Here is a 62,734-nt window from a genome sequence, read left to right as displayed (position 1 = left end):
AGGAAAAGCGAAAACCCCTAAAGCATACAGTTGCAGCCCTTCTTTATTGTGTGTTATAGCACTTGGAGTATTGGAGGAGTATTGACAGTTGGATTGGAATGAAATTTTGGTTTTTTAATGTATATATAAAAATGTATATTTAAGAGTTCATTAACTTTTTTCTATAACCGCTAATGTTCTGGAATTTTTTAAAGGTTGCAGATGCGAAACCTTTTATTTTAACCATGTTGAACTAAAACTCCTGACACAGCCTGACTTCCCTGCTCTGCTCGGCTGTATTGTTCCACTGGGATGATATAAATGAGACTAGTTCTCCTTCCCCTTGCCCCTCGTTCCTATTAAGCTGGCCAATGATCCGTTCTGCTCCTCCTCACACAGGGTGTTTGTTAGCATCCTGTGGGCCATATCTAGACAAAAGGCAGGACTCTCTCCATGGGGACAGCAGAACGTGGCAGTGTGTGTGTTGGGCTCCTCCTTGTCCAGCGGGCTGAACCAACAACAGCAAACCCAAAAATGTATTAAAAAGGGAAATTAAAGCAGTGGAGCCAATTGTTCTCCCGTTTCCCTTCCCCTCCCACTATGTCTTTTGCATTTACAATGAGGTTTTATTCCTTCCTAAATAATTTCCCCATCTGTTTAGCATACCTGAACTTAAAGAAAAAGTTTATTTCCATGTAATACCCCTCCTGGCGCTCGCTGGGAGGGAGGCTGCTGGACATTGCAGGACGGTGCCTCAGGCAGCCAGGCCCCCAAAGTGGGGTAGCCAAACGCGTGCTGCCCGTGCCTGCTGGATGCTGCTGGGTGAGGGACGCCTTCCCCTCGCTGCCTGGGGTGGCCATCGCCTGGTCCTCAGCAGGTGTTGGTTTCGGAGCTGGGTGCAGCTCCATGCTGGCCGTGTCCCCTGTCTGAGCATGACATTGCCTGGGTCTGGTTTTGCTTCTCTCGTGGCGTATGACCTCTGACAACGTATCCCAAGAAAGTTCAGGCTGCTTACAACAGTGTTGGTGTGGGGGGATGAGGGACTAACTCTGCTTTGGTTTTGATCTCTCCACACCTCCCTCCTCCCCCCCAAAAAAGTAGGTCTTTTTGTCTTCTGTCATGTCTGTGTACCTAATGCTTAAACTTTGCACTTTTATTCCAAGACCTGTGACAAGGACAAACACCAAGGCTTGGAAAAGGCTGGCAGATGTTTGTCTGCCACAGCTGCTGTAGCAACAGCATGTTGAAGTGATGGTGTTTACTGGGGGCATCTCTCCTCCTCTTTCAGGAGGTGCATGCCCAGCACCAGAGGTGGTTTCTCAGCAGCTTCTCGGCAGTGAGCAGAGTGAAATGGGCCCAGGCTTGCCTGGCTTTGCAGAGGGCCTTGGTCACAAGGTGTAAATTGCTCTGTTTGATTGGAAAGCTCAGATTTGCACGTCCAGGGAGGATGAGTTAGATGTCGATATGAACTAATTGAAAAAACAAACAAACAAAGAGAAGCGGCCCTGGGCTCTTTTCATCCAGGCTTATTTTGATGTCACCGTGGAGAAGCGATTGGGAGACTGTGCCCTTTATCTGCTGTCTCTCAGCTAAGGAGGTCCCTGCGTTGTTTTGAAGCCCCCGTCCACCTGCACAGGGAGCCTGGTGGGTCAGTTTGGGCCACGCTTGGTCTGAGGTAGAAGCAGCGCATGGTGGACGACATCTTTCCGAAGTGGCACGGGGTGGCTGCGATGGTGGGATGGCACCTGGTGAGCACAGGGCTTGCTTTGGTGGCCTGTGGTGGTCTCCTTCAACCCTGATCGACACCGGCCCTGCTGCAGGGACTTGCTATGGCCGTGCCACCAAACAGGGCCTTCCTCTCCTTCAGTCAGCGGCCGAGATCCAGTGGAGGGTGTTTGGTGATGAAAGAGGTTGATGAGGTGTAAAATGAGAAGTCTCTTTATCTGTAGTCCATGGAATTTTGTATCTACAAGCACGTGTTCTACCATTTTGGTCTAAATTCTTCTCTTGATGTTTCTCCATCCGGGTTGGTTTTAATTACAGTCGCCAGAAAGAAATTGTTCTGCATAAAAGAGACCATTGCAGGGGGTCCAAGGAGACAAATCAGTATTAGGGGGGATGGATTTGGTGACTGGTAAAGGCGTTAAGGTAGAGTGAAGAAGAATTAATTTGAATGAGAGCCGGACACAGCAGATTTTAGGTGATGTTTCTAGGGGAAGCCAAATGTACTCTGAGCCAACCACGTCTGTGTGGGAGGTATGCCTCTACTCTGGTTTCATTCTTTTCTTTTGCTTTAGGGTTTTTTTTTTTGTGTGTGTCCTTTAGTAGTGTCCCAACTAAATTACCTAGATAACTACACAAGCAGTAATGTTAGAGGCCCTCCTCTTTTCGGGGAGGACTGAGTGTGGGGACTGTATTATAAGAGAAAATGAGTGACGGTGTGTTTAGTGAAGGTTGCTAAATCTGAGCATAGCCTGGTGGTGGCTGGAAGGATAGGATGATGACTTTGAGGATGACTCTTGAAGAGGGTATTTTCCAGGCTGAGACCTCAATCCAGTTAGCTCAAGTGTCCCTGGAGAAGAAGCATGAAATCTGGGGCAGTTGGCCACCTACAGAACAGCAGAGCTTGATCCAGCAGCCGGTGGATGGCTGGGGTGTCTGGTGGGGGGGCAGCGCTCAGCAAGGCCTATCTTATAAAACTTCTCAATGGCCTGGGAGGCCGTGTGGAAAAACGCATTGCAGCCTGGTTGCCGCTGTTGCCAGCAGACCTCAATTTGTCAGCCTTTCCTGCTTGCTATTTGGGAGCGAGAAGGAAGAGGAAAGTCTGTAAGCTCCACTTGATAAGGGAATGTTTTGAGCCATTTGAACCAGGAAATGAGCAGCCTTAGGGGATCCAAGTTGGATGAAGGGACGGGGATTGGCATGACAGGGTAACGAAGGACCAGCCATAGTCTTAAACTGCACCACTGCTAGACCTCTTCCCCTGCCCTTCCCCTCCTTTTGCTGGTGTTTTTCCATCTATTGCCCAGTCAGATGTCTCAATGGCTGTGAACTGAAATGGGCTTAATTGTCAGGCAAATCTGTCAAAGTTCCTGTGGGGCATTTGTGGTGTTCTCCAGGTGAAGTGGCGAGAGAGCTGCCTGCCATTGCAGTTCTCTTCCTGTCCTCTCCCATCAGACAAAAACATCTCCTGTGGATCGGTGGGGCGAGGTGTACAGCTGGGCAGGGTGCTGGGAGTTGGCAGAGATGCCTCCTAACTCTGAGCCCTGTCGTTGACCTGTTGCAATCCTGGGAAAGTTAGATTGTGGCCGAATGCCTTGGTTTTCCCACTGTCCTTTTTTTTTCTCTCTCTCTCTCTTTTTTTTTCTTTTCTTTCCTTTTTCCTATTTAGGCAATGAGCTGTTTGGGAGAAGGAAATGCCTCTGGTAATGTATAGCCAGTGTCTTTCTGAGTGGGAAAGCTACCACAGTGCTAGCAATCAAAGTAAAAAATCAGTGTGTAGGACTTTCTTTTTCCTTACTAGCAGGTAACATCTTTTCACTCTCTCCCTGGAAGTACATGACTGATAATAACTGTGCATCTTTCATACTTCACAGAATGCAGTACTATGCATGAGTAAATTGTCATTATTATTTCCTCAATAGACAACTAGCAAGCCTGTGGATATCTAAAACAGGATGGAGAGTATGTTGTTTTCTGTTTTGCTTTCCAGGCATTTGATGTCAAGAGTTGGGAGGGAAAACACAGAATCCTGTCTTCTCTTTAACTTAAACAGTGGGAGTCTTTAATAGCTTCTGGTTGGTTTGGGTTTAGAAATTGTCTAACAGGAAGAAAGAACATTGATGTTGGCCTTTTTTTGTTCTCGTGCATTTCTGCAGTGATTTGCCAGGCTTTTGTACTGAGGTTGTTTGCTGATTTTTATTCTAGAAGGAGCTTCCATGCCAGATAAACATTATCTCTTTTTTACAAATTTATCTCCATCTCTGGAGCCTGTGGTTCTTTAGCTTGCAGAATGCCCTATCTGTAGAAACAGCCTTCTTTTGACTACAAAGGCAATTAGGTAGACTTTTTGCTTAAAAACATTTTCTGGTTTTATTATTTGTTTTTAATTGGGGTGGTTGCTTTCACTTTGTGCCATTCTGTCTTTTTGCTTGTCAAAAATACAAGTTCTTTTTTCTCCAGGAGCATCAGTCCCATTGCTTTTCACAGGGTAGACCTAGCCTTTCTGGGGAGTGGGAGGGAACAGCTTGTAGAGTCTGAGTACTTGCTATGCAAAGTTGATTGGTCTGCAACTTTCTGTGTTGGCAAGTGACAAAAAATGCTGGTGGTAAACGTGCATTGGAATGATCATAAGGTATCATTTATTGCGCTGGTGTGTGCAACCTAATAGCAGAGTATTGCTCCGTGGCCTATTGCCTGAGGCTGGTAGAAGTTTAAAATCAACTAAATGAGAAGCAAATTGAAAAGTTAATTTTGGCATGGGGGTATTGTACAGCGCTGCTAAGAGGTGGTACTGTGGTGAGTTTTCACTTGATAGCATGTTTAAATCTCGCCTGCTGCTTCTGTGTACATTGTAGCAGTTGAAATGTGAATTAGTAGATTATTTTCCAACTCAGTTGCTCTTCTTTCCAGAACTGTCAGCATAGGATACTGGGAGGTTGGAAAATTTTCCAACGACTTAATGGTGTACAGTGCACAGGATAATCCAACCTTGCAAGTCATGAGTGATGTTGCCCCATATTCCACTTTCGTGCCCTTTAGCTGGGGAGCAAGCTTCCAGGAACCGTCCCCCCAAAAGGCTCATTAATACACAAGCTGGAAAATGTGTTAGTAGGGGAATTACATTACTGTGGATTACATATCTTGGATAATTAGTGGGTGAAGGAGGTAAATGAGCTGATAGGATTTCTTTTGCATTTAATTTGCATAGTTCTTTGATAACATTAAGGCTTCTTAGGGGAAAAAAAAGCACCATGAAAAACAGCACATAGCACCACTTGCCTTTGAACCTTTCCCAAACAAAAATTTTACAGTAATAATGTGTGCAGAGGAGGAAAGAGGCAAGAAGTAGGTGTATTAACTGACTTGGAGAGCGTGGGTAGGCTTGAAATTTATAATGTTCTGCAGATCTTGGCAGACTACCAAGGATTCTCCTTGTCCCCTCTTTTCAACATGCAGAAAGCCCACAGAGATGAGAAATCAACAGCATATTGGTATCAGACATGACTGGGAATATGCTTAAGTAGTGAATTCAGTTTAAGATCCAGTTAAATGCTGCAGTGTTGCTATGTTGATGAGAAGAGCTGTATTTTAAAACCCTCCATATGTAAACGAACTTTCTGTCGTCCACATGAGAAGAAACAGGACAAGATTTGGGGTCAGCAGGCTCAACTCCATTGACTTGCTCATCCCAACAGGCCATCTAAAAATAAAATGGTGCAGCAGTGGTCTTAAAAAATTTTCTTACATTACTTCCTTGGGAGGATAAACAAGTGCTTTAATATGAAAAGAGGGAAAGAAAGGAGGAGAGGATGCATAAGGAAAGGACAAGCAGTTTGGAAATTATAGTTGATAAAATCTTAACATGGTCTAAATGAAGGGAATTTGTTGTTGGGCACTTTTCCGTGGGGTGGGAGCCAGACTCAGCTGACAGTGTTGATGTTTCGTCGTGGCCACCACCCCAAGATCTGGTAAGGGGCAAGCTCTCGCTCCTGGGATGATGTAACCTCTGCTACTGCTGCTACGCAGTGCGACCTCTGCGGCCTTCTCAGTCCATTGGCTCTGGAGACAGTCATCTTATGCTTAACAAGATGCATCTAGGTTCCTGTCATCGTCATTGTGTATTTCATATCCGTACTTAACCTTCGGGCTGGGTGGCAGTTACCCTGTGATCCCCAGCATCTGATACTTGGTATCTAGCAATATTTTAAGAAACTGTTGTTTTCAGTCAGCATGGGTTGTGTTTTGCAGTCTCGCGACATTTGTCAGATATTCAGATAGTAATTGCCGACAATTTGCTGTGAGAAACAAAGCTGCAAGATTGTCCAGGAATCCTGGGGATGGGGGAGCCTGGGACGCCCCGAGGGGCCACGACTCCAGACAGCACTAAAAAAGGGGCCTCCTTCTACAAGAAAAATGCTGTCCCACTGGAGTGTTAGCTGGTGGTGATGGTGAGATGGTGTCTGGATGAGGCCTTAATGGTTACCACAGTTATGAAGTGCCCTGGGAGTTGGATTTGAATAAATTTTAATCCCAGGAGATTGAGTTCAGAGGATTTCTCCCATCTATGACTTCTGTAGCGCTTTCATCGCATTCAACCACTTTTCGATTTTATTCTTATTATTTTTAATGTGGACAAATTTTTCCAAAGCAAAAACTGTCTATGAAAAATCTGAAGATCGGTTTCCGAAATAGGAATGCTTAGCCATTTCATGTTGCAAGCAAAATTATAGCAGCATGCTAATAGTTTGACAAGTCTGTTCTTGAGCAGAGCTGTTAAGCTGATAAACAAACAAACAAAAACTCTGCTCATGCTTATATTTTGTGCTTGTGATGTTTGCTTTTCCCCTCTCTCTAAAAGTGTTTTTAATGAAAAGAATGTGGCTTCAAAATGTCCTTTTACTTTTCTCATATAAATTAATGTCATGCAACCTCCCCCATATATGTTGTAGATACACTCCATACATTATGAAAAGGGTATTTGGAGTAATTTTTAACCGTATTCTGAAATGACCAGGGTTTAAATTTGGCCTGGGATACTGAGCATCCCACACTTCCCACAGTCTGCAGTTCCCTTGCTCCCCAGTCCCTTAGGAGGGTTATGGAGGAGCTTTTCCCATCCCTGCTGCCCCAGCGAACCACGAGCAATCGCTGTGCTCTGCCGTAGCTGTCGTGGCCCAGGTTTTGGTAGGGACTAGTGGAGGCACCGGCTGCAGGGGCAGGGTGGTTGGGCTGGTGCACATTAGTCATCCGAGTGGGCCAGTCTCACAAGGAGGAACGGCGCCTGGAGAAAAGCTGTGAAGCTGAGCCCTGGGAAATTTCAGCCTTCTCGCTGGAAATAGCAAGCCCACCAGTAGTTTGGAAGTTAAAAAAGATAAATAGAGGAAACTTTCCATAAACTTTCCATAAAATATGTGGCATTCCGTGGATGTCTTGCTACTTCGTTCTTCTGTGTGCCACTTTTTCTGCTTGGAGTATGTTCTGCCACCATTTTAGCATCGCCACATTTTTGCAGAATGAATGGTGAACCGTATTTTCACTGGTTTTTTAAGAAGTTTTTTCTTCCTCAGTCCTCCTTAGCGTTGTGAGATTTTTTTCCTCTGAGATGTTGTTGTTCCTCTCTTTAGCATATTCTTTTTGTACCTCAAACTGTGCTTCCCCACGTCTTCAGGTCTTTTAGTTCCTTCCACAGAGCTGTGGAAAATAGGAGCACCTACCTCTATGTAGGTGCTATTTTTCCCTCCTCCCTTGGTGGGATGGTAAGTCTTGAGGAGAAGGCCACAGGCTTTTGTCATTAGGCAGAGGTCCAGGGTGGGAGGTCGGAGTTGCATCTCTCCTGGGCTTGCTGAAAGGCTTTGGTTCAAGAGGTAGTAAGGTCGAGTTGAGGTCAGTCTTGGCCACTGCACAAGTTACTACCCTAACTTTGTTTCAAAATTGAAACCAGCTTGAGACCAAGCTGTAAAAAGAAATGCATACAATAAAGGGAGTTTACAGAGCCGGCAGAAGCCCGAGTGCAGTAATTTATTTATAGAAAGCATGTGGACTGGTTAACAAGGGGAGAGAGCAGCACAATATGAGTTGTGAAAGAAAGTGGAGGCTGTGAGTTCTGCAGCATTTCCCCCTTTCTGATGCACCAGCAGTACCTGGGCCATTACCTCCATGGAGGGTATCGTAAGGGGTCAAGATTTCTCCAAAGAGATTAGTGGATTGGGGTGCTTCAGTTCTGGAGTGCCAGTCTCAAAAGAATCTGTAAAGACATTAAGAAGTTAGTCCAGGAAAAAAAATATACTAGTAATGTCCATCAGCTGTAGTGAATGCTGTGTGTAGGTTTTGGCCTAGGAAACTTAGAACTTGGTGAGGAGAAAGGTAAAGGAACTGTCACTTCAGTGAAATGTTTTGTTGTGTTTTTTATCATGATTTGTGATGAAAGTGAAGAAGCGTAGTGGGCATACCTCTTGCTGGAGAGCTTGGCTGATCCAGGGAAGAACCTTTGGGGACAGTTCTTGGGAAAGGGGCTGGGAGACCAGGCTGCTTGGCTGGAAGGCTCAGGGCGGACTGCTGGGTATTAAGTGGTGAGCTGGAAAATACTAGGAACCAGTACTAGGAACATTTCTAAGTGCCTGTTTAGAAAAAAAATGCAGAGCAGCTAATTGATACGGCCCCACCTCATGTAAAAATATACTGGAGGAAAGAAAGGTTTTTGTCAGAAGTCAGCTGAGGCCAGTTACAGCCCCCCAGGGCTGGAGGGGCCCTCTGTGCTGCCAGCCAGCCGGCCAGCCGGGCCATCCGCCTTCTGCCAGCGCTGCCTCTGCTCTCGCTGCCGAGCAAACCAGTTCAGTTTCCTGATCCGCAGTCCCCCGCCTCGCCCCACACTTTGCTTTTTCCGTGTTAACTTTCTGCCATTTTACTGATCTCAATCAGCTTATCATATGATCCGATGAGTGCCAGAACGAGCTCAGTGCTCCTGGGAGAAATCTGTGACAGGAGGCTGGAGGGAGGCAGGGGAAGGACGGGTAGGAGCTCCCCGCCGCAGGAGCTGGGATCTGTTAATTCAGCTCCAGCTGTACTGAGAAACCGTACCCTTCTGGTGGCGTAGCTGAAGGGAGACGACGTCTTGTTCTTGTCTAGCTATCGTGAGACAGGCAGAGAGAGATATTGCAGGTCTGATGCATCACTTGAAGAAACTTCACTTTTTTGTTGTTTGTTTTTTTACTAGTGGAGACCAAAACAGAGAGAGATGTCCTTTTGCAACCCTCTAAGCCTGCTTGCATTTACCCAGTAAAATATCAGCCAGGTACTAGGCACTGGTGCATGGAAATAAAATATGCAATACGTGGAGTTTAAATATTCTGGCATGTTAATAAACTATCAGTACTGACTATGAGCTTTGCTGAAGTAAACATAAGGGAAGCTGCGAATGTAATCTGTGTGTGCTTAATGTTGATAATCATCCTTTTAATGTTGAGAAAAATAAATGGGTTCTAAGATTTATGTAAGAACATTTTAAAGATAAACTTTTTTTTTTTCAGCCATCTAGAGTATTTGTTGTTTTTTCATATGAAGTATCAGAAGGGTCCAGCACAGCTGGGGAAAACCCAGTGGCTGGAGCTCTCATCCAAATGTTTTGCTCCATGTGTGCTGAAGGGATTGATAAAGACACTGGTGCTAACAGTTCTCTCTCTTCTTCAGGGTCGGCATGTCAAAACAGGTCAGCTGGCAGCCATCAAAGTCATGGATGTTACCGAGGTGAGTAGAGGAACATTCTGTTTTATTAACAATACAGGTGAAATTTAAGAATGAGAGATGGCATATGGCTTGCCTCATATTTATGTTGAAGGGCATGGTCCTTGCCTGTGATTGTTTGCTTTCTGTTTGCAAGACCTGACCTCTCAAGCCCATCTGCCCTTTACAAAATTTCTGTGCACTTGTGTGCAGGGGCCTCTGGCCTTCACAGATTGCTTTGGCTGGTCCTAGGACATAATAGCACACATAGCACTCCCTTTTCAGAAATTTCTCAGAAGAGGGAAAAAAGTCTGTTTCCCTGCTTTCCACTTTTTTCTATTCAATGTGTCATCTTGCTTTTACCAAAAAAGAAGGTGAGGAGGCTGCTTGACATAGAAGACAGTTGTTTCTCGGTACATTTGCAGCCTAAGAAGAGTATACAGTTATTCAAAGGAAATGGGTCCAATAAAGTTCTCAGAAGCCTGAAAGCAGAAACATCTGCAGGAACGATGAGCAGATTGCTGGCAGAATTCAGCAATGAAAAGTAGTAGTTGCAGCTGACCCGGGGGATTTACTGTGGAGCTTTACATGGAAAAGATGGGAAATTAACCCAGCCAAAGAGATAAAATAATATATGCCCTTATTTGAATCCTTAGATGTCTTGCAGTTTATGCTGTTCAAAAAGCAATCAGTTTAATTTAAATCTTCAAAAGAGATAAGGAAAAGCATGGGTTTTCCCCTGTTGATTCCATTTGTGTTGAGTAGAGTTACATCTGCAAATTAACACAACAGCTTCAGATTTAAAATTGAATGAGATCCTCCTGTGTGATATCTGCAATGCTGGACTGATATAACACTTCTGAAGAGAGGTTGTGCCTTTTCAAACCAAGTGTCTTACTTTTCTGAACTCCTCAATCTTATATAGGTATTAAGGGAAAATTTACATTAATGTAATGTACAAAGCAGGGGTTCTTTGGCGAGCTGGTTATATTAAGCAAAAGTGCTACAGGGGTGTTGCTGAAAAATGTTTTCTGTTTTAGCGTGTGTATAGGTGCCAACAAGTAAAAATGGCCTTGGACACAAACTCCTAGGCAAGTGGCTGGGGTGTAATGGATAAACAGGCAGGAGAGGGAAGAAAGCAAGAAGGCAGGGTTAGGTCAACCGATAGGACTTCAGTCATATCTCTGAATCTCCTTGTGATGGATGGATGGGCAGCGTGTCTGCTGCTCTCTAACTGAAGCTTTTGTGTCTGCCAAGGGCTAGGCATTCTTACTTTGTAAGGTGGCCTGATAAAAATCAGTTTTCAGCTGTAGATTTTCAAAGGCTGCCTTCATGAGGAGACAGTGCTCTTTCGCTGCAGCTAACAAGCACACAAACCAGAGAAGAATGAAGGTGCATCGACATCCAGTGAATGTTCTTTGCACAGCAAAAGTTTCCATTCGTGCAGCAGTTTTACACAGGGCAGCTTGCTGGACTGTGCATGACAAAGGCTTCTTCCATGACATTAAGATTGGCTGTACTGCACACTCCCTCTGTTTTTAATAGTATATATTAATCACAAACAGTTGTAGTGCAGAGGTTGCACAGCACAAGGAAAACGATTGAAAAATGCTGCCTATAGTATGGCTGAGCTCATGGTGTGGGAGGTGGCTTATGTTTTGAAACTTTCTGTAATTTTTGGCTGGTTTCAAAAAGCTAGTTGTATATTGGCACTCTGTATCTTTTATCTCACAAGCTTATACTTTTTTAGGGGATGAAGGGCAGTCAGAGGGAGGAGTTTGGAGACATTAGGCCCATGCAGCTTAAAAGTGTTGTCGTTCCTACCAGTGGAGCTCATGTGTTTTTGCTTCAAACTAATGAGCCTGCGGTGGCTAAAAATGTGGTGTAAATTCTTCCAAGTCGTGCTAAGTCAGCTCCACTTTTTAACACCAGGCATGGGTGATACTGTTGCATGTCCCATTTTCTCAGTGGCAGATGTGGCTGTAGGATATTCCTGTCCACTCTTGCTTGCTGGTTCTTTGTCTGTCTCCAAACACTTGTGCTGACACAACTGCCCCAGGGCCAGATAATGACCTGGATCAGTGAACTGGCCCTGGTTCCAGGTTAAAAATACCCTCACTCCCCTCTTTCCTTTTTTCAGATATTTATAACCTGGATCAGTTCGTTGATCTAGTTGAGCACACGACATTACAAACAGTTGTGCTGTCGCTATGAAGAAGGTGGCATGAGACTGGAAAAGAGATGCTGATGGCCGTGGGGGAGAGAGGGTAGTAGCTCAAGTTGACGTTGCTGCCAGAGATCATCAAGCCATGGCTTCAGTTCCTCAAGGGATGGTTTCATGAACATCTCCTTTTGCTGGCAGACTGTGCAGCTCCATCCTGGTTCTAGCTCACTACAGCTTATAGGGATGGTGGGAGGAGAAAACATGGGGACAGAGGGGGCAGCGATGCCACCCTCAGCACTGCCTCGAAAGAAATGCTGAAGGAACCACAGATTCACATCTACCTTCTCCACCTCCTTCAAGAGCTATAGTTATAGCAGCCGCTCTTGTAGGCTAATGGCAGCTATCTGTGTCCATGCCCATGGGGAAAGAGGCTTGAGTGGAAACTTGTACAGAACTGAAATTGTGATTTTTTGATGAGCGGCTGCTGAAGCTCGAGGGGATTTGTGCCTCTGTGCATGTTTTACTGGCAGTGTTACGCCGTTCTGCTTCAACGGTAAGTGGTGCTGCCATGGAGGATATCTGGTTGTTTTGTCTAACCTGCCTTGAGAATAGACACAAGACTTACTTTCTTCTGGGATAGGTCTGATCCAGTGCTTGCTTTGCCAAATGCTTAACAAATTAGAAAGCCTAATGTGTTGGCACGCTCTGTGGGCACGCCTCAAATTTTCAGTTTTCAAGGCCCTGATTCTGTAATTCACACATTGCTCAGGATCAGCAAAGTTACATCAATTCTGGGTTATAAAGCTTTGATCATCCAAAGGAGAGGGATGTCGGAGCGAAGGCTTTCCTTAAAAAGTTTTTGTTGGCATGAAGAAAACAGGTAGTATAACCTCTGACTAGAGACGCTGGAAGAAGCTTTAGAGCTCTGTAATGAACATGGCACTGTGGAAATGTGCTTCATCCTTCTCAGCTTTTCTTGTGGTTTTCTCTTCAGATTTTAATTTTGAAAAGAATGATGGTAAGGATGAGAAAAGAGGAGGTGGGCTGAAGATATCAGCTTGATCTTTGAATATATTATGACTAGTTAGTACTGCTGCCTGAAACACTGGGGGGGTGTTGATGTGCATAAAAGTTTTGTCTCTCTTCCACTTTCCTCCTCTCTAAACAAATTAAGAAAAGATCTGGAAGATTGTATGGATCTTTATAGATGTTTCTATAGATGTTTTTAGTGCTACAGCACTAAAGCAAGCACTAAAGTATCTGTAGGATCTAAAGATCTGTAAGTCTTCCTACAGAATGGTGCATACGTAGGTCCTGTTTTCACTTTCTGAGGGTGAAGCTAGAGCACGTGTAGGGTGAAAAAATTTCACTGGGGCGTAGAACAAATAAAACCAAAAAAGCACCAGTCCTCATCAATTGAAAGCTATTCTGTTGTTGGAATGAGTCCAATGACCATAAAAGGGGAACAACACGAACTATCAGCGTATACATGCTTTAAAAAATATTTTCCAAAATGTACATATGTAGGATGAATCTCAGGCTGCACGCATGTTGTGGGGGAAGGCGTTATTTGAGAGGCTCCTGTAGTCTGTCTTTAATCTTTTTATTGTAGGGTCTCTGTTCCTTCTGGGGCATTGTTTTGGAGAAGGTGCTGCTCAGTCTGTGTTGACCCCTTCCGCTCGCTGACCATGCTGTTAGGTTTCCATGAGCTCCTTGCTGCGTACTGGTGTGCAGCACACCAAGTGAGCCGTGACTGATGTTATCAGATGCAACACAAGTACGCTGTTAAGATTTGCCAGTCACCGTTTAGTTAGAAGAATCCATGTTCTTGTGAAGCAAATAACATTTAAAACCTTAACAAAGCTTACTTGGCAAATCTGTCTGCATCTGTGCTGTTAACTTGCATTACACCCTAAACAGACGGCTTGACTCTGCTTAACTCTTTTGGAGGTTTTCTTTGCAGCTGCACGCTCGTTTCCAGGGTCACTCCTGTGTTCCCCTTCCAGCAATGCTTTTCTCTTTGAAAGGCTGAGTAACTGATTTTGAGGGAAAAACATAATCGCTTCTTTTCTGTTTGTTATAACCCCTGACGCTGCTGCTTCTTCCTCCTACCTCTTCCCACACACACTCTTGGCATCCCTTGGGAAAGTTTTCCGCATGCCTTTTTAATAGCAGCATTTCTCAGCTCTTGTGCCCAGTGTTTCATGACTTGTCCAGTCTAGTCTGTGTAAAATTATGCTAAGTAAACAACTGGATACTGTATCCTGCTGATTTATGAAAGAAGCTGGATTGCTTTTAGTGCTTGCCTGTCTTGCCCTTTCTGTACGTGCTCTGCAGAAAAATTAACAACCCCAAACCAAAACCTCCAGGTCTGCAGAGAAACGTGGCCCATCCTCCCCTACCTAGACAGGAAAGGTTACCCAAATTATTCATTGCCATCTTCCCAACTCTGCTGACTGCTTTTTTCTGTTGTAGTAGGCAAGTCACTTTGATTCTTGTGAGTCTGTATCTTACAGCCTACGTGGTGTTATAAACTGCGATCATGTGAATGATCCATCCATTGCCCATAAGACAGTCTGCAGAAAGACTGCAGATAAATATAAATGTGTGTGTTCCCACACATGCAGGCAGACCAAATGAGGGGAAAACAAAAGTAATAACCACTGAAAGTTTGCCCTAACTTTTATGTGGCGTGTTTTGTTTTGTTTTTTGGGTTTTTTTTCCCCTCCCTCCTGAAAACCCAAAGACAATGTGTGGATTTTGATCTGCTTGGAGGGAAAAAAGGAAAAAAAAAAAAAAAAGGAAAACAAAAAGTTGTTGCCCCACTGTAGCAGACTGGGAAATGCAGATCTTCACAGCACTGTGCAACAGAACTGGGGCAAGCCAGTCTGGAGGAGCTGAATTCGGACTGGCCTTTTCGTGTGGAAACAGGAGTGCGCTGCTTTACCTGGCTTAGCACCGCTGCCTGATAAATCACTTTTATACCACTCCATGGCAGTACTTACTGCTAAGTTAGACAAAGCAAACCTGCAGCCAGTAGAGTTAGTAAAAGCCTTTGCTGTGTCCCTTCCTCTTGATATTAATTGGGGAAAATGGGTCAAGGACCTAACAATCTAGATTGTTCCTATGGGGAGTACTGGCACCTTGCTCGCTTGTCCCTTGAATGTGAGTTGCTTACTACTAGTCTGTACAAAATTTTGCAGTCTTTAGTTAACTAAACAGTTACCTGGCAAAACAAAAACTTGTTCTGTGGAAAAGGAATAAATAGGAAAGGTATTTACAACGTGGACAGCCCTGCTATCCAGTCTCTGCTGAAGCTGATTAACCTCTGATCTCTTCTGGGAATTAGGTCAAAAAAAAAAAAAAGGCTGCTGGGAACTTTCTATTACAGTTCAGAGTCAAACAGAGCTGGACAGAGTGGTCCCTTGAGCTGTAACGTCTGGTTTGGGAGGAGGTCAAAAAGAGCTACAATGGTCTTGCAGCCAGCAGGGAAGCCTTTTTTGAGCTGCAGAGTATTTGTATAATTACACTATTTCCCTCCTTAATTTGAGATCCTGCACCTATCTCTGCCGCATGCCCTTGCCCAGCAGCTTGGCACAGCTCTTGCCCTGCTTTCCCACCGCCCTGGTGCCGGGAGGCTCAGCCCCAGGGTGCTGGCGGGGTCTGCGGTGCTGGCTGGGGTCTGTGTGGGACCGGGCTCTGCTGCATCCCTCGTCAGCTCCGTGCTGCCCCTGTCTCTGAGAGCCCCCCGTTTGTTTTGGGCAGAGGTGGTTCTGCCTGTCTTCAGAGTGAGGGGTGTGTGTGTAGGGCCTTGCAGGGGGGCTGGCGGTGTCAGACATGTCCCAACACCCTCATCCTTGGGTGGCAGAGCTGTGCTTAGCCTGCAAGCTCGTAGTCCTAACAGAGCAGAGCGATGGTTAACTCTGGAGAGCCTTTTGTCCTTACAGTCATAGTGACTTTATCTCCCAGCAAGGCAAATGCAGCTAACACCTGGCTTGAGTCAGGTCTGCAATTTTTGAACGTGATCCAAGAGACTTTCCTCGAGCAGTGCTGGCACCACTTTGGAGGAAGGGCAAACTTTCACTCTCTTCATCTGTGTCCTGGGGGTGGTTAGCTAGACTGTCAGGCTGGAGAAGGTTATTTGGGAAGGGGAGGATGTCAGGTTTGAGGCAGCTGCAAGAGGGAGTTTGCATAGGGAGTTCCACATGTGGTTTGAGGTCAGGACAGAAAGCTGTGGCTGTTATCAAGCAGCTTGGGAAATGATACACAATGTGTATTGACTGGAGAGAGCTGGTGTTGAGCGCCAACACTCTGCATTGCTGTGTCCCAGCAAAGAGCAATTTCACACTGATACTGTGTGGTTGAGTGAAAAATTGGCAGTGGGGAGAGAAAAAAAAGAGATGTAAAACATTTGTATGTGCTTGTTTCTCTGTCTACTTTTTTAATATACCATTTCTTCTCAGTGCAAGATTTCCACCTGAGTGGAAGACTGCACGCACAGTCAGTTGTCAGTTGTCCTTGTGGGTGTACCTCTCTAGATATTTCAGCATGGTTCTTTTGGAACCTGACTGTTTCAAAGCTGGAAGAAACAGATGTTTTCCTTTTGCCATTAAGATCCTTGAGGGCACCATTGCTACCTCACCAGCATCTATTATCTGCCAACAGCAAAAGAGATTGGACTGTGAAGGCGTTGTGGTGCTTGTTTAGTAGTATTCCCATTGCATGGCTTTTCAGCTGAGGCCAGGAGCTGGCTTCATCTTCAAGGCTGATTGTAGATCATTGTGTTAAGAAAGGCCAAAGAAAGTTGGGCTGCCTCTGCCTCCTCCTCATCTCTATGCTTATGAGAAGTCTGATGTGCAAGGTTTTTGTCCTATCTACCAGAAAATATTTTGCCAGTGCTCTGTAAATTGGAATGTAGTTTAGATTACACAAACTGAATTTATGACCATGTAAAGGGAACTTTACTGTACTTCAGAGCGCAGAAGAATCTCCTTGTTTTATAGAAGCAGCTTTAAAATTTTGCCTACCTGGGTGTAAGAGGGCCAGTGTTGCATGAAAAAGCAGGGGGGTAAAGCAATTTGTCAGGAAATAAACCCATAGCCAGGTAACACTCCGCTGTAGCACAGCAGATGATACTCAGGGTATACTCCTCAGCTGTGGCACCAAGATCTGTTATATGAGAGCACATGTTTAGTACTGGAGCATAGCGGAAACTGGAAGGCTGGGCAGGCTGCAGCTGACTTCCATTGGTGGAAGGACAGGAGTGCGTATTAAGAATATTTCTCTGCAAGTCTTGAGCTCTTTGGACAAGTCTGGACTTTTCCCTTAAACGTTTCTTTCCTTTGGTTTGATGGTGCGACTGCGTTGACATGCTCAGAAGGAAAAGATAAGTCATCTAGGTGGGCCACTGATGTCTGTTAGCATCGTTGTCATGAGCAGGACAGGTGCTTGAATTCCAGCCTTTGGGCATTGTTTATCAGTCCAAGTGGGCAATACACTCATGCATTTAACTAGAATCCTGTGCCTATTTTTCTTCAGTCCTTAGGCTTGGTACCTGCAGTTGTCCGGAGACATGTTGTTAGCTCTGCTGCTAGCACTGACAAGGAAGTGATTTCATAGGTGTAGGAATGACTGTTAGGATCTATCTTACGTTGGGGAAATCCGTACTCTGATACTAGCAGTGTTGAAGGCTCAGTGTGGGTAGTGTGCAGATGCTTTCACAATCATCATATTTAACCTACTGGTCATACCTGCACTGACATGAATTTGAGCAATAGTAGCCTGTGCAAGTTCTAGTGATGGAGCATTTCTTCTGAGCCGAGGGGAGCATTTGTGCAGGTGGCCTCGACGCAGGCGTTTCACCGCTGCCTTCCTGAGCGCTGGGCTCTGTTTGTCTGAGCTGTGTGAGGAGATTTGAGTTCTGATGGGAAACAGAAATGTTTTGTGTGCAGATAATAGCAAAAAGTGTACAGGGCTGTGTTTTGTATCGTTTCTGTCAGACACACAGCACAGCTCAATTTACCCCTGGTGAATCAGACAAATTGTCTACTCAGGGAAAACAACCCCATCAATACAGTGTGAGAGCATGTGTGCTCTTGCCAGTTTGGGCAGAGTGGAACCGGTGAGGATTGTGACAGAGCATTGTGCTTTCGTTTTAGCACGTATCTAGGCTGAACCCGGGTCTGCGGTGTATTCCTCCTGCCTGAGTAGGCAAGCCAGAGATCCCAGGTCCAGTGTGCGCCGCTGTCTTTCGGGGGTGCACTTTAAAGTCTGGTTTGGGCATTAGGATCAAAGACAGGAGAATTAATTTGCTGTTTATGTTAAAGGAGATATATCTGCTTGAAATGTAATCTTTCTTAACTGTGTTTAATTGTAGTTTAATAAACTGCACCTGCCAGTGGGTTCCTCCTGTTTTTGCTACGACATTCCATAATTTTATCTTGACTTCCTAAGGAAATGAGGCTTCTTGGCGATAGTGCGTGGGTCCTGCCTTCTTTTCCACCAAATACTTTTTGGATCTGCTGGCCAACTTTGTCCAAGTTTAATGAGGAGGAGAAATTCCAAAGATACAAAGTCCTGACAAGTTATGTGAAAACTGGCAGGCTGTGTGGAGAAAAGAGGCTGAGATTTATGGCCCCTGCTTTGGGAATGGTAGGCAGACCTTAGCCACTGTCCATTATCAGTCAGCTGGCCACTGTTTTTCAGTAAATCAGGAGGAGGAGGTATATTACTGCTTTTAAAAGAAAGAGTTCTGATGCTTGGCTTTCAAGTGAGTGCTGCAGCTATAGGAATGTGTGCAGGGTAGCACATGCAAACTACTTTTAAGCATTTTAAAATCTCCCTCTGGGTCTTTCTTTAGTTTACGGGGCCACAATAGTATTGCACATTTGAGATTACCCTGTGTGATCTCTCTCCCCCTCTTTCTCTTTCTTAAATGTGCATATATATATATAAATATAAAATAGCAATGTTATTCTCCAACATTTAATGAGACAAAAATGTTTGCTCTAAGTCCCTTGATGGTGCTTCTTTTGCAAGATGCAGTTTGAGTGATTGTGTAGGGAGTTAGTGGCTAAAATACAGTCTTGAAGCCCAGCTCCTAAAACAAGAGATTATGGCAGCAAGTGCTAATGTGCAAGGACCTGGGAATTCATTGTGCTCCAAGCTGACTTGTAACCACGATGAACACTCCCCTTGTGCCTAACAAGAAAGCATTCTTCTCCCCCTGTGCCCAGTCTCTTAAATATGCAATGGGAAGCACATGGCTGAACTAAGTGTTAAAAGAACCTTGAAAATGCTGCACAAACTAGTTCAGTTGATCAGTGGAGGAGAAGATGTTGTTTGTCTCCTGAGCCTAGAAATATCTCAAGTCCTTTCTAGCTATAGGCCTACATACATTCCTCTACAGAGGTTTAATCCAAAAGGGATTAAAGTCTCCTGAGCATGCTTTGTGTAGCCTCTCTGGCAGAGAACATTTTCTACTACTAAATGAAAGTGCAAAGGTGTTGTCAATAAATTGAAAAGATTGATGCTTCATAATAAACAGACAGCTTAGTTTTGCTTTGCTGTCCTTGACATCTTTCTTAGTAAGACCCTGCTTCAAGCAGACTTAGAATGGTAGAATCATAGAATGGTTTGGGTTGGAAGGGATCATCCAGTTCCAACCCCCCTGCCAGCAGCAGGGACACCTTCCACTAGACCAGGTTGCTCAAAGCCCCATCCAACCTGGCCTGGAACACTTCCAGGGAGGGGGCATCCACAGCTTCTCTGGGCAACCTGTTCCAGTGTCTCACTACCCTCATGGGAAAGAATTTCTTCCTAATATCTAATCTAAACCTTCCCTCTTTCAGTTTGAAGCCATTTCCCCTTGTTCTATCACTAGATAAGTAAAAAGTCTTTGTAAAAAGTCCTTCCCCAGCCTTCCTGTAGCCCCTTCAGGTACTGGAAGGCCGCTATAAGGTCTCCCCGGAGCCTTCTCTTCTCCAGGCTGAACAGCCCCAACTCTCTCAGCCTGTCCTCATAGGAGAGGTGCTCCAGCCCTCGGATCATCCTGGTGGCCTCCTCTGGACTTGTTCTAACAGGTCCACGTCCTTCTTATGTTGGGCCCCAGAAGTGGACGCAGTACTGCAGGTGGGGTCCCATGAGAGCAGAGTAGAGGGGCAGAATCACCTCCCTTGACCTGCTGGCCACACTTCTCTTGATGCCGCCCAGGATACAGTTATTGGCCTTCTGGGCTGCGAGCGCACATTGCCGGCTCATGTTGAGCTTCTTGTCCACCAATTAGACCAATGGGAGTCTGGCCAAGGAGGCATCTTTTTGTTCTGATGATCCTGTTGGTTTTGGGGGTTTTTTTTGTGTCAGGCCTTATTTCTCAAATGTTGTGATCTGAAAAGGATGTCTCTGAGAAGTGAGCATGTTAGCTGCAGAAGCAGCTTCTGTTCCTGTGTGGAGAGCAAGCACATTGGGTTGTGTTTTGCCTCATGTCCACCAGGTGAAATGGTTGTTTCTTTACCCAGCACATCACTGGAGCAAAAGGCGTGGTGAGAGGTCGATAGCCTGCTCTCTGTCACACCTAGTTTTGCAGAATGATGGGGACCTTCTCAAGTGTCCTCCTCTCTGCCTAGTGGAGGGGTCTGTTCCAGAAATGAACTTTCAGTTTTTTGCATGTCAGTTGATGTATGAGGTGTTTTTGCAGCATTTCATGAGAGCAGGGATATTTTCCACTGTAGCTCCTTCTTCCTGAACTGAATTTTAGTGTTTGATTCTAGAGGTGGTAAGAACTAAGTGGAAATCCTAGTATAAATGCAGCAGCCCACAGACCTTCAGATAACTGTTAACCGGCCTGGCAAAGCACCTTGGCTCTGCATGTGTGAGCAAGAAAGCAGAGTGTCCGTGATTCCTGAAGAAAATAATTTTCTTATATGGAATATTTTACCGCATGGAAATGTAATTGGGCAAACAGAGCCAAACAGGCGTCGGGGAGAGCGAGCATCGCTGTGGCTGGCTGCCGGCTGCCTGGCTCCCCCTGCGCTAACCTGTCCTCCTGGCCAGGCAGCCCTGAGTCACTGCTGTGGAAACACTGATGCACAGGCAGCACCGCTAAGGAGGGTTTTATCTGCCTCTTGCATGTTTTACCTCAGCGGCCTTTTCTCTGGCATTTATTGGTGTTTTCCTCTCTTTGAGCCTGTGAGATAAACCCATTTTTAGGAAAGAGTTGGTTGTTTTTTACTCTGAATTTTTCTTTTTGCTTCTCTTGCTACACCACTTGGCAACAATTTATTTAAATGTGAAGCCTTGAACCAATTACAAAATGATAGAGCTGCACTGATTTATAGATCAGAGCGGGCCGCATCATCAAACAAGTCTCCACTTAAATTCGAGTCCCTGAGGGTGAGGTCGGTTCCTATTTCAGAACTGCTGCTGCTCCTCAATTCTGGTTAAAAGAGTTTTGGAAATGGACCTTGCCTAGTCTTGATTTGCAACACAAATTGTTAGTTTGCACTGTTCTTGTAAAAATGGATGGATAAACATGTCAATGCAAACTGATTCTCTTTCCCATGCCTACAAATGTAAACAAACACCCATGTCAATTCAGGAAAGGATTCCTCCCACTGGCAGCAAAGAAAGGAGAAACAATTGCATTTTCTGTTTGTAAATGTTCAGGTGGCATCCTGTTGTGATAGCAGTTAGCAGTGCTTCCTCCTGACATAGGTGTCTACAGGTTTTCTCTATTTGCTATTTACTTCTCCCTCAAGATGTGGTTTTACAGTACAGCAAAGCCAGTTTGATGTCTGGCTGCTGCTGCAGGGGCAGCCTTGCCTCTCTTCCTCCACTTTCCCAGCTCCCCTTTTACCAGCATCTATCTAGTCTCATCCTTTGGAGAGCTCCACTGGTAAAGTAGGTTTTTGGGTGGGTTTTTTTTTGGGGGGGTGAGGGGGGAGGTTGTTTTTTTTTAATACAGATTAGCTTTCTTCTGTTTTTGCCCCAGCAAAAGCTGGCTGGAGGGTGGGTGAGAGGGGTGAGGCAGGGCATGGAGAGGGAGAGGCTGCAGCCCGGAGCTGGCCTGCATCCTCATCATTGTCATCGTCGTCATCATCATCATCTTCGTCATCTCCTCAGGGTTGCAGCCATGAGGCCGCCTGATGAACCGCAGCCCCCCAGCTGCCCCTTTGCGGCGTAGGAGGAAAGCTGGCTGCCAGGCCTTACCGACAGCACGGCCACACGTTCCTCGGCCACCTTCCGTGGCCGCTGAGGGGCTGTTTGTAGTGCTCCACACCTGCAGATTTAGGAATAAAGAACAGAGTGTAAAGGTCTTCTGCAGGGATTCCCCCACCCTCTGGTATTTTCTGCTGTGCAGCCGGCTATTTTTAGTCTGCTTGCTTGCTTCAGAAATTACTTCACTTTCTGCTTTGGACCATTTCCATAACATTTATTGTGATTCTGGATTCCAGCATTCAGGATAATGTCAGAGCAAAGAATCGCTGGGGAGCAAGCTTGGTTCCAATGGCAGAACCAAAAAAACTCTGCTCAGGATGTGTGGTGCCGTCTGCTTCTGATCTGGTGACCTGAGAGAGACATGCTTAGGTGAACCACGTTTTGGACCATGATCCATATTTGCAGGCAAAAAACCTTGCTAATCCTGAGTTTAATGGTGATTTGGTTAGTGAATGGCAAAAGAAAACAACACTTTAGTGGTCTAATCCAGGTAGCCAAAGTAGATCTACCTCTGAAAGACATCTGTTTGCTTTAAGTCAAGTCCAGAAGGAAAGCCCAGTCTGCCCTTGCTGTATGTGCTTCTGTGGAACCATTGCTAATTCACTGGATATAATTCTTTCTTCCTCCAGATATTAGTTAGGAATGACTTAAATCAGCAGTTTGACAGTAGTTTAAAGTGCTCTTAAGATATAAAAGGTGCTAGAGCAGACTTTGCAGTGGGAAACAACGCTCATTTTAATGTTGTTGCATGTGATGCATCTAATGATTTGCCACTTTGAAATATTGAAAATATATAGCTAGTTCTGTAATAGGTGAAGTTCATACAGCTGGTTGTTAAAGCAGAAGGTGGCAAATCAGTGGGTTTGGGCAGAGCATTATACAGTTTCATAGGAAAGATCTTCTGACGGAGTAACATCCCTGAGGCAGTGCTGGACCCAGAGTGGGGCAAAGACTTACTGACATTTAATAAGATAAGATGTTTCTTTTACTGGTCTTCTCTACAGCTTGATAATGCATAGGATGAATATAGTTGTGGAACCTCAAGAGTATTCAGGAGCTGTATATTCAGTGGCTAGCAGAGATTGTGTCTATTGCTAGGCACAATATAGATAAAAAAGTTGGATTTCAGTGTTCGAGATTGAGGGGAAAAAAAAAGACGTTTAATATCAAGCCTACATTCTTGTGAATTTTCCACAGGTTTTTTTTTCTGGGTCTTAATTAAGAACCACTCATGATGGATTCCCTGTTTTGGATTAGAGGTCTAATCCATGTTTGTTCACAAAATACACATATTCGTCAGCCTTTGGAGGACAAATAGCTGCTTAGAATGTGGTTAAACAGTCACAAATGCTCTGCTTAGCATGGCTCCACGAGTGGTTACATGTTCCTTGAGACTTGTCCATCTTGGCCTGGTGGGGCTGATGAGCAGTGATTTCTTGTGCAGGGCTCCTGGTTGCACTCAAAGTGGGTACTTGTGTGGCTGCTGTGCTTTTGGCCATCACTAGAGGGCTTCAGAGCAAGAAACCTGCCTTGCCTTGCATGTGATTTCAAGAGCCAGAAGTTTCTTCTGAAAGCTGCCACACAGCAACACAACAGAGACCTTTGAGTTATGATAGTAGGAGCTTACTGGTGTTCAGTGGTTTTTTGCGTCTTCCATTCAGGGAACTTTGTTCATCATTATTTTTTTTTTCCTTTTTAACCTTCTCTTTTAACCATCTTTACAAGGTTAATGGTGAAACAGGACCTTACCTGGCCCTCCAGACGTGAGGCAAGTAGGGCTGGTGGGCAGCTAACAGCAGATGAGGAATTTTGTGGCGTCCTGCACTTCCCTGAAGGGAAGAGGCCGGGGCGTGCAGGTTGTCGGTGTGCGTGGGCACGTGCCCACTCTCCAGGCCAGCGCCACAGTGTTGGCATTGGGGAGAGGTGGCCAGAGCTGGGCTGTGACTGTTGCATGGCTGTACACGCTACGGCTCCTGGGGAAAAGTCTCTACTCACCAACCAAGGGCGTGAGGGAATAAGGGTGGTATTGTGTGAAAGACAACCTTAGCTGGATGTCTTGCTTTGAAGAGTTTTGCCAGTGAGTTGGAGAGTTGCCCTCAGCCAAGCCCGCTTTCAGTGAGGAAGTTTTATAGGTCATGAAAAGCAGCAGCAATGTCCTTTTTTCCCACTGTCTCTTGCCTTTATATGCAGCAGCGCACATGCACTGCCGTCATCTCTTGTGCTTTGGATCGGCAGCTCGGCATTAGCCCAGGGAGAATTGCAAGCGCCTCCGATTTCTCTCCGTGGTGTGGGAACTCTGGAACACATAATGGCTCTGATTCAAAGACAAATGCTAGCTCTTTGCTACTGATCACTTTGGCAGAAACCCCCAGATGCTTGGAGACTGCAGATGGAGCTGATTTGGGGAGAGTTGTCAAAAAAAAAAAAAAAAAGAAGAAGAAGCAAAAAAAAAAAAAAAAAAAAAAAAGCACTCACAACCTTAGAACTTCATTATTTTTTTTTTAAATTATATTTTTCAATCTTTATAAGAGCCTCCTTGTTCTTCCTTTTCCTATTCCATACCCCCTGCCCTTCGCTTTTTAATTCATGCCAGCCAGAGCACAGCTAAAGGCTTTTCCTAGCGGAGTGTCATTTGTTAGTAAAATGGCAAAGACAAGCTTAACCAACTTAACCAACAATTTCTGTGAGGCTTTCCTTTTTGACTGGGCTTTGGGGTTTCTCCATGTGCCCGTTGGAGGGACAAGGCTGCAGGAAACCACAGGAGAGGAGCCTCCAGCCATGACGGGCTTTGTTCGGATGCCTGTAGTCTGGCAGAAGCTGACCTCCACAACACATGGTCTTTCACTTGGCTGCCTCTCTCCAGCTCTTGGAGAGGTCGGATTTGCTGTGTGTGGGATTTCTGCTGCTTCCATGCTGCTCGGTGGTGTTTCCAAACTGATTGGCGGAATCCCTGCCTTGGTGGTGGAGCTGGAGCTGGAGCTGGAGCTGGCAGGGTTGCTGCAGCCTGTCCCTTTGTGCGTGGCTTCATTGTCACACAGCTCGGCTCTGAGCAAATCTGGCGCCTTAAAGCATATCCTCCTGAATTATGAAGCTCTCCAAACAATACAGGTTTCCTCCTTGGGATGTAAATGCCTGCCCCCCCCCCCCCCCCGCCCCAGCTTTGGCTGGGCTAATTGCTCTTTGTTTCATTTCAAGTCAGTGTGATTAAGGGAGGATTTTTTTTCAGACTGTCACTTTGTCACGTTACAGGACTAGCATAGTAAAAAGTTGTGATATCTGTTGGGGTGAGAACCCGAAGTACAGAATTACAGGCCTTTTCCTGCTCATGAATCATCTTCCCCTGAGACCCGGTAGTGATACCATTGCTTTTGTTTTAAGGGAGAAGTCCCTGAGAAGGAGACTGTTTCTTTACCCAGACAAGAGAAACCATCTGTTTGTTTGATTTTTTTAAATTTATTTTTTTTTTACCCCCCAAAACCATGTAACTTTCGAATTTATCCTTAAGGAAGGCACTGCTCCGGGCGTTAGCGGTGAGGGCAGCTCCCGTGCAGATGCTGGCTGGCAGGCATCACTGGGCAGGCTGGGGCCACCTTTGTTGCAGGAGATGTGGTGGCAGCTGGGGGCTGGGGAAACTGAAATGATACTCTGAGGGAGGTGACATTATTCCTGTATATGAGGATTTCAGTAAAATACATCAGGCATGCCTTTATTTTACAGTCAAGTAAAAGCTGAGCGTCGCTTTTTAACAGCGGCCCGCGGTACAGGAGCCGGCTGCGTCTGACACATCCTCTTTCTCCCGCCTTTCGTTTTGAACACGTGTGATGCTCAGTGAGTGGAATAAACAAAGAAGCCATCCCCTCACCACAAACCCGAGGAAGGAGCGATCCCCTCACCACAAACCCGAGGAAGGAGCGATCCCCTCACCACAAACCCGAGGAAGGAGCGATCCCCTCACCACAAACCTGAGGAAGGAGCAGTGTTGCCCTTCGCTGCCCCAGGGAAGGCTGCAGCCCGAATGGGGTGTGCTTCCACCCCTTCCCTGCCTGGTGCAGAGATTTTTCATTCTGGGAGGGGTGACCTGGCCTTTGAGGTTTCTCTTACAGACTTTGTGGTTGAATTAGGGTGGGCCTGTCAAGGGAGAGTTTTGAACCAAGTAAATCTAATTTTCTTCTTATCAGCAGCCGAGTGTTGGTGCCTGGCTCCCTTGTTGGGACTGCCTTCTGCCTGCTGTGCATACGCACCCACGGTTTTTAGCAGCTGTCTGATGATTTATGGTTCCTGTCCCTGCAGCCCCCCCCGGTCCCCTCCGCTAGTCGTGGTGCAGTCACGAAAGGCAAGGCCAGGCGGGCAGCTCGAGGGCTGGCGGGAGCCCCGGCTTTGCAGCACGGGGGCAGCCGGGCAGAGAGCAGCTGAGCCTCACTGGCAGCTGGTGTTGGGGCTGGGAAGGGGACTCCGGTCCTCAAACTCCTGCCAGGGCTCTCGGGGTTTCAGCTCAAGAGTGGGAGACTTGGTGCTGGGATCTGAGCTGTTTGTTTTTAAACTGGTGAGTGAGATGCCGTAGCGGCTCTGATTTTTCAGTGAAATACTGTTTAATAAATGCAAGCCTGTTCACAGCCCAGCAGCAAAAACAAACGTGCTGTAGTATTAGGAGCGTTTATATTTTCTTCAGTTCTGTTTTCTTGGCTGTTAATCGTGGTCTCTTTCTCACCTGCCCAGCTACGGGTAAATGCAGCTGAGGTGTAGTACTTTCTGCAAGTATTAGTTGCTTTTCTTTATCCTGTTGGAGGCAGAAGGGTTTTTCTTCTCAGGCAGGTAAATAATTAGCTGGCTATCGACAGCTTCCTTGCTCGGAGAGGTGGGGGGAGGAAGGGCCATGACACCCCATCTGATAGATGGACACGAGCATCTTGTGGCTCTGTTCATTGTTAATTCACTCCTGCAGCACCGCTCAGCTGTGAGGTTTCCAGGCGTGCTTGGCAGCGCCGGCAACAAAAACATCTGGTCCAAGAATATAGCTCCCTTCTGCTGGCAGCTGCACGAAAATGATGTTGTACATAGTGGCGTAACGCCAAATGCACTTACTTGTACACTGAAGTGCACAGCCTTTATAGAGCTTTGGCAGCGCAGGGCCATTGTAAATGCTGTGCATAAGTCAGCATTAATCTCCCAAAGAAAATCAAAACCTCAGCAATCGATTTTATAAAGAACTCGCTTATCACACGTGCCCAGACACAGCCGTACCTTTGTACCTGTCTAACAGCTGTTCGTGTCTGAATACAAATGAAAAGCCTTTTCGTCACAGCCCTGGTTGTCATCTGCCCTCCAGAAGGGTTTGGCACAACACGAAGGGAAATTTGCCCCTCGCAGACATCCCTGCATTCCTCTCGTCAGCAGCCCCACTTGTCTGTTGCTGATACAGGTTGTCTGTCTCCTTTCTTGTTTTAGGGAGGCGCTGGTGTGTGCTGAAGAAAATGTAAGATGTGAATCAAGTAGTTTGTGTGTCTACTGGTAAATTGTAATTTGAGTGATTTGACCTGGTAATTACAGAGTCATCATCATCATCTTGTCAATCAGTTGTAAATCATTCTGTAATGGTTTTCCTTTTAAAAAAAAGAGCTGTATTTCTGAGCACAAGTGTATTTTAGAGGTAAAATATAATATCCATATTCCTTCCTGCTTTGAAAACCCTTAGGATTATAAGCATGGATCTCATTCTTACATGAACAAGCGAGTTCAAGAGAGGTCTTAGCTCCAGCAAAGTTGCTCTCAGCCCATATACTTCTAGTTATTTCTTTTCTGTTCACTCCCACAGAGTGGCTGAGCTTCATGGTGCTTTTTCACCCTCAGAGCTTTTGTTGGGTTGTAGGTTTCAGGAATGCTGCAGAAGAAGGTGGAGGAGCAGAAACCCTGGGTCTGGCATCAGTCACGGGCCAGGGTTTGCCCTTTGCAGAAGGAGCCCCGTTCCTCCAGGAAGAAGCTGGTGGTTTGAGGGCTTGGACAGGATATTTCTGCGTGTCTGTGTGTGTGTGTGTGTGTGTGTGTGTAGGGCTGGCTGTCTCACAGCTACCGACCTGATGTTGATCCTTTGTTCTGTTGCTGCTGGGAGGAGCAGTTCTCACCAAACCAGAGAGAGAAGGAAGAGAAGGTGGAGATGGTGGTGAAGGGAGGAGGAGCAAGCTTCCTCCTGCTGGGCTCTGTGCTTGCTGTGCTGGTGAAAGAGAAAAAAAAGGTATTTTCTGATGTATTTTTAAAATTGAAAATGGAATTTGACAAGCCTGTAAGGCTTGGTCAGATCTCCTCCCTTCTCCTCACCCCAGCCAGCCACTGTCTGTGCGGACAGTATATATTCAGCCCTTTCACAGAATCACACAGAATCACAGAATGTTGGGGATTGGAAGGGACCTCAAAAGATCATCCAGTCCAATCCCCCTTCCGGAGCAGGAACCTAAATGAGATCACACAGGAAGGCGTCCAGGCAGGTTTTGAATGTCTCCAGAGAAGGAGACTCCACAACCTCCCTGGGCAGCCTGTTCCAGTGCTCTGTCACCCTCACTGTAAAGAAGTTTGTTGCAGCTTTCTGCGATCCCTTCTGCCCCTCATCTGGTGAGAGGAACCTCTTGGGTCATGCCTGGCATTTTGCATTTGTAGTACTTTCTTTGCATAAGGCAGGGGAGAAGGTTGCGCATTACTGGCGGAGGTTGAGCGGTGACTAATATTGGAGCAGAAAAGCTGGAGTGTTTATAACCTTTAGGCAAAGATTACCTGAAATTAAAACTTGTGAGGACTTGTGCACTCGCACCGTGTCATTCAGTTGTGTTTGTAAGACACATGTACAGATCGGACGATTCCTTTTATTCCTGGGTAATTTACATATTTTGGCTGCTTCACAAAAGAAACCTTGTGTTGAATAAGTCAGATCATGATCTCACACTAGTCCTTGCTTACCAGGAGTTTTTTGGAGGCTGTAGTGTAGCTCAAAAATTGAAGTTTTCCTTTTGTGGGTGTGAAACAGCATAGGTCACCAGCAGCACGGACAACGGGCATTAAATGGGAGCATTAGCTCTTAAACCAACATATTACCTGCAGTGTTTGGGGGTGTAATGGCTGTTAGATGTTTCATCTGGCAGGTGTACCTCAGACAGAGGTACACCAGTTTAGAAAAGAAGTGTTAAGTCTGTTTCTTTATAGTAGTGGGCTAAGTGAAGGATGTCACTTTTATCAAAGTGGATTGGTGGACTGCAAAGAAAATGCAGTAATTTTGTTTTCAGGGCTTTTCTTAGTACTCATTTTCTGTCAAAGTGCAGGGCTTTGTTGGTGTTGCAGACGGAGTTTAAAATATTTGAAAGGAAAAACTGCGGCACTCGCAACGTTTTAATGAGGAGGGTTTGCTTAATTAAAGCCTCGAAGACTTGGAGAACGTGGACAGCTGAGGGATTAGCAATGGATTACAAAGTTCTTCTTCCACCTACTACTTGATTTGGGTTAAAAACCCAAAGGTGGTAATGAAACTTGTAGTCTTCCAGTGGCTGTTTGCTGGCCTTAACCATTGGTGCTACCAATGACCAAAGCCTGGATTCATTCCATCTAATTTTAGGCACGTAGTTGTTGCGCTGAGGCCCGGAGTGTAGCTGCCCTGGGTGCCTGCAGTTCAGCATGGGAGGAGAGGTGCCCCTAAGGGGACAGGTCTGTCTGCCTGAGGTGGGACTCGTCCCAAAGAGGGGTGAAGGTCACCGGTGGGACTGTGTCTCCTGGAAGTGTGAGGTCCTTGCTTGGTAGCTGCCAGCTGCTCACTGCTGGCAGTTGTGGTGGTGCTTGTTTGTGCTCCTCCATACTTTTTTTTTTTATATTTTTGAATCTTAACATATGATTGATTTTGAAGTACAATTGCCAGTCTGCTCCCTCTGCTTCGCAAATCTGTGTGTTTGATTTTGGCCTAAATAATATTACATACCAGACAGTGCCAAGCCCTACATCACTGTCGAGTGAAGAAATGGCAGCATGTGATGGAGCTTCTGAATTTCTCTTGTCAGCTACTTCTCCAGCCCCATCTTTTTTTAATAAAGAATCCTCTGTGAAGCAGCCCTGAGGAAATGCCAAAGTGGGATTAGTTTTCCTTCCTCTCCTTTGTTCTGTTCCTGTTCGGGTGTGCATAGTGACAGCTTTTGGGTTCATGATTGCAGACTGTTGGGGTATTTTGTTTGTTTTTTAGCATTTGGGTTTCATGCAGTGTACAAAGTGAAAGAGAGGTTGTAAATAAATCCCTCTTTCCTGTTCATCTACAGGACTTGGTTGGTGTGGCTGTGAGGCTGTATACTGAACAAATCTTTCCTGTAAGGGTATCAGTGTCTCCATGTAATTATAGGTTTTCATGACATATGTACTAGAAGAACATTTGTGTTATTCCAGAACTGACATTTTTAATGTATTTTACCTTCCCAGCTTCAATTTCTGCTAATATAGCTTCTGGGTGGCATTTGGTACATAGGAAACCCACTTTCAATCATTTCAGCCTTTTGTTTTCTCTCCTCTCTCAGATGTTTGCCTTCTGCCTGCCCCCCTCAAAGTCAAAGCTTAGTTTCAAACTAGAACTTTAGTTTCTCATTGCATCTCTTCAGCTGCATCAAACCAGCAGGACTCAGAAGACTTTTCCATCTCTCAGGTCCAAACTGTGGCCCAGCAGTGTCTGGACTGTACATGGTGTCCCTGCTGATGGCAGGGGGGTTGGAACTGGATTCTCTTTAAGGTCCCTTCCAACCCAAACCATTCTGTGATTCTATGCAGAGAGGGACCCATGTGTTGGTTCCCTTTGAGAAGGAGATCTGCCCTCCATGGGGGAGTGATGGCATGCTGGGCCTTCACACTGCCTGGGAGGAACAGGGGCCAAGCAGTGGGCAAATGCCTCCCCTGGCTCTGTTGCCCACAGGGATGCTGCTTTCCTTGGCGCCAAACGCACACTGGTACCAGGAGTAGAAAAGCTGTGGTGCAACTTCTTCGCTTTGTGCATAAGCCTGTTTTCTCTGCAGCATCTGTGTCTCCTCTTACTGTCTGAGCCCAGAGCTCTGCATAAAGGAAATTGTTTTAATTTCTTTCCTTTGCACACAGGCTTACTTTTCATATCTGGTAGCAAGGGCTTGTTCTGATCACAAAAAAACTGAGACTGGATGTAGAACTGTGTAGCAAGATGCCCATACAAAGCTAGCTTGTTGTATAACTTGTATATAATTCAGGCTTGATGAGGATGGACAGTTGAATTGTATAGCTGGGATAAACATGCAATCTGAGCAGGAAACTCTTTTAAGTAATCATGACCAGGATCGAGGGATTAGCCTTGGAAGTGGTTGATGGGATTTGCCCTTAGGAGTTTTCTCTCTTGGTTGTCTTCCGAAAAGCCGGCACATCCTGGGGTTTTACTGGGGGAGGTGAGCAGCGGTGCAGTCTCTGTGCCTTCAGCGCAGCTCATTCAGTCACCAGCGAAGGCACAGGGGGCACGTCAGGCAAGAAAGAAAATATTGTTGTCAGAGTGATTGGCAGAGGAGGTGGTTTTGGGGGAGACAACAGACAAGTATTGTCTTCACGTGGTTTTTGGCTCCTTCCTGCCTGCACGTGATTCCATCTCCTGTGCCTGCACAATACTGGTACACAGGCTCCTTCAGCCAGTGCTGGGATCCTGCTCAAGAGCTAGCTGTCCCCCGTGCTTTTTTGTCTAGTCAACTTAATTGTTGCTTTATGGCTGCAGCCTCAGCGATGGCAGCGTTGCGAACAATTTGGCTCATTTTCTCTCTTGTTTCAGATGGTGCCTTTAGCGTGCAGTAGAGAGGGTGTTGTGCCAAGGGGAGACAAAGCAGCCTCTGTTTTGCATGTGTTGGGAAGTGTGTTTCTAACCTGCTTGATGAAATCTTGCAGCTGAAGGTAACCAAATGTGATCATAAGGACAGTCCTGTTCTCCCAGCCAGTTCTCACAAAATTAAGATTTTTTTTTTGACCCCTGAAAGAGCATCACAGCCATCTTCTGCCATCACGCTGAGCAGAGAATTGCTGGTCTGCTGCTTCTGGCAGCGCGGCTCTGTGCCGGTGGCAGAAGTGGCTCAAAGGCTGGTGGGCAGCTCACAGTGACAAGATGGGCTCCAGAAAGCTCGGAAATGGTAACGCCTGTGAAGGAGTTTCTCTGCAGGGGCTGCGTATGTGGACAAGGGGCAAACTCTGCGAGGCACCCTTACAGTGATGGTGGGGCAATGCTCATCACCCACGCTATTGCTTTCTGGATGTCCAGTGCTCCTTCAATGTCAATGAGTGCATGGCGTGATGGATGCATTCTCTTAAGGGCAGACACTCTGGAGGATTTTAAACAAGTGTATGTTTGGGAAGAACTTGAAGAATGGTGCAGAGAAATGAACGTGCTGATGCCAAGGTGGGAAGAGTCTGTGGATAAGGGGTCTGTGAAAGAGAGACCTTGCATGTGAAGTGGGACAGGCACAGTGAATGCTGGGGGTGAGAAGGCAACAGAGGAGAGACAGAGAGGGGAAATAAACTTGCATGAGGTCTTTAGCTTGAGGGTAACAAAGCACAAAGGCTCTGTAAAACACTCTCAAGAAAGGCAGGATGTAATAAGAAAGTTGGAGGCTCTTGTATGTTAAGATTTAGGAGGAACTGTATATGGACTTGTTAAAAGTTTACTGCATGTCTTGATTAAAGTCTTTTCTTTTAAACAGTTTAGGCTTTCCCTCCCAAGAAGCCTGTGTTTGGTATTTTCTTTTAAGAACAATTTAATTCCATCCTCCCAATGCTGACACTCCGCTGTGGCGTTGGAGAACAGCATTTCTCCTCATTGCATTCTCAGCACTGCAAGCTGCTCTGCTTTATACGAACATCTTACCTTGGCAGGTGCTGGCAGGGACTTGCCCGGCGCTCGGGGTCTCATTGCTCTTGTGGTTAGATTCCTCCCCAAATTACCATCTCCTTCCCGGCTTGGAGGCAGCACCACAGCTCCCGGTTCAGATATCGTGCTGTGTGCAGTACTGCCCCAACTCTCCTCGCCAAAACGTCTCCCTTGTGTGTGGGAACTTTATTAACCAGTGTGTATATTATGGATTTCAGCACCAGAAAAGGTCACCTATTGTGCTGGGCACTATTCAGACTCGCCCTGTCCCGTACAGATTCAGCTCCCAATGGATGCTGGCCAGGTGTGGGGTAGGGGAAGAGGAAGGATGTGACACACAAGCAGAATGGTGGTTTGCAAAAGTTGATGTCATGATTTATCCAGGGAGATTTTTGTTTGCATTTGGTGTCTTTTAGGACTTTTTTTTTTTTTGTGTGTGTGTGTGTGTGTGGGTGGAGAGCAGAAATTAAAAGCGAGAGGAATCGGAAAGGAAAATAAACTGGGTTTCTTGTGGTCTTCTCCTGTTTTTCTTCAACTTGCATGTTGGCAGGAGATGGTGGAAGAAAGGCCAAGTTGTCATCATTTTGGTGCCTCTGAAGGCACACTAGTTTCCTCTCCACCACTCTGGGTGTCTGTGGGTTAGCAGTCCCTTTCCCCTCCCAGCGCCAGACTGAGACTGCTGCCTGCTTGTCCACACAGATCCCAACTCTCCCATGATGTAAAGGTTCCCAAATCCCACGAGCCACCGCTGGAGCTCGTGATCCTCAGTAGCTCAGTTTATTTGGAAACCCCAGGCAGAGTGTTGCCATTCTAGGTCTGTCCTGGGTACCGTCAGGCAGAGCTTCAGGGGCCACATTGGGAAAGTAAAGGAAAGGGGACTTGGAGGCTTCCCTCTTTCCATCCCCCTTTGCCTGCTTGTTTGGCTTTCCACTGTTGGGGAGTGGTGGTGTCAATTCTTAAAATATGTGGTTGTAGCTTAAAATCACTGGATGCTGTTTGTGCAGAGAGAGCTGAGATTTGTCACTGTCTCATTTCTTAAATCAGAAAGGAAAGTTACTGAAGGGACCCATTTGTATTCTTCTGCAAACTTATTTAGGGAAGCATATAAATCATCTGGCATGACACATAAACTTGCTCTTACCTTCATCACAGAACGTTGTCTTGCTTTATCCTTGCTTGGCTGTGTTTCCTCATTGACATTTCCCCTCATCGTACTAGTAGAGTACATAAGGTCTTCTGAAATTGCCCTGAGTTTCTCCTCCCCGGCCTGTGCCATCCCTTGAGAGGGCAGAATCCACAGGTAGCAAAGAGCAGTTGTCAGGCAGCTCTTCCACCCTGAGGAGTGTGGATGGAAAGTCACCACTTAAATGCCCTGGGATACTTACTCGCGGTACCTTTAGGTGGTTTTTGTTTGTTTGTTTTTAAATTTAGCTTCTGAAATAATTTCCTTGTGCTCTAGAGCCTGGGAAACAGTGTTATTTCCCCCTTTCTCCCCCTCAGGTCTGTTTCTCAGAGACAGATTCTCATAGGGGTCTTGTACCAGTTGCAGTGCTGGGGAGCTGCAGGACACACCAAAACAGGACTGTTCTGCTTGGTCTCCTAAGGCACCTAGACAATGATGTTTAGGGAAGGATATAAAAACAGGGCAGGTGTGAAGTGATTTTTCTTTTCCTTTGGTTATATCCTCCCTGTTCCTGGCACTTCTAGAGCTGTAGTTACCTTCTTCTCCCTCCCTACCACGGTGTCCAGGAAAGCACTTCTGAATTCCTCATCTTCTAAGAATTTGTAGAAATAAGCAGGGTTTTCTTGCAGGCAGCAGTGATGCAGGCGGCTTACCTTTGGAAAATGTGCTGAAATGGCATAACTGAGCTTTCCAGATGAATATTCCTTACATGGATCTGTTCTAGCAGACTTTATTTGACTGGGAGTTACTCCAGCGGCACTGTGTTCAGATACTTAAAATCATTCAGATACTTAAATCATCACAGTTTTGTAAATGGTGATGTAATGAAAATAACAAGTCATTGGTTTGCTATCTGCATGTAAAAAAATTTATAATCTGATATTTAGCGGGCAGTGATGAATGGAAGAGCAAATGGTGTGGAGATTCTGTGCTACAGCCTTGAGCAAGCTGCTCGGGCGCTCGTGGGTAGCATGGGTGGCTGAGGGGTAACACGCCTGCTTTTATTTTTAATGTGCTAATTCAAATGGTTAGAAATTATCTTAGTGTGTATAGGTGGATTTCTGTGCCAGGGCCTTATGCAGTTTTTAATCTTACAGGCAAAGTCGTTTTGATAAAAGAGCATTGCAGTTAGAAATCCCTAGAGATGCTGACATGTCCATTTAATCTCTGAAGGGAAACACATGGAAAGGGAGAGGAAAGCCGCTCCAAGCTTGATTTAACTACATCTTGCAAAAGCATAGCTTACTGCAAAAATTACTGGTAATCAGACATGCTGTCACAAACAGACAATGAATGTATAAGTATAAAACACTTACACCAGCCCCATCACAGGCCAGACAAAGAAGGTTTCAATGGGAGTTTGTATCCACAGATAATGGCTTAAAGTGGTAATTGATGCCAGCTGCATAAAATCACTAGGAAGGGCTCACCAGCTGCCTCTCTCCTCCAAGAAAAAAGGATGTACTTTTCTATTCCTTCATGAGAATGACAGTCTCTCGCCTCAACTGGCTTTAATTTTCCTCTTTTGTGATCCTGGCACCTCTGCAAACAGAGGGACTGCTAGTGGTGGTGGTGCAGCACGTGAGAGATGAGAGAGGGACCTTCTGTCCCTGAGGCCAGCTCACACATCCAAATCCCTGGAGGGACTCCGAAACACCTCCCTCTGCACGGGAAGATCCCTGCTGCAGCTTGCCCTCCCTGAGGCACATGTGTCCATAAGGAGACCTGTGCGGAAATGGTCTTATCCGGTGAGATTTTTGGGTGGGATTAATCTCGCCCTGATGCGAGACATCTGCAAGATTGGTGTCTGGATCTTGGCTAATGACCTCATCCTCCTTTTGTAGTTAGTGGGGAGAAGTAAACACCGGTAGGGTGCACATTGTTTGGCCTCTTTTAGATGTCCACATTGGGATGAAATTAAATGTGCCCTGGAAAAAAACGTTCCTGAATCTGGGACAGAACAATTTTGGTCTGGCCACCTTCTTTATTGTTAATTTTTTTAAATTAAAATTTTAAAAATTAAAAATGATATTTAATATTATTACACTAATTGCTGTACCACAGTGGTACTGCAGCCTTCTCTGTGCTGATTAATCCTTGTGATAGTTCCTGTCGCCACAAAGTCTTCAGGACTCAGTGCCAGAGAGTTATCGATCTGCTAAGTAAGTGGAATCCTCCAAAGCCTGGCAAGAATTACTGAATCCATTTAATTTTTAGTCTGGAATTTGGACTGGATTGAACTGTAGGTGAGGTGCTATTTGTGTTGTGGACAAATGCTCAATGACAGCTGAAATAGGAGTTTAGGACTGTTATTAGCCTCAGTTAATGTTGTTGCTTGAGGTTGCTGCAGGCCATTGAGCAGGTGCTTTGACACAGCCAGAAAGAAAAACCGAAAGAGCAGTACCTGCCTGCAGACTGCTGGGTGTTATTTGTTCTTTGCTTTGTTTTCTCCCTCCCCCCCACACACTCCCCCGGGTTGGGTTTTTATTATTTTATTTTTGAGAAATAGTTCCTGTCTAAGCATTGTAATTTTGGCTGTTGTTACAATAGATAAACACGAACAACCTTTAGGACATCCTGCCCATTGTATTGTAAAAGCTATTGTGCTCATGTGCTGAGGGTAGGAAATAATTTTTATGTAAAAAGTTGTGGTGGTTTGACCTTGGCTGGATGCTGCTCTATTGCTCCTCTCTTCAGCTGGATGGGGAGAGAAGATATAACAAAAGGCTTGTGGGTTGAGATGAGGGCAGGGAGAGATCACTCACCCATTACTGTCACAGGCAAAACAGACTCAGCTTGGGGAAATTAGTTTAATTTATTGCAAATAAAATCAGGGTAGGATAGTGAGAAATGAAACCTAAATCTTAAAACAGGTGTGTGTCCCACCTTCCCTCCCTCCTCCTTTCTTCTCAGGCTTAACTTTTCTCCTGATTTCCACCTTCTCCCTGTCCAGCAGCCCAGGGGGACAGGGAATGGGAGTTGGGGTCAGTTCCTCACACACTGTCTCTGCTGCTCCTTCCTCCTCAGGGGAGGACTCCTCACACTCTTCCTGTGCTCCAGCGTGGGGTCCCTCCCATGGGACACAGTCCTCCATGAACTTTTCAAACGCGAGTCCTACCTATTTCTCCTGATTTCCACCTTCTCCCTGTCCAGCAGCCCAGGGGGACAGGGAATGGGAGTTGGGGTCAGTTCCTCACACACTGTCTCTGCTGCTCCTTCCTCCTCAGGGGAGGACTCCTCACACTCTTCCTGTGCTCCAGCGTGGGGTCCCTCCCATGGGACACAGTCCTCCATGAACTTTTCAAACGCGAGTCCTACCTATGGGCCACAGTTCTTCTCAAACTGCTCCAGCCTGGGTCCTTTCCATGGGGTGCAGTCCTTCAGGGACAGACTGCTCCAGCGTGAGTCCCCCACGGGGTCACAAGTCCTGCCAGCAAACCTGCTCCAGCGTGGGCTCCTCTCTCCATGGGGCCACAGGTCCTGACAGGAACCTGCTCTGGTGTGGGTTTCCCATGGGGGGTCACAGCCTCCTTCGGGCACTGACAGCTACCTGCTCCACCATGGAGCTCCATGGGCTGCAGGGGGACAGCCTGCCTCACCATGGTCTTCACCACACGATGCAGGGGAATCTCTGCTCTGGTGCCTGGAGCACCTTCTCCCCCTCCTTCTTCACTGACCTTGGTGTCTGCAGAGTTGTTTCTCTCGCATATCCTCACTCCTCTCTCTGGCTGCAGTTGCCGTTGTGCAGGTTTTTTTCCTTCCCCTTCTTAAATACGCTATCGCAGATGGGCTACCACCATCGCTGCTGGCGTTGGCCACTGGTGGGTCCGTCTTGGAGCCGGCTGGCATTGGCTCTGTCAGACACAGGGGCAGCGTCTGGCGTCTTCTCACAGGAGCCACCCCTGGAGCCCCTGTTACCAAAAGCTTGCAACGTGAACCTGGTACAGGAATCAGTACAAAATAGCAGATTAATCCAGTTATACATATTAACGTAGCAGCGATTAAGTCCCAAATTGTTAAGTTTAACAAAGCTCCTATTACAGTTTCTTTGCCTAAGTTCAAAGTTCAGTCTGCTATTTTCTAGTATAAGCATGTATTCTTCTTTCTTTCTTTCTTTCTTTCTTTCCTTCCTTCCTTCCTTCCTTCCTTCCTTCCTTCCTTCCTTCCTTCCTTCCATCCTTCCTTCCTTCCTTCCTTCCTTCCATCCTTCCTTCCTTCCTTCCTTCCTTCCATCCTTCCTTCCTTCCTTCCTTCCTTCCATCCTTCCTTCCTTCCTTCCTTCCTTCCATCCTTCCTTCCTTCCTTCCTTCCTTCCATCCTTCCTTCCTTCCTTCCTTCCTTCCATCCTTCCTTCCTTCCTTCCTTCCTTCCTTCATATGGTCTAAATAAAGAAAAAATCACGCAACAGCAAGCACAACGGAAGCAGCTGAGGAAGCACCGAGTTAGCTTGTGGCTCAGAGAGCTGTTCTGATAACACTTTCTCCCAGGGCTGTTGTTCACTGGGAACTTTGATTTACCATTATTTTACTATTTTGTTCATTGTTTCAGAAAGGCAGAGTTATTTTGCTTTAAAGATGTGTCATGAGAAGATTTAAGAATAGTTTATTCCTGGTGCATTTTGGGAATTCTCTCATAATAATTTACGAGTATCCCACTATTAGTGTATTTGAAATAAGTGTTTGCTTTATAGCACGGAGTATTTCCTTTCGCTACAGCCGTGCGTACAGTGTGTATAAACAGTTAATGTGTACTCAGTATTAACATCTGCTTGTGTCGTGAATAGGATAGTTGATTGCTAGCGTGGTACAAATTGCAAGGAAGTTTAAGGCTTAAAATTTTCTCATGTAATCAGCTTTGACATTACAGGATAATCAAAATACATGCTACTGTTCCCATCAGCCAGCCACCCTAGGGAACAGAGGTTTCGGTTTCTTCCTGGAATCAATTTAAGGTAGACATTCTCCCCCTGGATATCTAAGGCTAGAAAGTCGTGGGGTGAATGGAGATTGTGCCTGAAGGGGTAAATCAGCTGCCTTTTCATTTGGTGCCTTGAGAGGTGATAGGTGAGGTAAGAGAGAGCTGGAGGAGCGTGCTGGTGGTGGGATGGTGTCTGCTGCTTCTTCTCCTGTATCTGCTGGCTGGCTGCTCAGGCATCACCTCAAAGCATGCGTGGATCCTTTTGTGCAGCGCATCCTACCGTCACTTCAAAAGCGAATTGTGGGTGGTTTTAAGGAGTTGCTGCGCAGCATTACCCGTTTCTGCTCTTTGAAGGGATGACCTCCCTTCACCTGAGCTGCTCCCTGCTTGGCACCTCGCTGAGGCGGGAGGAGCTGGGGGAAATCCTTCCTCTGCCTTTGTGTTCCAGCATCCTGTTTATCGCCCAGGCTCCCGGCCCTCTCTTCCTGGTGCACTTGCTCTTCCTCCATAGAGGCAGATGGAGGAGGAGGAAACTTGTGCATGAGGCGAAGGCCTCGTCCACACAGTGAGGGGAATTCCTGATATCCATCTTCACTTTCCTGCACCAGCCCTGTGCTGACCCTGTGGTCTCCACCATGGGGGGACCCACCTCAGAGGTCCTGCTTTGGCAGCCGGCTGCGCTGAGCCACTCTCTGGCATTTAAGTAGAACTGGTTGCAATTTTCAGAATTAAAGGGAAAAAAGTGAGGAAGATGGAGATAATACTCCTCTATCATAAACACACAGATTTTTATGGTTTCCTAGTTCTCTGGGTTACATAGAATAAAAGCCTGCTAGCTATGGATTTGCTAAAGGTATTACAAGCATAGGGTTTTTAAACAGATCCTGTCCTGCTCCATCATTGGATGAAGTCCAGGGCATCATTCATTTGCTTTTTTGCACTGCTGAAAACTTGTGAAAGTATAAAGACTATCTCAATAAACAGGACTTTGATGGCATGAACACAGGATGTGTTTACTGAGCATGATGCTGGTATAAATTGAACTTTTAAAAAATCTACTTGGGTGAAAGAGAAGAGGAAATAAATAATGCATGTGGTATATTAAATGTATGGGTTTTGTTTTTGTTTTTTCCCAAAGGACGAAGAAGAAGAAATCAAACTGGAGATTAATATGCTAAAAAAATATTCTCATCATAGAAATATTGCAACTTACTATGGTGCTTTCATTAAGAAAAGTCCTCCAGGACATGACGACCAACTGTGGGTAAGCAGCTATTTCTCAAGCCTTTCCCTTTTGGATGTAATTTGAGGATGACAGAAATACCGCATTATGGAAGGACAAACTAAGAGAATTTGGTGCTTGCCTGAGCAAATAGATAAGTGAATCACATAGGCTAATCATGCTTCCTTAAGAGGATGGCTTAACCAAGATTTGCTATTAGGAATGTATTTGCTCTTTAAGTAACATTTTTTTTTCCCCATTTCCCAGATGGATAGTAACAAGTTTCATGGGAACAGGGCAAATGAGCTGAGCAATAAGAATGAGTGGCTGTAAAAAGAAAGCTGCATTTAAGAATTGTACCCATTACGTTTCTCATCCTGCCTCATCTACACCCTGTAGAGGATTGAAGTTTGGGTTTGAAATGGCAGGGTACAGACATCAGTGCATGTTCTTCCATAAATAAATGGGAGCTAAAGAATAAGATGGGTTGCAATGGTGTGATCAGTTTGATTCCTTCAGCATTGGATGTGCTCTTACTCCTGTTGCTGCTAATGCGTTTTACATAGCTGAGCAAATCCAGATTCCCAGCATTAAATTACAGTGATTAAATCAGTCCTTGAAAATGTGGTAACTAATGTGAGACATATTCCATATATGTCTGACACACTTGGGAGACATTTGGTTTGAATCCATTTTCCAGGCAGAGATGTAAAGTAAATTATATTCTCTGCTTCACAAGGGTTTCCCATATCAATGTCACAGCCTGATTATTTTGCTTCGCTAGACAGTTGGGAACTGTATTAAAAGTTGGTGTATGCTGATATTTGTTTTGCAGCTTGTTATGGAATTTTGTGGAGCAGGCTCTATCACAGACCTTGTGAAGAACACAAAAGGGAATACTCTGAAAGAAGACTGGATAGCATATATCTCCAGAGAGATTCTCCGGGTAAGGAAGTAGTCTGTTCCACTTGAAAACACAGAAACAGTCTTACAGAGATGTAGCCTAGCTTGAGGTTCTGCAAGAAGCTTTTTCTGATCAGTCCCTGTTAGCCATATCATCGCTTGGAGAGTGCGTAGGAGCAGATAGATGTCTGCTCCACATCATTTAACTCAGTGTGAGTTGTACTGTATTGTAACAGCAGCCTTGCAGAAAATAGCAATTTTTAGTCATGAGAAGCCAGCGGAAGCACCAGTGACCTTACCTATTGTAGAAGCCGTGAAACAGCGTCCAGAAGACACTGCTGTTGTGAAGCCTGAGGTTGTAACCGTGTTGTAACACAATAGGGTGCAGAATGGACTTTTCCAAACGTACTTGCAGCTGTCTTTCTCTGCTCCTAATCAAGTCTGTGGAGGAAGGGAGTTGTTGGCTCGGGCCAACAGTCAGGACTCCTGTGCTGCAATGTTGTATATTCCTGCAGGCTGTCTAGAGCGAGCAGCTACGTCCTATGTGGCTGTGCACTGTGGAGTGCTAGCAGACGGTGGCTGCAAGAGTGAGTTTCTCAGGAAGAGAGAGGCCACTTACCAGTTTTTCTAAACCAAAGCTTTAATGAACTACTCTTCATATTTAATTTCCAGTTGGTACAGTTTATGTGCTCTTTGAATTGGCATTTCTTTGCTGCACTCAGTAAATCTGGTATGGATTTCCTCGTGCTCCTTTGTAAAACAAATTGCCTCCTACCCATACCACTGCACAGTGTGTTTGTTCAATTGCCTCATCATAAATGAAGTTCTGAAGGGCTTTATGTTAAAGGAAGCCACCACTGGCTCTTGCAGAAATCAATGCTGCTGTTGTCTGTGTTACACATTTGCTCTGTCTTGGCAATTTTTAAGATGGTGAGGGAAGGAGACCTAGGGTTCTGATCTCTTGCTCTAATTCCAAGTGCTAGGAGAGAGTCTGGCTGCTGGTGTTTGGGCTGGCAAATTTTAAATTGTTTACAAGGGAGAAGAGAAGTTGAACATTTACTGATGGTTGTATTTCAAATCCAGTGGATAGCATGCTTTAATATGAGGAAATCTATCTTCTGTAAGACCGGTCTTATGCTTGATTTGAGAACTGCGTGACCTTGGAGGTATTATATGCTACATTGCATTCATCCTAGGTTCTCCTTAGGTAAAGTAGTCACGCTCACTGAGAAGAGGAAAAAATTATTTACCTCAGAAAAGAGTTAGGTGAAAGCTGTTTTCTCATTCCTGTGAGAGATTTGCAAAAGGAGCCTTAATCACTTGCTACCAGGCACTGGAATATCTGGAAAAAAGGAATGCTGAACTCACATTGCTATGAGACATCGCAAAACCTGATTCGACACAGTTTGTCAGAGAGGGAGGAGAGAGGTTGTGTAACGGAAAGTTAAAATGAGCTAAAATGCCAAAGATTGGTGCAGGTGGAGACACAGGGTGAGGGTTGACGCAGTGGATCCCTGTGTGGTTGGAGGGGCCTGGGAACTGCAGGAGAATGGAAACGTGCCCCGTTGTCTCCTCCCAGCCCTTTGCAAACGCAAACGTGGCTTTTCAGTAAGGTTAGATGGTATTCTGGAAAGAACAGACGATTATCTCTCTGGCTGGGTTGGCACAGCAGAAGGCTTTAAGAAGTATCCTGTAGAAAAGCCTTCATTCCTGTGAAAAATAAGACCACACTTAGCATTAGCAGCCAGCAAAGGGTCTTGGAGACTTCAGTGGTTCACTTGACTTGCTTGTGACATGTGTGGGGAGGAGCTGTGGACATTGGTTTTTTGTCACGCTCATTAACTGTTTTAAAAAATAAAATAGCCCAATGGTTATGTAGGCAAACGGACAAATGATCATTTAATGAAGAACATGTGTTAGGAAATATTTCTCTACAGCAACCACTACTCTCTTAACCTCTTGCAGCTGTAAAGGTTCTATTTCTTTATTTTTCATAAAACATTAAAAGCCTATGAGGGCAACACGAACAGGCAAGACAATCCCACCGGAGACTACAATTTTCCGAGCAGAGAGCTGAGGAGAAACCAAAATACAGTTGCTAAGAGGGTTGCCTGTTGTTCTCCCAATTACATTACAGAGTAAAATGATGTATGTGCTCCTCAGCCCTCCCTCCACATGGCTAACGCTTTGGGGCATGCATCCAGGTGCTGTCTCAACAAAAAACACCGAATGCCAGGTTTTGTTTCCTTTGGAAACTATAATGCTCATGGTTTGTTTTTTTCTTTTCTTTTTTTTCTTCTGCATTTTTTTTTCCTGAGCAACAGTTATCTGGCTTCATATTTTTGGATGCTAGAGAAGAGAACTGCAGCTTTGCAGCAGAGCTTTTGTTTGTCGTCACTCATCCCTCGCCCTCAAATATAACTGCCAGTCCATCCCCCTCCCACCCTCTTCTCGGGGGTGCATATATGCATGCTGATGCTACCTCCTTTCTCCCTCCACCCTTCTTCCCTGGACTAAATTCCGGGCGACCCTGTGTGCGTCAGATGTCAGTGACGTACACTGACGCTAATGTCACTTACAGTGTCGTTGCACGGAGACTTTCTGGGAACTGAACTTCTTCATGTGGCAGCTGAGAGGTGTTTGCACAGTGCAGATGTTGGGCTGTATTTAGGTACAGCACGTACATGACCCGGGGCCTGTGTCCAAAAGCTGTGTGGGGGGTATGCTGCTACCGGGCTCCCGTGGGTCCCGTTGCACCCAGCCTCTGAGCAAGACCCTGAGACCCAGCGGTATGGGCTTTGGGGATGCTTGGATACAGGTCGTCTGTTGCTAAGCCAAGAGCCTAACTCTGAATATCCTCTCCTTCCTCTTCTCTTCTTAATGCAGGGGTTGGCACATCTTCATGCCCATCATGTGATTCACAGGGATATCAAAGGGCAAAATGTGTTGTTAACGGAGAACGCAGAAGTGAAACTCGGTAAGTAGGCACGCATGTCCCCTTCCTCATTCATTCAGCCGTTGGTTTTCTGGAGAAAACAAAAAAACCCCAGTTTTCTAAAAAACTTATTTTATCCTCTAAGAGCCCCTGTGACATGTTCCGTTGCATGTGTGCTCTGTCACTGCTCTTGTGTGAATTAAGGCTCTGCATGTATTTTCTCTTGCTTTGGAAGGATGCCATTAATTTCATTATAAGGTGTTGGCTTTCACGCTGGAATTGGTGAGGGTGTGAGCCATGTGTGACTTGGGTTGGTTCTGATTCCCTTTATCCTGAACTTGGGAAGTGACAGGAGTCACTCTTTATTTGGCTTTAATTAAAATAGCACCTGCTGTTCAGGTTCTGGACACAAAAATACAGTCTGGATGGCAGTCTCAAAGGAGCTGTGGCATCAAGTTCAAAGCACAGTTCCAGCTCTGGCATGCCTGCTGAAAAACATGTTCATCCCTGGCCTCTTCTCTCCCTTCCAAGTGGACAAACTCTTATTTTTTTCTTTCTCTCTAATCTGTCTCTTCCAGTTACTGCACACTTTAACCTTCTGAGTTTGTATCACGCTACATTTGCCACCTTTTTTTGGTTAAATATAGAGCCATGCTGAAGCCCTCCCACCCAGCCCACATCCCTTCTGTTTTCCATTACACCTCCTGCAGCACGAGGCATGGGAAGATGTCCCGACTGCTGGAGGAGGAAGCTCTCAGGAGAACTTTCCTCCTTTTGGTCCAAAGTGGAGCACGGTAGCTCCCAAACCGTTGCTCCCACCGAGCTCGTCTTGTCAGTGTTGCTCCAATGACGGATGCAGTGAAGCTGACACAGCCCTCCTGGAGCAGATGCAGTTACTGGTAGATGCAGTAAAGGCACAGATCACTGTTGCTTGAGTGGGGAGTACTGGAGTGATGTAATGTAATTGGCCTGTATTGAAATGGACATCTCTTTGCAACCCGTGTGTGTGTGTGCTCAAAGTTAGCACCTCTTGAACAATCCTCATCTTTCGCTCCCATCGACACATCTGCTCTGTGCAGCACAGCAGAGAGCAGTTTACTGAGGAACAGATTATTTTTGCTGTCAGATTTTAGAGCAGAAAAGGTGGACAGCTGAAAAGGAGACATCTACACCCGTGTGATTTTCCCATTGAATGAGAGTTACCTTTGGGAAGCACCTCCTTCTGTATAGGCAAAGGTGCTTGGCTTCTCCATTTGGGAAGGGGATAGCCAGGCAGTATTTTTGCAGCTGTACACCCCTTCTGTGCAGGCAGGCTGGTGAGGGGTTCAGGAGGGGCATTTGTTTGCTGTCGTGTCTCTTGATGCCTGTTGCCCAAGCATGTTGCACGTGAAGCTCAAGGACGCGACCGGCTCAGTATTAATCATCATATTTCTCCTCAGCGTGGTCCTCCCATGTGGAACATACACAGGGTTTTGTTTCCAAATCACCTTAGAGAAGTAATCACTGCATTGTTTTTTTCCTTCTGATTTTATTTTACTGTTTTTCCCACCCACAGTGGATTTTGGTGTGAGCGCTCAGCTGGACAGGACAGTTGGCAGGAGAAACACTTTTATTGGAACTCCGTACTGGATGGCTCCAGAAGTTATTGCCTGTGATGAAAATCCAGATGCTACCTATGATTACAGAGTAAGAGAGTCCTGTTCACAGGAAAAAAAAAACCACTCCAACATACAAAACCCTACACTTGCAGTATGAACGTCCATGAAGGATGGCAGTTTTTGAGACTTCTTATACTTTGTATCAGTAATGTTATTTTGTGTAGGTATAATTCTTGTCACAGGAGTACAAGGTGTGGGTCGCTGCCAAATTGTGACCTTTAGCAGTTGCCGTTACCTGTATTATCATAGCTTCGAGAGATAAGGATCAGGACTTCAGCATGCTGTAGGTGCTCAGAGAAGGCAGAAAAGAGTTTAACTGGGAACGCTCGTGTTCCCAATTTGTGTAATGATTGTACTTTAAATTGTGTTAGACTATGTCCCAGTTATTGTAGTAACCCAGAACAATGCATTTTAGGTATTGCCTTAAATAGAACCACTGTCTGGAGAGCCAGTGAAGTACAGAAAGAGCTCTTTAAACTGTGCCTATTCCCAATTTCAAGATACATACACATGTTAATAAGAAATGTATCCATCATGACATTTCTCAACAAAGATCATTTTTTACATAGTTTGCTGCAAACTCAAGATTTAATTACTGCAAAACTGTAATTGGCTTGATGGTATTTGCACTACCCTTAAGAATATTATGTATGTGTATTTAAAGTTAAATTTCTCTAGTGAAAGCATCCTGTAATCTTAAAAGTTCTTCTCAGCTTGCTTTAATGAAAGCACAAGTAAAGAAAAAATGTGAAAATACATTTAAAAAAAAAAATCTTCACTTAGACTAATGCAATTGTTCCAACATTTAACCAAGAAGGGCAACAAAGATACCAGCCTGTGATTAAGGCCTTACAATGAATTTTAGAGCTGAATATCAATTATATAAATTTGCTGAGATTGATAGTGGTGCTAGCTATCAGTATGTTTGTGTATGTGTAAATCTATTTTTAAAAACCCAGATTATTTGAATTGGTGCTTTTGTCCCTTTTGACTAAGATTGATCAGATTCATCCTATTTCTCTTGATTTAATCGCTTTTTACATCCATCAGCTCATTGTACTAAAGATAATGCTTTATATCTTCACAGATGGAGTTATTAGGAGGGAAGGGTGGCTATTAAATGATCTAATAAAGGAGAAAAACTCCCTGCAATATTTGCTAGCACAGTAGTGATGTGAAAAATAACAACTTCTGCTTCTGAAAACACATGTTTATTGTTCCTGGTGGAGCCTGTAGGGCACTCTCCCTCAAAAAAATTCATGGTTGGAAGATTTTGTAAGATCATGAGGCTGTGCAGTTTAGCTTAAATGGCTGGATTGGACCAAGAGAAAAGATTGCCTTGCTGGATCTGAAAATGGGATCACTAGAAATGCTTCTCTGCTTATAGTATAAGAGGAGCTTATTTGCTCATTAGTTTTGACTAATTTTTTAAAAAGTCATTATTGTAACCAGACATGAGGGCTACTTTGCTCAAGAACAGCTCTGTTTCAGCAGCCTCCTCCAGTGTTTTGCCCCTTAAGCTGTGGCAGTCTCTGGAGTTGGTTCCTCGCCAGGGCTCTTCCAGTTCTTGCCTATGTTTGACCTTCCTGGCTCTCACTCAGGCTCTCCCTAGTCAGGGACGCTGGCCAGGGGTGGTACCTCAAAAGGCTCCCACTGAAGGACTCTTGTTCCGTGACGTTTGGAGCAAAGCTGAGATGGTGGGGAAGGAGCGTTTGCCTTGGCTCCACGCAGTGTGACCAACAGAGAGTTCTTGCAATTTTAGCAGTGATGGCTGTTCCCCTATATAAAGCTGTTATTTGGTTATTGGGACTAGAAAAAGTTCAGAACTGGGTGTATTCCACTAATCTGTATTTGTTTATTTGGTGGTTTAGACATTGAAAAAGACCTGTCAGGTTTTAGGTGTTTTTGCCTCACAGTCTTTATAGTCTTTTGTTTTCTCCATCTTTTGTTCGGGGAACGGATGCGGGGTTTTCCGTGAATCTACCGTAGGGAAATGTTCAATCCTTTGTAAACAAGGCAATATTGAAAATTCTGTTGTTTCATAGCCTTAGATTTTGGGCAAATGTATTTTTCATTATCATAATGTGACTATGTTTTTATGTGTTATTAGAAAGAAAGGGTCGTTTGCATACTCTGTGTGAATACATGCATGAATTTGTGAATAAATATCTATATCTTATATGACAAGTAGGATTTTACAACACTGTTACAAGAAAAAAAATAGCTTATGTTATTTAAATAGCCGTGGTATTTGGTTTCAGCCTCACCTACAGGTCCTCTGTAAATAGTATTCTCTGACTGTCTGAATGGGTAAATCCACCTCCTAACATATGGTCTCTCTTTTTATGCAGAGTGACCTTTGGTCGTGCGGCATTACAGCCATAGAGATGGCAGAAGGAGCTCCCCGTAAGTGATACGTGTGCTTCTCCAGTGGGCTGATTCAGACTGAAACGTATACTTGGGAGATGCTGGTTGTAATCTAAGCCTAGTTTTGAGGTTTCTGAAAGTATCCTCGTGTTATTTCTGTTCTCTTTGGTTTTGCCTGCCCTGTAAATATAAAATCCCATAAATAGCAATGCTTTTGATAAAGATAGGATAGTGTTGAAGCACTACAGTGCAGACTGCAGTAATTTTATTTCTATAGTAGGAATATTTGGATGCTAATCAAGCATCAGACTTCCTTCCTATGGGTAGTATATTGTCTCTTGGACTTGTGTCCTAACTTGTGTATGGCCTGGCCTGGGATGCTGAAACCTCAGCTGTGGAGAAGGGCAGTGGCGCCTCAAGAAAATTGACCTTAATGAAAAAAGCATCTGTAGCAATTGTTTCTGTGTTGGCTTTCTGTCGGTCTGGGTAATGCTAACATTGCTTTTCCTTTTGTTTCCACTTGTTGGTGGGCGGTGTTGATCTTCCTTAGCAGTGGCATGACTTAATCTGTAAAACTGTCTTCAACACAGAATATTGAACTAAATGCTCCTACTTTAAAATATTCATCAGTTGGTATGGGTATTTTTGAGACAGAAACCTGGAAACCAAAAATGCACAGTTTTTTGTAGTTTATTTCCCCCTTGCATACTTACTCTTTCTGAATATCAAGGCAAACAGCAGATATGTGCAAGGGTGACAGAAGCATTTAAAATGAAAAGAAATTAGGCATGATGTTTTTGCTTTCAGTGGTAATTTTTATTAAAATCCTTATTGAACTAGCAAATATGCTTACCCTCAACCCCAACTAGAGCTCTGTATTTAAAAAATAGCAGCCTAAGGTCCCTAAAAGAGATTTGATTAATTTTTTTCTTACACATAAACAACCACCACAACACAGCCCAGCTTGAAACGTCTGTCTTTGAAATAATCATGTTGAAATGAAGTATTGATATTTTCCTAGCTAAAAAATGGTCATTTCATTATAGCAGCTGCCTGATTTTGTTGTTGTTGTTGTTAATGTAAAATTTATAAATGACAGCACAACACTCTTGTTTTGGTTCATGTTTTAGGAGGTCTGATGATTTGGTTTTTGTTTTGTTTTGTTTTGTTTTTTTCCCCTTCCTAATTGCACATTTGCATGAATGCCCATGTGAGAGCTGCTCCCAGGACACCTCAGCGAGTGCTGTATTAACAGCAGTTGAGCTACCACTTGACCTCCTTTTTGCTGTACCTTTTTGTTCAATGCATTGGGTTACCTGTGTGTCTTTCAATTAAAAGCTGTGTCCGTGGGTTTTGTAAGCGTGGAATTGGACAATAATATTTTTTCATTTCCAAAGCGAAGCAGAGTTAGGCCCCTCTTAGTGTAAAAGCACAAGAGAGGCATTTGAGAAGGAAGCAAAGATCCCACATAAATGTTGATCAGCTATTTGCCTTGGTCTGTCCTCTGGCATGTGGGCTCTGCCTCCTCCTCCAGCAGCAGCTGGAGAGTCCATCTCTAAGCTTGGTGGTCTGATGAGGTCCACAGGCATCCAAGGGTCTTTTCTGACAAGGTTGTGGCCCCTTATCTCTGAATCCAGAATCCTCTTCACATCAGTCTGTTTCTCCTGAACTTCTGCTGCATGGAAAATGTTACCTTTTCCTGCAGTGATCTTTCAGCCTGAGACTGGTGGTGCAAGAGGTCAAGCATAGGAAGATGTTAAAGACAGAGGATTTGCTTCTAGCATCCTTTCTTGGGCAGCCTCCCTCCCCGCTCCCTTGTTTTTCTGCGTTGACTCTGCCATGGTGCTTCTCTGGAGCAGGAGGAAAGGCTGTCCTTAATGGACTCCCACTAAAGTGTCTGCTGAAACCAAGGGAATTTCTTTTGACAAAAGTCGCAGGTTTGCGTTTCAGGTCTGCGGGGAGCCCTTTTTTTGATACAGACCCTCCCATGCTTCAAAACCATCAGGCCTTGGAATAGAGAAAAGCTCCAAGTCTGGAGAGTAAAAATGAGGTGTCCTGCCTTAATTGTCTGCGTAATGGGAGAGGAGGACACGTGGAATTAAGTTTGTATGGAACAGTAACTTGTGTCATCCTTCCCTTCTACCATCATCTTCTCCCAGTGTTTTATTGACTGGAACATAAGAAGTTACATGATTTGGGGTAGGAGGAGGTCTGTGCACAAGTGTTCCCATCATGCTGGAGTCTGAAGGTTAATCCGTGCCTCGATCTTTTTCTCTTCTTGGGGATGCCCTTGGTACATTGAGCTGCGCAGTTGTTGTAATTTCAGGCTAATTTCATTTAGTTGTGTTGCTGTCTGCATCTGCTACATGTGCAGTCGGGATGGTGGGAATGGTTGTGGAAGCTGAAGCTGTGGTATTGACAGAGAGCAACTGAGCCAACATCTGTATGTTTCTGTTTGGTTTTGTTTTCTTTCTTTCAGCGCTTTGTGACATGCATCCCATGAGGGCACTCTTTCTGATACCCAGGAACCCTCCCCCACGATTAAAATCCAAGAAATGGTATGTATTAGTTATCTCTCGTTTGTAGCCTGATGCTTTTTTTGTGTCTCCTTGCATGCTGTTTTGTTACTGCTTCCACAGAACTGTAAAGCGGTTTAATTTAGCAAAAATCACTCTGTTGTTATCTTCTGTGCCACTGAATCAAAGCATGAAATAAAAAATGTGCATTGTTTAGTTATTTTTGTCCCAGAGAAATTTTATCTCAAATTGTGTGAAAATAAAAACCAAGCTTTTTTCCTTGACAGAGCAACATCTGTATTAAGGGGTGACAAATGGATCCATATTTAAAAAAAAATAAACTCCAGCGGCACTTTTAATGTGCAGTATGTTTTCTCAGATGTATCGTAATACAGAAACAGAACAGTACTATAGTGTTCTAGTTGCTAAGTTGAAAGGAGCTATTAAAACTAATGAAGGCTTTTACTATAATTATTGTAAATGATTGGAATTGAGTGTGCGCTTCTTGCCAGCTGAGAAGAATCCATTAGTATCGTAGGATTTCCTCCCAGTTACTGGTTACAACTGGCACATATGAAACAAAAATACTCCCTAGAAAGAGGTTTGGTATAGATTGAATGTGATCACAGGATGCTGTGTTCCTGTCAAAATAATGAAGTGATTTGACTGCCTATTCAATACCAACATAATACAAACTTGGCTTGCTTGCTGGGCTTGGTCATTGCCTGGTTTGACTTATTTATGCACTTGTACTGTCAAGGCATCCTTTCTCATGCTTGCTCTCTGCATATGTTAAAGGAATAGGGATGCATATGCAATATTTGCATAAGCCTTTCATTAACCTTTTTATTTAGAATAATAACACTTAAGGTGTGAGGAATGAAAAAAACCTAAGGAAGTTACCTTGAATTCAGCCTCTTAGGTTACAGTAGGACAGTGAAGCGATGGATGGAAACCATTGTTTTTACACTTAACCATGTAGTGGAGGTGTTTGCCACCCAAGCATGGGAGCAGGTTGAGAGCACCTTGCAATCAAAAAGTGTCTCTGGCTAAAGCCAGTGCTGCCATGACCCGACTGTCTTGATAGTGTACGCAGTGGCAGGTTGTGAGAAAATAGACCAAAAATACAGTTTTGATTGTTTCCATTATTGGTGATTTGCAAGGTGGCTTGTTTGGTGACTTCTGTCTGGAGAGGTCCCCTTTCAAGAGTTCAATTGAACTGCAAATTTAGGAAGGTGGTGCTCCAGCTTAGTTAACTCCCATACCCTGTGTCACTTTATGTGATGCGCAGAAGGACCTCAGTTAAATTGCATCGGTGAGAATCTGACCCCAAGTGCCTGTGTTGAGCAGACAACACTGTTCAACACCCACCTATTGTTCTATGAGGATTTTTTTTTTGTGTGTGGCTCTCCAGGTAAAAAATAAAATAATCTTAAAGTTCTTGCAGCCCTATCTCAGTGAGGCCAGGTGCGTACAAAAGGAGCACGGCGCTGCTTGTGTCAGGGGAATGTTGGCCACGGTTCTTGCGGCTTTTGGTACGGCTGTTCTGAAGCAGACGTGCCCTTAGATAGCATGGGCAGGTGGAGACACACCAGAGCTGCCCTGCCCGTGCTCCAAGCGAACTGGATGCTACCCAGCTCTGGTCCAGAAGTAGAAGAGCTGGGTTTGCACGGTTTGCCTTCACTAACAGATCCTGCCTTTCAGGGCAGCTATGCCTGTGAAAGAGGGCACTTTGCTGTGAGCTTGTACCTAAGCACTGCAGGGTTGCTATTGCCCTGTGCCCATCCAGCCCAGTGCTCAGCTGGAGCATGCTCAGGTCTGTTTAGGAGGCACACTTGCAGACAGCGCTTATACTGTCCTCTGGGATGTGATGGTCTTTAAGGAAAGGAATTAGACTTTGAGGGAGAACAGAAAAAATGTTTGAGCTGAGTTTTACCTGTGATCTTGTTTCTTTCCCTCCCTACTTTCTCAGGTCAAAAAAGTTTTTCAGCTTTATAGAAGGTTGTCTAGTGAAGAATTACATGCAGCGACCTTCTACAGAACAGCTCTTAAAACATCCCTTTATACGTGACCAACCAAATGAAAGGCAAGTCCGAATCCAGCTTAAGGACCACATAGACAGGACCAGGAAGAAGAGAGGAGAGAAAGGTATGGAGCTTCTAAAAATCAAGTATTGCAGCTTGTTAAAAATACATATTTTTGTCCTGCTTTGCATTCTAAATCTTCACTCTTAGAAGAGCTCCAAACAACCCAAACCCTTGAAAGGTTCTTTTTTAATTCGTATTTTGACTATCAGCAGTCTTTTAGGTTTAGTTCTGTCCTCTACAGAGAAAGTATGAATTTCAAGTATCTTCTTTTCAGATAAGTTAAACTTACTGAATTCTGGGGCACTACCTTTTCCGTATAAGCATTAAACAGTATTTAGGAGGATATTAGCATATATACCTTTTTTTTTGATCTGTGGTAGGTTCATTCCTGGAATGGTGCCATAAATCAGACTCGCAGGAAATAACCCATCACAAGTGCTGTAAAGCAAGTATCTTGGGCAGCCTGTTCTCTTTATGCAGGTGGTGCTGAGGTTCTCCAGGTGTCTTGTCTTACATATAAAATCTGGTGTCGTTCAGGGAATTTGCTGAAAGTCTGCAGCAAAGCACTGTGCTCCTTTACTAGTGTGGGAAGATGGGCTTGTGTATGTAGAATGAGTTCTAGGGTCTTTGATAGATCTTCGCGCTGAAGGGGATAGGACTCGTTTCACTAAGGTGCTACTGCAACTCCCTGCTGTCCTAAAATTAAAGATAAGCACTATATAGGCCTTTGTTTCTTTCCTCTTAGATGAGACAGAGTATGAATATAGTGGAAGTGAGGAAGAAGAGGAGGAAGTGCCTGAACAAGAAGGAGAGCCAAGGTAATAATTGCTTTATAAGGGCTGTGGGCAGTCTATGCCAAGTAAGTCTAAAGCTCTGTGACTATAAATCAGGAGCACGCTAAATTTCTGTCTCTTATTAAGTGCATGCACAAGCCACACAAACCACCCAAAGGGTTTGAATACCTATTCTGTGACTGTTAAAGGTTTTAAAGCTCCCCCTCACATGGCTTAGAGCCAGCAAGCTCTGGATTGAGGGAGATTTATGGCAAATATGATTGGTCAGGGGCTCCACAATGTCAGAGTTGGTCCTTATTTTGCTTGGCCTCATTTCACGCCTTCCACTGAGAGCGTGTATTTGACATGCATCCAGTGTCTTTGCTCTGAAAGAAACGAGATTAAAGTTTAACATCATGCTATATTTTATTAATGTTCCCCTGCTTTGGAAAAGGTATTTAATGGCCCATCAGGCTTTATTGTACGGGAGGCTTTAACTTCCTCTTGTTGCAGTTCCATTGTCAATGTGCCTGGAGAATCAACCCTCCGACGTGATTTCCTGAGACTACAGCAGGAAAACAAGGAACGGTCCGAGGCCCTTCGGAGACAGCAGCTGCTGCAGGAGCAGCAGCTTCGTGAGCAGGAGGAATACAAGAGGCAGCTGTTGGCAGAGAGGCAGAAGCGCATTGAGCAGCAGAAGGAGCAAAGGAGGCGGCTAGAAGAGGTAGAGACAGGAGGCTGGAGCTTGGGGGGCAAAAAAGCCCCTCTTCTGCTTGTGTTTCCCATTCCCACACACATTTAAAAAGAGTCCCTTGTTGCCCCAGCATATCTCAGGAAAGAAAAAAAACGTGCAAATCCACTGGCAAACGTAGAGCAAAGCACTTAAATCTGTGTCTGGCTACTTGAATATGAGCCATCTTCCAAAACCATTTGAATAACCAGCAGCTCCTATGGAGGCAACAGGAGCCAAGCTGAGTTGTTTGAAGGTATTTGGGGGAAGGCTGTGTTTTGGTCTCTGTTCCAAAGAAGAGGCAACATGTCTAGACTTTAGGTAGCTGTAGAGAAGGGGAGACATTAATTATTCCCAGATGGATTTTTTTTCTCAAGATTACTTTTTTGGGGGCCATGACATGCTTCAAATTTCCCTTTAAAGCTTTCTCAGACGTCTGTGTTTGGCACTCATTCATGGTAGGGGGAAGCCTATTTTTTTAATGTATTACCCTCTCATACATAGTTGTATGTTAACTAAGAGCCACTTAGATTTATAAATATTATTTATAAATCAATGTTAAATTTTTAATTCTGCAAAAATTACAAATATGTAAATCATACATTTGTGATATTTTAAGTATGCAACTACCTAAAGATAGGGTGGTCTCTCCTATGAGGACAGGTTGAGAGAGTTGGGGTTGTTCAGCGTGGAGAAAAGAAGGCTCAGGGGAGACCTCATAGTGGCCTTTCAGTACCTGAAGGGGCTACAGGAAGGCTGGGGAGGGACTTTTTATAAGGGCCTGCAGGTGGTGATAGGATGAGGGGTAATGGCTTTAAACTGGAAGAGGGTAGATTTAGATGGGCATTAGGAAGAAATTATTTCCTGTGAGGGTGGTGAGACACTGGCACAGGTTGCCCAGAGAAGCTGTGGATGCCCCCTCCCTGGAAGTGTTTAAGGCCAGGCTGGATGGGGCTTTGAGCAACCTGGTCTAGTGGGGGGTGTCCCTGCACGTGGCAGGGGGGTTGGAACTAGATGATCTTTAAGGTCCCTTCCAACCCATGCCATTCTATGATAAAAGAAAATGAATGCTCACGTACAATATTGTTCTGTCATGCTTTTCACCTCCTAAGATCTCATGTATCTTTGTATATATGTAGATGGAATATGCAGTGTGAGCTTGAGAGGCAGGAGGATTTCAAAACAGCTCTTTAGGCCAGAGCTGGGTATGACATAGAGCTGCAGTGAAACCAATCCTCTGGCTCCTCAGGAAGTACAGGGTCAAATTCCAGTTGTCCTTGAATGACCCCTTGCTTGAGTTGCTGTTTCAACTGTTCACTTGATGGCAGTGATTGAAAAATTACACCCAGTCTGGTTTTCCAAATCCTGGTCATGTTTAATGCGGACACAACCAGGACCAAATGTTGACTTGCATCCCGTGAGGTGTTTACATAACAAATAATACAAAATTCCAAGTAGCTTTCCAGGTCACTTTATGCTCCTTATCCTTCTTTTTCAATGTGCAAGTGAGTTTAGTTCTGCTGTAAGGAGGGATTGTTAGCAAAGACTCAGCCACACATGAAGCCAGGAGCAGGGACAGGGGGGAGGCATGCAATCTCCATTTCTCTTCTGTTTCTTCCCCACCCTTCTGAGATTGCCAATATAAACATCGTAGCTCTTCCAACTGTTTTTAGACTTTGGCTCTGTAGCCACTTTGTAGGGGGAGCAGATAATAAAAAGAGGCTAGGAAAATATGAAAACAAAATATTTTATTGATATTATCAAAGGTGGGCAAAAGTTGAGATACTGCGTAGCCTCTAAGTTTTTTCTTAGTATGGTAGTCAATGAGTTCTTTTAAATGCCCCCTTTAATCTCTAAGGTTCACAGTCAGTACTTTTTTGGCGAGGAAGTGGGTTACAATTAAATTGTCTAGGTGATTTAACTTTAGTAATCAGTGCAACGCTTGAAATCTTAAATTTCTTCTTCACATAAAGGAAATGCTGCTAGTAATGGAAACAAAGCAACACACTTTGCTGCACAAGGTTGAACCTTTTGGGGATATTGCAGAAATCTTAATTTAATGAGCAATTAAAAAGAAAAGGCAGTTACCTGAAACTTATGTTTAATCAGTTTTACTTTGTAAAATACAAAACAGAACTAACAGCTTCAGCAACCACAAGACAGCGTGCAATGTAGGTTGATGAATTACTGAATAAGGTTATACAGTAAACCATGTAAAGATTGTAAGAGAAAAGCTTTTACCTTTTTATTGTGTCTAGAACCTCATCCTGGTTCCTTTAGAAACGTAAAGATGAATGATGAGCTATAAAGGCTTCCTTTTGCAGGTGATGGGACAGGCATATTGTTCTTGAAATGAATTAAAAAAAGGCCCACATTAAGTTTTCAAAAAACCCCACTTTGTTGGATCTTTTGTTGGAAAAATGTAGGATCCCAAGTGGTTTTTAACAAAACAACAGCCAAAACAAATTATTTGAGATGGGGGAAGGGTGGAAGACACGTATTTAGATAAACATCAGTGTTATGACACAATTGAAGGCCAAAATATTGAAATGTTGTCACTCTGTCCTTAACTCACCCCCCTGTTTTGATGAAGCCAGTAAACAATGACAAACTTGGCAATACGAGTTAAGATGAGTGTCAGACATTGAACATCTAGGCTTCAGTCAGTTTGTTGACATTTTTACCAAACCTTGCTTTCTTGTAATTTTTCCTTGTGTAGAGTGTGTGTGTGTGTGTGTGTTTGGGTATACCTGTTTGACATTCTTTGGGAAGAATTTTATGCATTAAATAATCTCCATGGACAAGTTGCTTATACTTCCCCCCGTTCTTCCCCCACCAGCTTTCTAAATTAAAATTGAGGGCTTGTTCTTACAATGCTGGCACAGAGCCTAGACAGTTATGACCGAGACTGCAACAGGAGCGGTGTTTAGGACATCTGCCAGAAACTGTAATTCTCAGCAGTATTGGGGAAAAGATTACTTTTTAAAAGGCATGTAGGTGACTTCTAAAACTCAGCATTGCAGGAACCTTATAATTTGTGTATTACTTAGGAGGTGGAAATGATACGTGATCAAAGTGCAAAAAATTACCTGAAACATTTGGGTCCTCCCCCCCCAAAAAAAATCATATAAAGATTAGTTGCAAAGTCATGTAAGTGTTTAGATGGTTAAAACATGAAATCTGAGCTGTTCCAGGGTGTTCTAACATGGGGCTATGTTTCTGTTCAGCAATGTGGAGACACCAGTGCTCAGTCAGTGTGACAGGTATGGAAAGGCATTTGTATTTGTACTTAGCAAAGCTGAGTCTGGTTTGGGAAGTTCATAATTAGCCATGGTGGAATCTCATTCTGTGTGGATCTCCACAGTTCAGGATAACTTCATTAAATTATGTCTGTGTCCCTGGTTATGAGAACCTAAGATGGATGTTTTTGAAGTGGTAGGTTGTAGCTCCACTGGAAAGTAGTACAGTCCAGTAGAAGTAGATTTGTGGAGCACAATAATTAAAGTGCTGAGGACCCAAAGACTTCAAGCCATGTGTTTGAAGACAGGAGTTGTTGTTCCTTTGGATTCACTGAGGTCTAGACTGCATGCCTGCTTGTGGTTGGAGAGCATCTGCCTTTTTAATTTCGTCCAAAAGGAGTGGTTGGCACTCCAAGACATCTTCAAAATATGAAACAAAACCTGGTAAGTGGAGATGATTGGATGATTCACTTCAAAAGAGCACTCCTGATCTGAACCAAGATGCTAATGTAGGTGTACCTGCAGGCAATTTTTGCCAGGGCTTTGTTTCTTTTACAGAAGGGGAGATTATGCATACTGCTTAATTTCAGTTGCTTGCAGTTTGGATTGGTACTGAGGAAGAAGTTCTACTTCTGCTTCATCTCTAGTGTGGGCAAAGCAAAAGTCTCTATTACTCTTGTCAATCCTCTTCCTAAGATGATACCAGACTACCTAATTCTTTGTGAAAGAAAGCATTAATACATGTATTTATCAACTTTCATCTGAATATAAGACAGAGTAATAGTATTTTATGAATATAAAATGAGAGGATCTATATTTATCTTCAGCATTTCACTGTATGAAGGAGGTCCTGAATTTGTTGGTATACACCAGCTGGATATGTAGTTGCATTGCCCCCTCCTGGTAAATCATGCTGTACTGCATGATCTTCCAGTTTGGAGACGTTGGGTACCATTATGAGACCGTCACTAATGCACCTTAAAACCGGACAAGGAGCCAGATTATTAACACTGTACTTTCTGTATTTTTTTGTTGTTGTTGGTGGTGTAATAAATACCGTTGTGAAATGCAGAAATTTGAGGTAGTATGGACTCTGCCAAAATTCCCTTTTGGCATCTCTGAAATTTCGTTTAAGAGTTCCTGGCCTTACCTTCTTGTTAACTGTTAGCTCCTTGAAAATAAGCTTTTCATCTGACACGTGCAAGAAAGTTGGTAATACCATATCCAAGATCTGGATATGCAGCCATTTTTTCAGGGAATCCAGATCTATAGCTGCTATCTGTTGGGCATATACAGGAAAAGTGTTTTACATCAGACCTTTTTCGTAGCATGTGGAAAGAATTACATATCTAACAATCACACTTATTAAATTCAGAAGTTGAAGTTTTAGAAACAGAACATGGTGACCAGGTCTTTAGTATGGAAGTGTCCTTGTGGCAGAGTTGCTAGTGGCAGTCAGGAAGATGACCTTGTGCTGACAGAAGATGGTAGGAAGACAGCTAAAGGGCTGCTTCTGAAGCCGGCTTGAATCAGTGACGACTTTACCACCAACCAGCTTTGCCATCGCTTTGACAAGGTGTAGTCTAGGACTTGACAGATACTTGTCACTTTAAGTTTCCTTTTCCTGGGCTTGTTAAAAGTAAATTCCACCCTGTTAGCGGCCAGTAGTTCAGTGCTCAGGTATCAAAGGCCATGTGCAAAGGAAGTGAAACCTTTTTCTTACGTCTAGGGCTCAGAATAAGTGGATCATGCAGGGTGTTTTTGTGGGCTCTGGAGGTCCTGGGTGCGCCCCTTCCCAGCACGTAGCGAAGGGCTGAGGTGATGTCTGACAGGAAGGTGGAAGCGATACTGGGAAACCTCATCTCTCTGTATACCTTGGTGCATAGACAATAGCACATTTGTGCTTTGGAAATTTGACTGGAACACACACTGGTGGCAGAGAATCCTTTTTTTTATTTTTTATTTTTTTTTAATCTTCCTTTGCTGGGTAATAAATATCCACTATCAGTGCTGAGCTGGCAATCTGGCTGCCTTTTAATAACTGGTTTTGTTTATTTCATGATGCCATGGAAAATCAGCTCTCTTAGTCAATTTGTAACTTATTTTTCTCATATTAAGTTCAGTTATTTGTAATTATTGCTGAATACTTCTCCACTGATTCAACAAGAGATTAATTTGTTTCATCCAAAAGACCTAAGCTCTGCCTTTCTTCCTTGTAGTAAGAATGAAGCTATCCCAAGATCTGCAATATATCCACTTAGCAATGTCAACACAATATTGTTAGACAGATAGACTTCATATGTTTAAGAAGTGTTTGAGTTGATAAATGTGCATATTAACCAGTCAGCAGTGTGCTGTCTCTTGCATCCTCAGGGCAACAGAATTACTGTACTTTACATCGTAAGTTGTCTTAAACAAAGAGCCTGTCAGACTTGATTAGCCAAGAGGCACCTGAATATATTGACTTAAATATAGGAATTGTTTGAACAGATGTGTATATTCAGAAGTAAAAGTGCCTACTTAAGCGTTTTACAGTGCTTAAAAAATGAAAGAGGGGAAGCAGTGAAACCTGTGAAATGCACCATGTGCCGTAGCTGCCTTGCAGCACTTTTGCTGTTTTCTTATCTACATGCATTGAAGAGAGCTTGCTTAAGCAAGAGAGAAAAGGCTGGTAGATGTATGTAGTTAGGAGAGGAGATGCAAAAGCAAGGAAGCTGTGTTTCTGAGAAGATACAGAAAATGTAGGGGAGAAAAGAGTTTATGTCTTGTGGCACAGGAAGGTGATGGTGAATCCAGGATGACGCTATGGGCCAGGAAAGAAGATGTCATCGTTACAGAATGGGTGTATTTGAACAGTGGTCTTTGAGAAAGTTGTGTATTTCCCAAAACTGCAGCTAGTTTAAGAGAATCGGAAAGCAGCCTGTTTTATTTAAGTACTATTAATTCTTACCCACCATTTTTTCCCCCAAAGCTTCTTCTCCTCTGTCATGTCACTATTGATTCCAGAAGTTGGAAAAGGCTGTTGGGTGTTCATTTACTTCATAGCCATGTAGGGTAACGTGCCAAGCAGAGAAAGCTCATCCCGTGAAGTAACACAGGGAGCATAGATTGGCCTTTGCTTGTTCAGTTGAGCGCAACTATGAAATGTGTACCGATAACTGTGAATTTATGAACCCCAATAAAAGCTTAATCTGAGTGCTTTTGCAAGACTACTTGGAGTGCCTTAAGATTGGCAAATCTGTGTGGCAGCTTTGCTTCAAGGAAAAAACTGATGATAGTATTACACTAAATGTGAAAAGGAATGTAAGTTTTAATTTTGTTTTTGGGATTAAATTTGTGTGTGCTTTTTTTTTTGGTTTAAATTTCTCTATAATTTTTTAGCATATTGTAGAAATCTATAATGGAAGTAAACGTAGAGATATTCCCAGTTGATGGTCGAACAGGAGACAGCTGGGTCTTTTGACACTTAAGCAGTTGTGGGTGGCTGCCTGGGATTTCAAGGTAGGTGGAGTAACTGGATGCTTCTGTAGAACTGCAGGAAGAGTTGGTCACGACTGTATGGGCATTTAAAATGTCTCCTCTGAAGTCATATATGGTGCTCTATAGACATAAATGAGTCAGTTGATGCTTTCTAGAGCTGTTTTCCAGCTTCTTTTCAGACTTGAGCAGACTTATCAGCAGTTTGTATTTGGGTCATGCATGGAAGCTTATCTGTGTAAGTGTAAAAGCTTAGCTCTGCTGTTTTTCCTCTTTTACATATAGGTGCTTTTGATGTTCTGGGAGGGGCTGAGGTGCTGTTGGTCAGCCTTCCTTCTCTCTTAGGCAAAGTTTTGGGCAGTGCAGTAAATTAAGTTTGGTTGTTGGGCCAACACTACCAAATTTTTAGCAGACCATGAGTTGTGTTAAGGGAGAAGCTGCTTACTGAAAGCTCAGGTGGTTGTCACTTGAGTTTTAGCTGATTCAGTGGGGCTGATAATTCCCTTTTGGCAACATTTAGATAATGTGTTGACGTCTAGGAAATTGTCACGCTGGTTAAGATTTGAGTTGAACAGTTGTTCAAAGATTGAGATTTCAGTGTGAGCCTCTCTTGAAGAGCAGCAGTGAGCTTCCACACCTGATTGTCAGGAATATGGTACGTGACTCTGTGTGTGTGTGTGTGTGTGTGTGTGTGAAGAAACTGGAGACAGTAAGCAAGGCTGCTTTTAGGACTAGTTGTGTGCTGGACATGAGTTAGTTTCCCGGTGGAGCACTTGCATTAAATGTTTTGTCACTCAGTTGCAGAGCTTGCCAGTCCTGGTAAATCCCTCTCTTTACAGCAGAAAACAACCCCACCTCTTTCTTTGATAACAACAAAAGTAAAACGTTGTGGTTTCTTTTCCCTTTTTGTAGCAGCAAAGAAGAGAACGGGAAGCTCGAAGGCAACAAGAGCGTGAGCAAAGGCGGAGAGAACAGGAAGAAAAAAGACGTCTGGAAGAAATGGAGAGGAGGCGTAAGGAAGAGGAAGAGAGAAGAAGAGCAGAGGAGGAAAAGAGGAGAGTAGAAAGGGAGCAGGTGAGTCCCTGGTACAGATACATGTGCAATAGGTTTGTTTCTTCCAAATTCTAATTTAATTTTTTTAAAATTAGTAAGCCTAAAGCAGCTTAGAGGCAACCTAACACTGACCCTTTCATCTTTGTTGTCTCTGGCAGCAAACGCACTAACATAGACTGTAGGGCTTCAATGGAGAATTCCAGCAGCCTCAATATTCCCTCAAAAAAAGAACTCTTGTTGCGGTACTCATTCTAAATTCAGCTCATGCCCCTGGGCTTGACTAAAATCCATCAGAATTGGCAAAATCATCACTGGGGCTGAAAATAATTTCTAGGCTTGTCTTGCTGGATCAGTGGTTCTTGCAGGACATGCCCCTGTTCAGAAGGCCTCCTAGAGAAGGGCTGCTGCGTTGCGTGTAGGCTTCTGGCACCCAGAACTGGTCAGAGGCTTGTCATAAACTTTGAATATTCTGAATTTGAGATGGAACCTTTGAGCTGCAGAGGATTTTCCTTCCTAAAGTTTAAATATGCAATATCTTCCTCTTACCATCTATTTAAAATGATCTCTAATAACGTATGCCAATTCAGGCAGCAAGTATATCTTGTGTCAGTGTGCCCTTAATACATTGAAAGTACAGGTGAGAAACCTTTTAAACTGTGAAATTCAGCTGCTGTGTTTATGCATGAAATCTGCATGTTTTAAAATCCTTTAAAAACTTTAATTGGGGTGATAATCAGGGTAATAATTACTGTGCATGTACTACAAAATACTGATCCCAAATAAAGGGCCAAAACTGCTGTCCTAGAGGCTGATTGTAAATTTCCCATTAACTTCAGGAATGCTGGTTTTGGCCTGATATACCTTAATTTTTTTCTTGGGTAAAGCCACTGTATTTGAGATCATTGATGGTCATGTTACTGAGGCATTTAATTGTGTTTGTATTATTTCAAAGATTTTTGAGTCAAAAGGAGAGAAGACTAACCAATGGAATATATATAT

General features: G+C 44.3%; 1 protein-coding gene across 1 annotated transcript; it reads left to right on the top strand.

Annotated features, from left to right (window-relative positions):
* Nucleotides 1-9,387: 9,387 nt before the first annotated feature.
* On the top strand, nucleotides 9,388-61,756 carry LOC104531815 (mitogen-activated protein kinase kinase kinase kinase 4; the record flags this gene model as incomplete). The annotated part of the gene is made up of 11 exons (XM_010176819.1): nucleotides 9,388-9,444; nucleotides 39,914-40,039; nucleotides 40,833-40,943; nucleotides 43,787-43,877; nucleotides 45,391-45,521; nucleotides 47,845-47,899; nucleotides 50,340-50,418; nucleotides 52,349-52,524; nucleotides 53,209-53,281; nucleotides 53,750-53,960; nucleotides 61,595-61,756. Coding segments are annotated over 11 exons (1,272 nt in total), but the record flags the coding sequence as incomplete, so codon positions are not given.
* Nucleotides 61,757-62,734: the final 978 nt, after the last annotated feature.

The sequence above is a fragment of the Antrostomus carolinensis genome, unplaced genomic scaffold, assembly GCF_000700745.2.
Source record: "Antrostomus carolinensis isolate BGI_N321 unplaced genomic scaffold, ASM70074v2 scaffold10701, whole genome shotgun sequence".
Lineage (NCBI taxonomy): Eukaryota > Metazoa > Chordata > Aves > Caprimulgiformes > Caprimulgidae > Antrostomus > Antrostomus carolinensis.
Note: the sequence above shows the minus strand (reverse complement) of the source record. Positions and strands in the feature narration are given on the sequence as shown.